The following is a 72,089-nucleotide window of genomic DNA, read 5'->3' as shown; positions in this document are numbered from 1 at the left end:
AGGTTTATTCCTAGGTATTTTATTTTTTTTGATGCAATTGTGAATGGAGTTGTTTTCCTGATTTCTTTTTCTGTTGGTTCATTGTTAGTATAAAGGAAAGCCACAGATTTCTGTGTGTTGATTTTGTATCCTGCAACTTTGCTGTATTCCGATATCAGTTCTAGTAGTTTTGGGGTGGAGTCTTTAGGGTTTTTTATGTACAGTATCATGTCATCTGCAAACAGTGACAGTTTAACTTCTTCTTTACTAATCTGGATTCCTTGTATTTCTTTATTTTGTCTGATTGCCGTGGCTAGGACCTCCAGTACTATGTTAAATAACAGTGGAGAGAGTGGGCATCCCTGTCTAGTTCCTGATCTCAGAGGAAATGCTTTCAGCTTCTCGCTGTTCAATATAATGTTGGCTGTGGGTTTATCATAGATTGCCTTTATTATGTTGAGGTACTTGCCCTCTATTCCCATTTTGCTGAGAGTTTTTAACATGAATGGATGTTGAACTTTGTCAAATGCTTTTTCAGCATCTATGGAGATGATCATGTGGTTTTTGTCTTTCTTTTTGTTGATGTGGTGGATGATGTTGATGGACTTTCGAATGTTGTACCATCCTTGCATCCCTGGGATGAATCCCACTTGATCATGGTGTATGATCCTTTTGATGTATTTTTGAATTCGGTTTGCTAATATTTTGTTGAGTATTTTTGCATCTACGTTCATGAGGGATATTGGTCTGTAGTTTTCTTTTTTGGTGGGGTCTTTGCCTGGTTTTGGTATTAGGGTGATGTTAGCTTCATAGAATGAGTTTGGGAGTATCCCCTCCTCCTCTATTTTTTGGAAAACTCTAAGGAGAATGGGTATTATGTCTTCCCTGTATGTCTGATAAAATTCCGAGGTAAATCCATCTGGCCCGGGAGTTTTGTTCTTTGGTAGTTTTTTGATTACCGCTTCAATTTCGTTGCTGGTAATTGGTCTGTTTAGATTTTCTGTTTCTTCCTGGGTCAATCTTGGAAGGTTATATTTTTCTAGGAAGTTGTCCATTTCTCCTAGGTTTCCCAGCTTGTTAGCATATAGGTTTTCATAGTATTCTCCAATAATTCTTTGCATTTCTGTGGGGTCCGTCGTGATTTTTCCTTTCTCGTTTCTGATACTGCTGATTTTTGTTGACTCTCTTTTCTTCTTAATAAGTCTGGCTAGAGGCTTATCTATTTTGTTTATTTTCTCGAAGAACCAGCTCTTGGTTTCATTGATTTTTGCTATTGTTTTATTCTTCTCAATTTTATTTATTTCTTCTCTGATCTTTATTATGTCCCTCCTTCTGCTGACCTTAGGCCTCATCTGTTCTTCTTTTTCCAATTTCGATAATTGTGACATTAGACCATTCATTTGGGATTGCTCTTCCTTTTTTAAATATGCTTGGATTGCTATATACTTTCCTCTTAAGACTGCTTTTGCTGCGTCCCACAGAAGTTGGGGCTTAGTGTTGTTGTTGTCATTTGTTTCCATATATTGCTGGATCTCCATTTTGATTTGGTCATTGATCCATTGATTATTTAGGAGCGTGTTGTTAAGCCTCCATGTGTTTGTGAGCCTCTTTGCTTTCTTTGTACAGTTTATTTCTAGTTTTATGCCTTTGTGGTCTGAAAAGTTGGTTGGTAGGATTTAAATCTTTTGGAATTTTCTGAGGCTCTTTTTGTGGCCTAGTATGTGGTCTATTCTGGAGAATGTTCCATGTGCACTTGAGAAGAATGTATATCCCGCTGCTTTTGGATGTAGAGTTCTATAGATGTCTATTAGGTCCATCTGCTCTACTGTGTTGTTCAGTGCTTCCGTGTCCTTACTTATTTTCTGCCCAGTGGATCTATCCTTTGGGGTGAGTGGTGTGTTGAAGTCTCCTAGAATGAATGCATTGCAGTCTATATCCCCCTTTAGTTCTGTTAGTATTTGTTTCACATATGCTGGTGCTCCTGTGTTGGGTGCATATATATTTAGAATGGTTACATCCTCTTGTTGGACTGAGCCCTTTATCATTATGTAGTGTCCTTCTTTATCTCTTGTTACTTTCTTTGTTTTGAAGTCTATTTTGTCTGATATTAGTACTGCAACCCCTGCTTTCTTCTCACTGTTGTTTGCTTGAAATATGTTTTTCCATCCCTTGACTTTTAGTCTGTACATGTCTTTGGGTTTGAGGTGAGTTTCTTGTAAGCAGCATATAGATGGGTCTTGCTTTTTTATCCATTCTGTAACTCTGTGTCTTTTGATTGGTGCATTCAACCCATTAACATTTAGGGTGACTATTGAAAGATATGTACTTATTGCCATTGCAGGCTTTAAATTCGCGGTTACCAAAGGTTCAAGGTTAGCCTCTTTAGTATCTTACTGCCTAACTTAGCTCGCTTATTGAGCTGTTATATACACTGTCTGGAGATTCTTTTCTTCTCTCCCTTCTTGTTCCTCCTCCTCGATTCTTCATATGTTGGGTGTTTTGTGCTGTGCTCTTTCTAGGAGTGCTCCCATCTAGAGCAGTCCCTGTAAGATGTTCTGTAGTGGTGGTTTGTGGAAAGCAAATTCCCTCAGCTTTTGTTTGTCTGAGAATTGTTTAATCCCACCGTCATATTTGAATGATAGTCGTGCTGGATACAGTATCCTTGGTTCAAGGCCCTTCTGTTTCATTGTATTAAATATATCATGCCATTCTCTTCTGGCATGTAAAGTTTCTGTTGAGAAATCTGACGTTAGCCTGATGGGTTTCCCTTTATAGGTGACCTTTTTCTCTCTAGCTGCCTTTAACACTCTTTCCTTGTCCTTAATCTTTGCCATTTTAATTATTATGTGTCTTGGTGTTGTCCTTCTTGGATCCTTTCTGTTGGGGGTTCTGTGTATTTCCGTGGTCTGTTCGATTACTTCCTCCCCCAGTGTGGGGAATTTTTCAGCAATTATTTCTTCTAAGATACTTTCCATCTCTTTTCCTCTCTCTTCTTCTTCTGGGACCCCTATAATACGGATATTGTTCCTTTTGGATTGGTCATACAGTTCTCTTAACATTGTTTCATTCCTGGAGATCCTTTTGTCTCTCTCTATGTCAGCTTCTATGCGTTCCTGTTCTCTGATTTCAATTCCATCAATGGCCTCTTGCATTCTATCCATTCTGCTTATAAACCCTTCCAGAGTTTGTTTCATTTCTGCGATCTCCTTTCTGGCATCTGTGATCTCCTTCCAGACTTCATCCCATTTCTCTTGCGTATTTCTCTGCATCTCTGTCAGCATGTTTATGATTCTTATTTTGAATTCTTTGTCAGGAAGACTGGTTAGGTCTGTCTCCTTCTCTTGTGTTGTCTCTGTGATCTTTGTCTGCCTGTAGCTTTGCCTTTTCATGGTGATAGGAATAGTCTGCAGACCTGGGACGAGTGACAGCTGGAAGGACTTCCTTTCTTGTTGGTTTGTGGCCCTCCTCTCCTGGGAGAACAGCGACCTCTAGTGGCTTGTGCTGCGCAGCTGCGTGCAGACAGGGTTTCTGCTTCCTGCCCGGCTGCTATGGAGTTAATCTCCGCTGTTGCTGTGGGCGTGGCCTGGCTCGGGAAGCTACTCCAAAATGGTGGAGTCGCGTTGGAGCAGGAGCTGCTGGGAGGCTATTTATCTCAGTAAGGGGCGTGCCTGCTCCCTGCAGCCCAGGGGTTAGGGTGCCCAGAGATCCCGGATTCCCTACCTCTGGATTAAGTGACCCGCCCTGCCCCTTTAAGACTTCCAAAAAGCACCCGCCAAAACAAAACGACCACAAAAAAAAAAAAAAAATAAGAAAAAAAAAATTTTTTAATTAAAAAAAAAAAAAAAAGTTTTTAATAAAAAAAAAAAAAAAGAAAAGGGGGTGGTCGTTCGTTTTTCTTTATTCTCCAGTGCCAGAGTCAGGCCTCTGCTCACCGGTCTTTCTGCCCTGTTTCCCTAGTATTGGGGTCCCTATCCCTTTAAGACTTCCAAAAAGCGCTCTCCAAAACAAAACAGCAAAAAAGCAAAAAAAAAAAAAAAAAATGGTCGCGCGCTTTTCTTATGTCCTCTGTCGCCCAGCCTCCAGTGCCCGCTCACTGTTCTTGCTGCCCTGTTTCCCTAGTATTGGGGTCCCTATCCCTTTAAGACTTCCAAAAAGCGCTCGCCAAAACAAAACAGCAAAAAAGCAAAAAAAAAAAATGGTCGCGCGCTTTTTTTATGCCCTCTGTCGCCCAGCCTCCAGTGCCTGCTCACTGTTCTTGCTGCCCTGTTTTCCTAGTATCGAGCGCCCTGCACTCTGGCCCGGATGGCTGGGGCTGTGTGCTCGGCAGTCCTGGGCTCCGTCTCCCTCCCGCTCTGCCTGCTCTTCTCCCGCCGGGAGCTGGGGGGAGGGGCGCTCGGCTCCCGCGGGGCCGGGGCTTGTATCTTACCCCCTTCGCGAGGCGCTGGGTTCTCTCAGGTGCGGATGTGGTCTGGATATTGTCCTGTGTCCTCTGGTCTTTATTCTAGGAAGGGTTGTCTTTGTTATATTTTCATAGATATATGTTGTTTTGGGAGGAGATTTCCGCTGCTCTACTCACGCCGCCATCTTCCGCCCCCTCAGCTCTTATATTTAGGTTTTTAATGCACTTCAAGTTTTTTTTTTCCTTTGGTATGTTTGGTGTAAGACAGTGATCCAGTTTCATTCTTTTAGAATGACAATTAGATGCCCAGTTATCCCATTACCATTTATTGAAGAGACTTTCTTTTCCTCATTATATATTCACAGCTCCTTTGTCATATATTAATTGGCTGGATAACTATGGGCTTATTTCTGGGCTGTCTATTCTCTTCCATTGTTCTATGTATTCATTCTTATGCCAGTACCACACTGTTTGGTTACTGTAGCTTTATAGAAGCTAGCTTGAAATCAAGGAGCATGATACCACAGGCTTCGCTTTTCTTTCTCAAGATAGCTTTGGCTATTTAGGGTTTTTCGTTGTGGTGCCATACAAGTTTTAGAATGCTTTGTCCTAATTCTGTGAAAAAATGCCATTGGTATTTTTATAAGAATTCCACTAATCGGTAAATTGCTTTGGGCAGTTATAACAATTTTAACAATATTAATTCTTCCTATCCATGAGAATGGAATAGCATTCCACTTAATTGTGCCTGCTTAAATTTCCGTCAATGTCTTACAGTTTTCAGAGTACACATGTCTTTCACCTCCTTGCTTAAACTTATTCCTGGGTGTTTTATTCTTTTGGATGCAATTGTAAATGTCACTGGTTTTCTTCATGTCTCTTTCTGTTAGTTCATTCTTTTTAAATAGAAATGCAACAGATTTCTGTATATTGATTTTGTATCCTGCAACTTTGCTGAATTCACTTGTTAATTCTAACAGCTTTCTGGTGTTGTCTTTAGGTTTTTCTGTATATGGTACCATGTAATCGGCAAATAACAGTTTTACATGTTCTTTGCAATATGGATACCTAATGTCTCTTTTCTTGTCTGATTGCTATGACTAGGACCTCTGAGTGAAAGTGACATCCTTACCTTGTTCCTCATTTTAGAGGAAAAGCTTTCAGCTTTTTGCTATTGCATATCATGTTAGCTGTAGGTTTGCCATATGCGGCCTTTGCTATTTTAAATTATGTGCCCTCTATCCCCACTTTGTTGACAGTTTTTATCATGAATAAATGTTGAATTTTGGCAAATGCTTTTTCTGTATATACTGAGATGATCACATGGGTTTTATCCTTCCTTTTGTTAATGTGCTTTATCCCATTGATTAATTTGTAGATATTGAATGATCCTTGCATTCCTGGAATAAATGCCAATTGGTTGTGTTGAAAAGTCCTTTTGATATGTCTTAATTCAGTTTGGTAATATTTTGTTAAGGATTTTTGCATCAATGTTCATTCATGAGTGACATTGGTCTTTAAATTCTCTTTATTTTGTAGTGTTTTTTCCGGGTATTGGTATCAAGGTGATGTTGACCTCATAGATCTAATTTGGAAGGTTTTCTTCCTCTGCAATTTTTTGGAATTGTTTGAGAAGGTTAGATAGCAATTATTCTTTAAATATTTGGTAGAATTACCCTTTAAATATTTGGTAGAATATGGTCGTGGACTTTTGCTTATTTGGAGTCTTGATTACTGCTTCTATTAATTACTATTAATTGGTCTATTCAGATTTTCTCTTTCATCCAGGTTCAGTTCTTGGGGGATTGCATGTTTTTAGGAATTTATCCATTTCTTCTAGGCTGTCTAATTTGTTGGCATTTAATTGTTCATAGTAATCTCTAATAATTGCATTTTTGTGGTGTCAGTTCTAACTCCTCATTCATTTTGTATTTTATTTGAGCCCTCTTTTTTCTCTTGATGAGTCAGCTAAGCATTTGTCAATTTTGTTTATCTTTCAAAGATCAACTCTTAGTTTCATTGATTTTTTTTCTATTACTCCCTAGTCTCTATTTCATTTCTTTCTGCTCTGATCTTTATTATGTCTCTTCTTCTACTAACTCTGGCCTTTCCATTTTCTTCTTTTTCTAGTTCCTTTACTTGTAAGGTTAGATTGTTTATTTGAGAGTGTTCTTGTTTCTTGAGGTAGGCCTGTATCTCTCTGAATTTCCCCCTTAAAACCTCTTTTGCTGCATTCCATAGATTTTGAGCTATTGTTTCTCCTTTCTTTTTTTCCATGTATTTTTTCTATTTCCTCTTTAATTTATTCACTGATCCATTCCTTATTTAGCAGTGTGTTGTCTAGCCTCCAAGTGTTTGTTTTCTCCAGATTTTTATTCTTGTAATTTATTTCTAGTTTCATACAGTTGTGGTCCGAATTGATTCTTGATATAATTTCAATCTTCCTAAATGTACTGAGACTTGTTTTGTGACCTAACATGTGATCTGTCTTAGAACACATTCTAGGTGCATTCAAGAAGCATGTGTGTTCTGCTGATTTGGGATGGAATGTTGTATATATATCTGGTAACTTAATCTGGTCTTATGTGTCCAATTCAACACCACTGTTTCCTTACTAATTTTCTATCTGCTTGATCTATCCGTTGATGTACTGGGATGTTAAAGTCTCCTACTATTATTATTATATTACTGCCACTTTCTCCCTTTAGGTCTGTTAGTATTTGATTTATATATTTAGGTGCTTCTGTATTGGGTACATAGATATTTACAAATGTTTAATCCTCTTGTTGGACCTTTCCCTTTATCATTACGTAATGCCTTTCTCTGTCTCTTGCTACATTCTTTGTTTTGAAGTCCATTTTGTCTAATATTAGTATTGCAACTCCTGCTTTTCTTTCATTTCAGTTTGTGTGGAATATCTGCCTCCATCCGTTCACTTTTAATCCATATGTGTCTTCAGTTCTGAAGTGAGTCTCTTGTAGGCAGCAGAGATGGCTCTTGTTTCTTTATCCCTTCAGTCACCCTAAGTATTTTGGTTGGAACATTCAGTCCATTTACATTTAAAGTAACTATTGATAGGTATGCACTTATTGCCATTCTGTTCATTGATTCCTGGTTGTTTTTGTAGTTCTCTGTTCCTTTATTTTCTTGCCCTCCTCCTCTGATTTGATGACTTTATTGTTATACTTGTGTTCCTTTATTTTTTGTGTATCTATTATAGGTTATGGTTTATATTTACCATGAAGTTCATTACAGCAATATATATGTATATGTTATGTTGTTGGTCATTTATGTTTGAACACAATTCTGAAAGCAGTACTTTCCTATCATTCCCCTCCACATTTTGTGTATATGATATCATAATTTACATCTTTTTATTTTGTGTATCCCTTGACTAAATTTTGTGTACTATTGATTTTACTACTTTTGAACTTCATTCTCCTTTGTGAGTGATTGGACTGCTACATTTACTGTAGGTTTGTGTTCGCTCATGAATTATTATTTCCATTTATAGAAATCCCTTTAACATATATTATATGACCAGTTTAGTGGTGATGATTCTTTTAACATTTGTTTATTTGTAAAATTTTATCTCTCCTTAAATTCTGAATGATAACCATGCTGGGTAGAGTATTCTGGGTTGTAGAATTTTTTTCACTGTCAGTCTTGGAATATTTCAGGCCACTCCCTTCTGGCATTTAAAGTTTCTGCTAAAAAGTCTGTTGATAGCCTTATGGGGTTTCCCTTGTAGGTAACTATATGCTTTTCTATTACTGCTTTTAAGATTCTCTACTTATCCTTAATCTTTGCCTTTTTTATTACTATATGTCTTGGTGTAGACCTCCTTGGGTCAGCTTTTTAGGGGTGCTCTGTGCTTTCAGGACGTGAATGTCTATTTCTATCCCCAAGTTAGGGAAGTTTTCAGCTATTATTTCTTCAAGTAGGTTTTCTGCCCCTTTCTGTCTCTCTTCCCCTGCTGGTACTCCTATTATTGAATGTTGTTTTCTATGAACTTGTCACAGAGATCTCTTAGCATATTTTCTTTCTTTTTTTATTTTCATTAAAGAATTATTGATATACACTCTTATGAAGGTTTCACATGAAAAACAATGTGGTTACTACATTCACCCATATTATCAAGACCCTCACCATATCCCACTGCAGTCACTGTCCATCAGTGTAGTAAAATGACACAGAGTCACTATTTGCCTTATCTGTGCTATACTGTCTTCCCCATGATCCCCCCACACCATGTGTGCCAATCATAATACCCCTCAATCCCCTTCTTCCTCCCTCCCCACCTGCCCTACCCCACTCCTCCCTTTTGGTAACTGCTAGTCCCTTCTTGGAGTCTGTGAGTCTTTTGCTGTGTTGTTCCTTCTGTTCTGCTTCATTGTTATACTCCACAAATGAGGGAAATCATTTGATACTTGTCTTTCTCCGCCTGGCTTATTTCACTGAGCATCATATCCTCCAGCTCCACACATGTTATTACAAATGGTAGGATTTCTTTCTTTCTTATGGATGAACAGTATTCCACTGTGTATATGTACCACCTCTTCTTTATCCATTCATCTACTAATGGACACTTAGGTTGCTCCCATATCTAGGCTATTGTAAATAGTGCTGCAATAAACATAGTGGGAAATACATCTTTTTGAATCTGAGAACGTGCTTTCTTTGGATAAATTCCTAGGAGTGGAATTCCCAGGTCAAATGGTATTTCTATTTTTAGTTTCTGGAGGAACTTCCATATTGCTTTCCACAGTAGATGATCTAGCTTACATTCCCACCAGCAGTGTAGGAGGGTTCCTCTTTCTCCGCGTCATCACCAGCATTTGATGTTCTTAGGCTTTTGATGCTGGACATCCTAACTGGTGTGAGGTGATATCTCATTGTGGTATATATTTGCATTTCCCTGATAATTAGTGATATGGGACATCATTTCATGTGCCTGTTGGCCATCTAAATTTCTACTTTGGAGAAGTGTCTGTTCATATCCGCCACCCATTTTTAATCAGGTTATTTGCTTTTTCATTGTTGAAGCATGTGAGTTCTTTATATATTTTGGATGTTAAACCCTTGTTGGATATGTCATTTAAAAATACATTCTTCCATACTGTAGGATGCTTTTTATCCTGTTGATGGTGTCCTTTGCTGTACAGAAGCTTTTCAGTTTGATTTAGTCCCATGAGTTCACTTTTGCTTTTCTTTCCCTTGCGCTAGTCGATGCATTCAGGAAGAAGTTGCTCGTATTTATATTCAGGAGATTTTTGCCTCTGTTGTCCTCTAAGAATTTTGTGGTTACATGACTTACATTCAGGTCTTTGATCCATTTCAAGTTTACTTTTGTGTGTGGGGTTAGAAAATAAGCCTGTTTCATTTCTCTTACTTGTAGCTGTCCAGTTTTGCCAACACCAGTTGTTAAAGAGACTTTCATTTCCCCATTGAATGTCCTTGGCTTCTTTCTCATATATTAACTGACCATATATGCTTGGGTTTATATCTTGGCTCTCTAGTCTGTTCCATTGGTCTATGTTTCTGTTCTTGTGCCAGTACCAAATTGTCTTGATTACTGTGGCTTTTTAGTTGAGCTTGAAGTCAGGGAGTGTAATCCCCCCAGCTTTATTCTTCCTTCTCAGGATTGCTTTGGCTATTCAGGGTCTTTTATGGTTCCATATGAATTTTACAACAATTTTCTCTAGTTTGTTGAAGAAAGATGTTGGTATTTTGATAGGCATTTCACTGAGTCTGTAGATTGCTTTAGGCAGGATGGCCGTTTTGACAATATTAATTCTTCCTATCCATGGGATAGGAAGCATTGGATATGTTTCCATTTATTGCTCTCTCCTTTAATTTCCCTCATGAGTGTCTTGTAGTTTTCAGAGTATAGGTCTTTCACTTCCTTCATTAGATTTATACCTAGGTATTTTATTATTTTTATTCTCTTTCTGCTAGTTCATCATTAGTCTATAGGAATGCAACAGATTTTTGTGTATTAATTTTGTATCCTGCAACTTTGCTGAATTCAGATATTAGATCTAGTAGTTTTAGAGTGGATTCTTTATGGTTTTTTATGTACAAAAGCATGTCATCTGCAAACAGTGACAGTTTAACTTCTTTACCAATCTGGATGCCTTTTATTTCTTTGTGTTTTCTGATTGTTGTAGCAAGGACGTCCGGTACTATGTTGAATAAAAGTGGAGAGAGTGTGCATCCTTGTCTTGTTCCCAATCTTAAAAGAAAGATTTTCAGCTTCTCACTGTTAGGTATGATGTTGGCTGTGTCAATAAATCTCACTTGACCATGATGGATGATTTTTTTATGTATTTTTAATTCATTTGGCTACTATTTTATTGAGTACTTTTGCATCTATGTTCATCAGGGATATTGGTCTGTAATTTTCTTTTTTTGTGGTATCTTTGCCTGGTTTTGATATTAGAGTGATGCTGGCCTCATAGAATTTGTTTGGAAGTATTCCCTCCTCTTCTCCATTTTGGATAACTTTAAGGAGGATGAGTATTAGGTTTTCACTAAATGTTTGATAAAAATCAGCGGTGAAGCCATCTGGTCCAGGAGTTTTGTTCTTAGGTTGTTTTTTGATTACCAATTCAATTTTGTTGCTGATAATTGGTCTGTTCAGATTTTCTGTTTCTTTCTGGGCCAGCTTTGGAAGGTTATATTTTACTAAACAGTTTTCCAATTCCTCTAGGTTAGGCACTTTGTTAGCATATAATTTTTCATAGTATTCTCTCATAATTCCTTGTATTTCCTTGGTGTCCGTAGTGATTTATGCTTTCTCATTTCAGATTTTCTATTGTTTTATTCATCTTGATTTTTTTTTTGTGCTCTAATCTTTATTATGTTCCTCCTTTTACTAACTTTGGGCTTCATTTGTGCTTCTTTTTCTAGTTTCATTAATAGTGAGTTTAGACAGTTCATATGGGATTGTTCTTCTTTCCTGACGTAGGCCTCTATTGCAATATACTTTCCTCTTAGCACGGACTTCACTGCATCCCACAGAATTTCCGGTGTTGAATTATTGTTGTCATTTGCCTCCATACATTGCTTGATCTCTGTTTTAATTTGGTCATAGCGCTATTGTTTATTTCATACCATGTTATTAAGCATCCATGTGTTTCTGGGACTTTTCTTTTTCTTGCTTAATTTATTTGTTTCATACCTTTGTGGTCTGAGTAGCTGGTTGGTCCAATTTCAATATTTTTGAGTTTACCAAGGCTGTTTTTGTGGCCTTGTATATGATCTATTCTTGAAAATGTTCCATGTGCACTTGAAAAGAATGTGTATTGTGCTGCTTTTGGGTGTAGAGTTCTGTAGATGTCGGTTAGGTAAATCTGTTCTAATGTATTGTAAAGTGCTTCTGTGTCCTTACTCATTTTCTGTCTGGTTGATCTGTCCTTTGGAGTGAGTGAAGTGTTGAAGTCTCCTAGAGTGAAAGCATCACATTCTATTTCCCCTTTTAATTCTGTTAGAATATGTTTCATATATGTAGGTGTTCCTGTGTTGGGTCCTTAGAGATTTATAATGGTTATATCCCCTTGTTGGATTGACCCCTTTATCATTATGTAATGTCTTCTTTGTCTCGTGACTTTGTTTCGAAGTCTACTTTGTCTGATACAAGTACTGCAGCTCCTGTTCTTTCTCCATATTAGTTGCATGAAAAAAGTTTTTCCATCCCTTCTCTTTTTTTCTTAAGTGGCTTAAAACAACATGAATTTATTATTTCACAGTTCTGTAGGTCTGATGTCCAATACATGTCTCAGTGGGATAAAATCAGGGGTGGGAAGGGCTGCACTCCATTCTGGATGCCTCTCTAAGGGGTCTTCCCTGCCCTTTCTAGCTTCTAGATGCTGCTTACATGCCTGGGTTCATGGCACTTCCACTATCTTCAAAGCCTGCAGTGTCGCATCTCTGCTCCCTTAGACACATTTCCTTGTCACTGACCACAGCTGGGGAAAGTGCCCCACAGTAAAGATTTGTGTAATTAGATTTGGTCACCTGGATGATGCAGGGTAATCTTCCCATCTCAAGGCCCTTAATCACATTTGCAAAACCCCTTTCACCATGTAAAGTAACACATACACTTTCTGGGAGTCGGTACCTGGGCATTTTTCAGGGCAACACTCTTCTATCACATGCTCTCCTCTCTTTCACTAGGCCACACAGGTCTGGGGACATAGAAGACACTGCCCATCCCTCTTCCTCCTCACCACAGTGGACTCCGGATATAATAATTTTTAAAAACACAAAACCCAGTGCATCTGGCTCCAGACCAGGGCTACTCAGCCTGTTTCCCTTCAGCTTTGAGACTAGATTTTTGGCTAGATCTCCTCTGCTTTGCTGCAGCAGCTCTAGGTCTTGTTTTCTTTCTGTTTTCCAAATTTTTTATTAAGGTATGATTGATATACACTCTTACGAATTTATCACATGAAAAAATAATGTGGTTACTACATTCACCCATATCATCAAGTCCCTGCCCATACCCCAATGCAGTCACTGTCCGTCAGTGTAGTAAGATGCCACAGATCCACTATGTGCCTTCTCTGTGCTACACTGTTCTCCCCGTGATCCCCCACACCGTGTGTACTAAACATAATACCCCTCAATCCCCTTCTCCCTCCCTCCCCACCCACCCTCCCACAACCCTCCGTTTTGGAAAACACTAGTACACTCTTGGAGTCTCTGAGTCTGCTGCCATTTTGTTCCTTCAGTTTTGCTTCATTGTATACTCCACAAATGAGGGAAATCATTTGGCATTTGTCTTTCTCTGCCTAGCTTATTTCACTGAGCCTAATGTCCTCCAGCTGCAAATGGTAGGATTTGTTTCTTTCTTATGACTGAATAGTATTCCATTTTGTATATGTACCACATCTTCTTTATCCATTCATCTAATGATGGACACTGAGGTTGCTTCCATATCTCGGCTATTGTAAAAAGTGCTGCCAGAAACAAAGGGGTGCATATGTCTTTTTGAATCTGAGAAGTTATATTCCTTGGGTAAATTCCAAGGAGTGGGATTCTGGGATCAAATGGTATTTCTATTTCTAGTTTTTGAAGAACCTCCATATTGCTTTCCACAATGGTTGAACTAGCTTACATTCCCACCAGCAGTGTAGGAGGGTTCCTGTTTCTCTGCATCTTCACCGTCATTTGTTGTTTTTAGTCTTTTCATTGCTCACCATACTTACTGGTGTGAGGTGATACCTCATTGTGGTTTTAATTTGCATTTCTCTGATGATTAGTGATGTGGAGTATCTTTTCATGTGTCTGTTGGCCATCTGAATTTCTTCTTTGGAAAACTGTCTCTTCATATCCTCTTCCCATTTGTTAATCGGCTTATTTGCTTTTTGGGTGTTGAGGCCTGTGAGTTCTTTATATATTTTGGATGTTAAACTGCTGTCAGATATGCCATTTACAAATATATTTTCCCATTCTGTCAGATGCCTTTTTGTTTTGTTGATGATGTGCTTTTTTGTACAAAACCTTTTTATTTTGATGTAGTCCCATGAGTTCATTTTTGCTTTGCTTTCACTTGCTTGACGTTCAGGAAGAACGGTTCAGGAAGAAGTTGCTCATGCTTATATTCAGGAGATTTTGCCTATGTTGTCTCCTAAGAGTTTTATGGTTTCATAAGTTACATTCAAGTCTTTAATCCATTTCGAGTTTACTTATGTGTATGGGGTTAAACAATAATCCGGTTTCTCTTGCATGTAGCTGCCCAGTTTTGCTGACACCAGCTGTTGAAGAGGCTCTCCTTTCCCCATTGAATGTCCATGGCTTCTTTATCATATATTAATTGACCATATATGGTTGGGTTTATAACAGGGATCTCTAGTCTGTTCCATTGGTCTATGGGTCTGCTCTTGTGCCAGTACCAAATTGTCTTGATTACTGTGGCTTTGTAGTAGAGCTTGAAGTTGGGGTGTGAAATTCCCCCTGCTTTATTCTTCCTTCTCAGGATTGCTTTGGCTATTCGAGGCCTTTTGTGGTTCCATATGAATTTTAGGACGATTTTCTCTAGTTCATTGATGAATGCTGTTGGCATTTTGATAGGAATTGGATTGAATCTATAGATTGCTTTAGGCAGGATGGCCATTTTGACAATATTAGTTCTTCCTATCCATAAGCACGGGATGTGTTTCCATTTATTGGTATCTTCTTTAATTTCTCTCATGAGGGTCTTGTAGTTTACACTCCATCCCTTCTCTTTTAGTCTGTGTATGTCTGGGGTTTGAAGTGTGTCTCTTGTAGGCAGCATAGAGATGGGTCTTGTTTTTCAATCCATTCAGGGACTCTATGTCTTTTGATTGGTACATTATGACCTTTTACATTTAGGGTGATTATTAATAGCTATGTACTTATTGCCATTGCAGGCTTTAGGTTTATGGTTACCAAAGGTTCAAGGTGAATTTCCTTACTATCTAAGAGTATAACTCAACTCACTTAATTCACTATTACAAACACAATCTAAAGGCTCTTTTTTTCCACTGCCTTTTTCTTCCTCCTCCATTCTCTATATATTGGGTATCGTATTCTGTGCTCTTTGTCTATCCCTTGACTGACTTTGGGGGTTGTTGATTTAATTTTCATTTGCTTAGTAATTAATTGTTCTGCTTTCTTTATGGTGGTTTTATTACAGCTGGTGACAGTTATTTAGCCTGAGGAACCCTTCCATCCATAGCAGTCCCTCCAAAATACACTATAGAGTTGGTTTGTGGGAGGTAAATTCTCTCAGCTTTTGCTTACCTGGAAATTTTTTAATCCCTCCTTCAAATTTAAATGATAATCTTGCTGGGTCACATACTCTTGGTTCGAGGCCATTCTTCTTCATTGCATTGAATATATCATGCTACTCCCTTCTTGCCTCTAAGGTTTCTGCTGAGAAGTCTGATGATAGCCTGATGGGTTTCCTTTGTGTGTGATCATTTTTCTCTCCCTAGCTGCTTTTAATAGTCTCTTTATCCTTGATCTTTGTCATTTTAATTATTATACATCTTGGTGTTGTCTTCTTTGGGTCTCTTGTGTTGGGTGTTCTGTTCACCTCCATGGCCTGAGAGACTATGTCCTTCCCCAGATTGGGAAGTTTGCAGCAATTACCTTCTCAAAGACACTTTCTATACCTTTTTTCTCTCTTCTTCTTCTGGTACCACTATAATACAAATATAGTTTCGTTTGGATTGGTCAAATAGCTCTCTCAATATTCCTTCATTACTAGAGATCCTTTTTTCTCTCTGTGCCTCAGCTTCTTTGTATTCCTGTTCTCTGATGTCTATTCCATTAACAGACTTCTTCACCATATCTAATATGCTTTTGAATCCCTCCATTGTATTCTGTAATTATTGGATCTCCATTCTTAATTTGTTCCTGAGTTCTTGAATATTTTTCTGTACCTCCATGAGTATGTTTATGATTTTTAGTTTGAAATCTCTTTCAGGAAGATTAATGAGATCAGTTTCACTTGACTCTTTTCTGCTGTTTTTGGGATTTTGGTTTGATCCAGGTTCCTTCGATGTTTCATATTTGTATGTGGCACCCTCTAGTTCCTGGAACCTCTAATATCTGGAGCGGCTCAGTCCCTGGAGTGATGTCGGGGGTCACAGGGGAGCAGTGCTGGTGCCTGGGAGAAGATAAAGCTGTTTCCTAATTCCAGCATTTATGCCTGTCTCCACAGCCAGACCAGTTGGCCGAACACAGGTGTAAGCCTCTATGCTTTGCATTTGAAGCTGCTATAGTTGGGGTTTCCCTCTGGCTGGCCTGATGCCAGGGTAGGGGCTGCCGGCTTGTGAGCCAGATGTGTGCTGGCTGGAAGGTGCAGCAGGCTGCTATCCTGGTGGGGGCCTTGGAGCTGCATAGCCAGCCAAGGGGATGGAGCACATAAAGATCCTGAAAGTGTCCAACATGCCGGGAAGAGGGAACCCAGAAAATTTTGTATACCTGTTCTTTCTCCTGAGCAGTAAGCGTTGTGCAATCCTTGATCCTTTAGCAGCCCTCTCACTGTTAGCAAATCTCTCAGACTGCCCACCTTTCTTTTGTCCCAGAGTATCCAGATATGGATTCCCGTTTCCCAAAAGCGACAGGAATCTGTTTCTCCAGGTATTCTGCCTTTCTTAGCTTTCCAACACAACTAATCACCAGATCAACATGCAATGCAGGTTAGTGATCCCAGAGCAGACCTCCAGGGCTCGGTGTTCAGCAGTCCCAGGCCACCACCCCCTCACTGCTCCATTTCTCTTTCTCCAGCCTGTGAACTGGTGTTTGTGAAGGGTTTGGTCCTGCTTTATCATGGCTTTGATACCTTACCCTGTTCCATAAGGTTTGTTCTTTTCTCCAGTTGTTGCAGTCTGGCACAGCCTTCTTTCCTGGTGCTCTTTCAGGATTAGTCGTATTAATTATATTTTTGTATTATATGTGGCTTTGGGAGGAGGCCTCTATTTCACCTCTAATGCTACCCTCTTTAATCCCCTGAATATTTTCAATTTGAGAAATCTTTTTTTCTTTCTGTTGTTTGGCTTTGTTGCTTTGCACTACACTGTATTCCAGATCACTGATCCATTCTTCACAATCCTCTAATGTGCTATCCATTCCCTCTATGGTATTTTCCATTTCAATTATTTTATTCTCTAGCTCTGACTTGTTCCTTTTTTTCCCTATCTCCTTGTTGTTGTTCTCCTTGAGTTTGTCTGTTTTTCTCTCCACTCCACTGAACAACTTCAGGACCCTAACCTTGCAATATTTATCATGTAGATTGTTTAAAGTCATTTCATTTAGCAACTTTTCTGGTGCTTTTTCTTATTCTTTTGTTTGGAACATTTTCCTCTTCCTTCTCTTTTTGTCTGATTCTCTGTTTGTTTCTGTGTATTACATAGATCAGCTGTGTCTCCTGATCCTGAAAGCAGTGGCCTTACATAGTAGGCATCCTGTGATCCCCAGAAGTGCAGAAAACCCTTTTCACTAGAACCAGGCACTTCAGGGATGTTCCCTGTGTGGACTGTGTGCACCTTATTGTGGGTAAGCTATGAGTAAGCTGGTAGTCTTCTTCTTGCTATGAGTAAGCTGGTAGTTTTGTCTAGCCCATGGCCTGGTTGTCAAAATTAAATGTTGCTGCTACGTTGCCCTAGCTTATGTGACTAACTGATGCAACTTAAAGACTTGGCAGCTCCCTTGCCACTGTGCTTTGGGAAGGCACTCCCTCAGCCTTGATGGCAGCAGTGGTCCATGCAGCTACTATGGGGCTGTGCATGTTGGTAAGGTAAGTTTGTAGAAGAATTCTGAGACAGAGAAAGTGGGATAGATGGAAAGTTTCAGAATCAGAACCTGCTCCCAGAAGTGTCTGGTCAACTATGCTGGCTAGAAAAGTGGCATGTGTCAGCCCTTTCACTCATTAAAGAGCTCCGTTAGATCCCTTCCCCTCTGTATTGTATCCCAAAGTTAATAAATCTCCTTTCAACAGTTGCTTCTGTGTTGGTTATCAGGACAGTCATCACAGCATGCTGGCTCCCCATGAGTGGAAACTTGGCTACTTATACCCTTCAGTTCTCCCTGATATTTAGAAGTATTGATTTTCAAAGCCCAATGTTATGGGTGTTCATCATCCCAGAGAGGATCCCCAGGGACACATGTGCTGGTTTTGGGTGTTTATGTCTTCCCCCACTCAATTCCTCTCTCCCTGCTGCTGATGGGTTGTTGGGATGATAAAAGGGCTTGATCCTGATTGAGTGTGTCTTTCGGCTTTTACCCTTACCAATGTGTTATTCTTTTATTTGTTAGGGGTAGATGATCTGTTCTGCCAGTATTCCGACATTGTCCAAGAATCTGACCTATAATATCCTTCTTTTTTATTTTGTTTTTTAATTTGGTATCATTAATCTACAATTACAGAAAGAACATTATGTTTACTAGGTTGCCCTCCTCACCAAGTCCCCCCACCAACCCCTTCACAGTCACTGTCCATCTGCATAGTAAGATGCTACAAAATCACTACTTGTCTTCTCTGTGTTGGACAGCCCTCCCCATGTCCCTACGCACTATACATGCTAATCGTAATGCCCTCTTTCTTTTTCCCCGTCCTTATCCCTCTCTTCCCACCCATCATCCCCAGTCCCTTTCCCTTTGGTAACTATTAGTCCATTCTTGGGTTCTGTGATTCTGCTGCTGTTTTCTTCCTTCAGTTTTCCTTTGTTCTTATACTCCACATATGAGTGAAATCATTTGATACTTGTCCTTCTCTGCCTGGCTTATTTCACTGAGCATAATACCCTCTAGCTCCATCCATGTTGTTGTGAATGGTAGGATCTGTTTTTTTCTTATGGCGGCATAATATTCCATTGTGTATATGTACCACATCTTCTTTATTCATTCATCTACTGATGGACATTTAGGTTGCTTCCATATCTTGGCTAATGTAAACAGTGCAGCGATAAACATAGGGGTGCATCTGTCTTTTAAAAACTGGACTGCTGCATTCTTAGGCTAAATTCCTAGAAGTGGAATTCCTGGGTCAAATGGTATTTCTATTTTCAGCATTCTGAGGAATCTCCATACAGCTTTCCACAATGTTTGAACTAGTTTACATTCCCACCAGCAGTGTAGGAGGGTTCCCCTTTCTCCACAACCTCGCCAATATTTGTTGTTTTTTGACTTTTTGATGATGGCGATTCTTACTCATGTGAGGTGATATCTCATTGTGGTTTTAATTTGCATTTCTCTGATAACTAGTGAGGTGGAGCATCTTCTCATGTGCCTGTTGGCCATCTGGATTTTTTCTTTTGAGAACTGTCTATTCAGCTCCACTGCCCATTTTTAATTGGATGCTTTGCTTTTTGTTTGTTGAGGCATGTGAGCTCTTTATATATTTTGGATGACAATCCTTTATCGGATCTGTCATTTATGAATATGTTCTCCCATACTGTAGGATACCTTTTTGTTCTATTGATGGTGTCCTTAGCTGTACAGGAGCTTTTCAACTTGATATAGTACCACTTGTTCATTTTTACTTTTGTTTCCCTTGCCCAGGGAGATACGTTCATGAAGAAGCCACTAATGTTTATGTCTAAGAGATTTTTGCCTATGTTTTCTTCTAAGAGTTTTATGGTTTCGTGACTTACATTCAGGTCTTTGATCCATTTGAAGTTTACTTTTGTGTATGGGGTTAGACAGTGATCCAGTTTCATTCTCTTACATGCAGCTGTCCAGTTTTGCCAGCACCATCTGTTGAAGGGACTGTCATTTCCCCATTGTATGTCCATGGCTCCTTTATCATATATTAGTTGGCAATATATGTTGGGTTAATGTCTAGAGTCTCTATTCTGTTCCATTGGTCTGTGGCTCTGTTATTGTGCCAGTACCAAATTGCCTTGATTACTGTGGCTTTGTAGTAGAGCTTGCAGTTGGGGAGCAAGATCCCCCCCACTTTAGTCTTCCTTCTCAGGATTGCTTTGGCTATTCGGGATCTTTTATGGTTCCATATGAATTTTTGAACTATTTGTTAAAGTTCATTGAAGAAAGCTGTTGGTAATTTGATAGGGATTGCATCGAATCTGTATATTGCTTTGGATAGGATGGCTATTTTGACAATATTATTTCTTCCTAGCCAGGAGCATTGTGTGAGTTTCCATTTTTCAGTGACCTCTTTAAATTCTCTTAATAGTGTCTTGTAGTTTTCAGGGTATAGTTCTTTTACTTCCTTGGTTAGGCTTATTCCTAGATATTTTGTTCTTTTGGATGCTATTGTGAATGGAATTGTTTTCCTGATTTCTCTTTCTATTAGTTCATTGTTAGTGTATAGGAAAGGCACAGATATCTGTGTGTTCATTTTGTATCCTGCAACTTTGCTCCATTCCGTTATTAGCTCTTGTAGTTTTGGAGTAGAATCTTTAGGGATTTTTATGTACAACATCATGTCATCTGCAAATAGTGACAGTTTGACTTTTTATTTACCAACCTGGATTCCTTGTATTTCTTTGTTTTGTCGAATTGACATGGCTTGGTACTCCAGTACTATGTTAAGTAACAGTGGGGAGAGTGGGCATCTCTGCTTTCTTCTCGATCTCAGAGGAAAAGCTTTCAGCTTCTCGCCGTTCAGTATGATGTTAGATGTGGGTTGATTATATATGGCCTTTATTACGTTGATGTACTTTCCCTCTATGCCTATTTTGTTGAGAGTTTTTATCATGAATGGATGTTCAATTTTGTCGAATATTTTTTCAGCAGTATGGAAATGACCATGTGGTTTTTGTCCTTCTTTTTGTTGATGTGGTGGATGATGTTGATGGATTTACGAATGTTGTACCATCCTTGCATCCCTGGGATGAATCCCACTTGGTCATGGTGTATGATCCTCTTCATGAATTTTTGAATTCAGTTTGCTAATATTTTGTTCAGTATTTTTGCATCTATGTTCATCAGGGATATTGGTCTGTAGTTTACTTTTTTGTGGTCTTTGCCTGGTTTTGGTATTAGGGTGATGTTGGCTTCATAGAATGAGTTTGGGAGTATTCCCTCCTCTTCTATTTTCTGGAAAACTTTAAGGAGAATGGGTGTTATGTCTTCTCTGTATATCTGATAATATTCCGAGGTAAATCCATCTTTCCTGGGGGTTTTGTTCTTGGGTAGTTTTTTGATTACTGATTCAATTTCATTACTGGTTATTGGTCTGTTTAGATTTTCTGTTTCTTTCTGGGTCAGTCTTGGAAGGTTGTATTTTTCTAGGAAGTTGTCCATTTCTCCTAGGTTTTCCAGCTTGTTAGCATATAGGTTTTCATAGTATTCTCTAATAATTCTTCATATTTCTGTGAGGCCCGTCGTGATTTTTCCTTTCTCATTTCTGATTCTGTTCATGTGTGTTGACTCTGTTTTTCTATTAATAGTTCTGGCTAGAGGCTTATCTACTTTGTTTATTTTCTCAAAGAACCAGCTCTTGGTTTCATTGATTTTTTTCTATTATTTTATTCTTCTCAATTTTATTTATTTCCTCTCTGATCTTTATTAAGTCCCTCGGTCTGCTGACCTTAGGCCTCATTTGTTCTAATTTTTCCAGTTTCGATAATTGTGATATTAGACTATTCATTGGGGATTGTTCTTCCTTCTTTAAATATGCCTGGATTGCTGTATGCTTTCCACTTAAGACTCCTTTTGCTGCGTCCCACAGAAGTTGGGGATTTGTGTTGTTGTTGTCATTTGTTTCCATATATTGCTGGATCTCCATTTTAATTTGGTCATTGATCCGTTGATTATTTTGGAGCATGTTCTTAAGCTTCCATGTGTTTGTGAGCCTTTCTGCTTTCATTACACAGTTTATTTCTAGTTTGTGTTCTGAAAAGTTGGCTGGTAGGATTTCAATCTTTTGGAATTTACTGAGGTCCTTTTTGTGGCCTAGTATGTGGCCTCTTCTGGAGAATGTTCCATTTGCACTTGAGAAGAATGTGTATCCTGTTACTTTTGGTTTCGAGTTCTATAGATGTCTATTAGGCCCATCTGTTCTAGCGTCTTGTTCAGTGCCTCTGTGTCCTTAATTATTTTCTGTCTGGTGTATCTGTCCTTTGGAGTGATTGGTGTGTTAAAGTCTCCCAAAATGAATGCATTGCATTCTATATCCTCCTTTAATTCTGTTAGTATTTGTTTCACATATATTCGTGCTCCTGTATTGGGTGCATATATGTTTATAATGTTTATATCCTCTTGTTGGACTGAGCCCATCACTATGTAATGTCCCTCTTTATCTCTTGTTATTTTCTTTATTTTGAAGTCTATTTTGTCTGATACTAGTATTGCAACACCTGCTTTTATCTCTCTGTTGTTTGCATGAAATATCTTTCTCCATTCCTTGGCTTTTAATCTGTGCATGTCTTTGGGTTTGAGGTGAGTCTCTTGTAAGCAGCATATAGATGGGTCTTGCTTTTTTATCCATTCTATTACTCTGTGTCTTTTGATTGGTGCATTTATTCCATTTACATTTTGGGTGATTATTGAAAGATATGTACTTATTGCCATTGCAGGCTTTAGATTTGTGGTTACCAAAGGTTCAATGTTAGCTTGTTTACTACCTTACTCTCTGACCTCACTTGCTTATTGAGGTGTTATAAACACAGTCTGATGATTATTTCTTTCCCTTCTTTTTCCTCCTCCTCCATTTCTCATATGTTGGGTGTTTTGCTCTGTGCTCTTTTTAGGAGTGCTCCCATCTAGAGCAGTCCCTCTAAGATATCCTGTAGAGGTGTCTTGTGGGAGGCAAATTCCTTCAACTTTTGCTTGTTTGGGAATTGTTTAATCCCTCCTTCATATTTAAATGATAATCGTGCTGGATACAGTATCCTTGGTTCAAGGCCCTCCTGTTTCATTGCATTAAATATATCATGCCATTCTCTTCTGGCCTGTAAGTTTTCTGTTGAGAAGTTTGATGACAGCCTGATGGGTTTTCCTTTGTAGGTGACCCTGTTTTCTCTCTCTGGCTGCCTTTAATACTCTCTCCTTGTTGTTGATCTTTGCCATTTTCATTTTTTTGTGTCCTGGTGTTTTCCTCTTTGGATCCCGTCTCTCGGGAGTTCTGTGTGCCTCTGTCATCTGAGCAACTATTTCCTCCCCCGTTTGGGGAAGTCCTCAGCCATTATTTCTTCAAAGACACTTTCTATCCCTTTTTCTCTCTCTTCTGCCCCTGGTACCCCTAAATGCTGATATTGTTCCTTTTGGATTGGTCACACAGTTTTCTTATTATTTTTTCATTCCTGGAGATCCTTTATCTCTCTCTGCATCAGCTTCTATGAGTTCCTGTTCTCTGGTTTCTATTCCATCAATGGCCTCTTGAATCTTATCCATTCTGCTTATAAATCCTTCCAGAGTTTGTTTCACTTCTGTTACCTCCCTCCGAACATCTGTAATCTCTCTCCAAATGTCTGTATTCTCCCTCCAGACTTCATCCCTTAGCTCTTCCATATTTCTCTGCAGCTCTGTCAGCATGTTTATGATTTTTATTTTTAATTCTTTTCCAGGGAGACTGGTTAGGTCTGCCTCTGCAGATCCTTTCTCAGGTGTAACTATCTTGGACTGGACCAGATTTTTTTGCCTTTTCATGGTGATACCAGTGGCTGTAGGCAGGTTGCATGTGTGTCAGCTGGGAGAAGAAAGTCCTTTCCTGCTTGCTGGATGCCTTGTCCTTCTCTGCTGCCTGTGATGGTTACCTGCACTCCTGGAGCAGCCAGTGGGTTAGTCCCCTAAGCGGCTTTGGGCGGGGTGTCTGTCAGAGCATTGCGGTGCCCTGCAGGGAGTGGCAGGCACTCCAGGTGCGCTCCTCCATGCTAGCGGCGACCCTGCTGGGCAGCTGTGTGATAGCAGCGGACTTTGGGTCTGGCCCAGATGGCTGTGCATTGGGCTGGGATTCCGGTCGGCTGCTGGGAGCACGCCTGCTCCCTCTGGCTGCACTGCAGGTGCGCGTGGGGCTCTTCCATGCAGGCCTCTTCCAGGCTCTGGCTTCACTGCTGCCAGTGTGCACGAGCTGTGTCCTGGCTGTTCTGTCACGCCGCTGCGGGCTAGCACAAGCCCCTCCTGAGGCGCACTGATCTGCTCTCATTTTGTTCCTGCGCTGCCGTCTCCGGCATGCTCTGCCACTCTCCTGCTACTGGGCTGGTGTGTTGGGGTCCTCGCCAGTTGGAGGAACGACTGGCAGAATGCTTAGTGCTGTGAGGGGCTTCAGAGCTGCACTGCCTTGTTTTAGGGTACCTTGTTTTCCCTGGTATTCCCAGCTGCCGGGACAACTTTGTCCAGCATTGGAGTCCCTGTCTCTTTAAGACTTGTAGAAAGCACTCGATTTTCATTTTTCTCAGTGGCACCAGTTGTGGGGACTTGTCCACAAGTTTTGCTTTTCCGTTTCTCCTATATCCAGCACCCCATGCACCTTGTGTCTGCGTTCTGGGTGCGGATTTCTAGAGCTGGTTGTCTGGCAGTCCTGGCCTTTCACTTCCTCCCCGTTCGGACTCCTTGTTGCCCTGCTTTGAGGTGCGGGAGCATTCGGGTCCATCCTGGCCGGGGCTTGTATCTTACCCCCTTCATGTGATGCTGAGTTCTCACAGATATAGATGTATGCTGGCTGTTGTACTGCATCCACTGGTGTCTCTTTAAGGAATAGCTTTATTTATTGTATTTTCATAAATATATATGTTTTGGGGATGAGATTTCCTCTGAACTACTCATGCTGCCATCTTCCTGTGATCCCCCTATAATTTCCTTCTTTTGTGGAAATAATATTTAAGATCTACTCTATTGACAACATTCAAGTATATAATACATAGTTGGAGTGGCGCTCAAGATGGCATCATGAGTGCGGTGGCGGAAATCTCCTCCAAAAACCATATATATTTTGAAAATAGAGCAAATACGTCTATTACTAAAAGGGAGAGTAGAAGATACAGTACAACAGCCAGGCAACATCTACATCTGTGCGAACTCAGCATCTCACAAAAAGGGTAAGATACAAAGCAGCAACTCGGCGGGACCCGAGCACTCCCCCCACCCCAGCTCACCAGCGAAAGGAAAACTATCAGAGTGGGTAGGGAGTGGAAGCACAGGACTACTAAATAACCAGCCCTAGTAATCTTCACCAGGAGCACAGACACACACTGCATGGTGTAATGGATATTAGAGAAAGGGACAACTAAAATCTGAGACAGAGACTGAAAGTGGGTTCCCACAGCTGGCTCCCCTGGGACAAAAGTAAAGCGGAAGCTTTAAAAGTCTTAAAGGGACAAGCGTTTAACAGGTAGACAAAATCATCCCAGCACACTCACCCCAACAGGCTGGAGATCTTAAGGAACTTCAGTTGCCCAAACACCCTGGGTGGCAATGCAGCTCTGAAGCCCCTCACAGTGAGAAGCAGCCTGCTGATCAAACCCCCATTCTGGCACAGCAAGCAAACTGGCTGATCCTCCATTGCTGTGGACCAGCCAGTGGGCAGCCCTGCCCACAGGAATCACACAGAGTCTTCTCCCAGTGCACAATTAACCAAGCCAGATCCAGAGGCTGCCACCAGCATGCAGCTTCCCGGCACAGAGAGAGGATGCTGACACAAAGTCCAGAAGGCAAGAAGGGATGCCGGTCTCACAGAAGAACACACGTCACGTGGCTGCGACCCCCGGAAGTACCCTAGGCCATCCCCAGGACTTCCCTGCCCACAGCAGCTCAGGGAATTAGCCCAGAGAATGCTCCCTGTGTGCAGGTAACTGGCACAGGCAGCGGAGAAGGGCAAGAAGACCATCAAGCAAGAAGGGACTTTGTTCTCCCAGCTGACAAATGTTCCACTTGCTACAATCACTTCTATTGCCATGAAAAGGCAGAAGATTGTGGTCCACTCCAAAATCATTCAAATAATGCCCAAGAGTTGGCCTGGTGAGATAGATATAACCAATCTTCCTGAAAAAGAATTCAAAATAAAAGTCATAACCATGCTGGTAGAGTTGCAGAAATATATGCAAGAGCTAAGTGATGAAGTCCAGAGGGAGATAACAGAAATGAAACAATCAATGGAAAGACTTAAGAGCAGACTGGATGAGGTGCAAGAGACTGTTAATGGAATAGAAATCAGAGAACAGGAATACTGAGAAGCTGAAGCAGAGAAATAAAAGGATCTTTAGGAGTCAAAGAATATTAAGAGAACAACATGACCAATCCAAACAAAACAATATTTGCCTTCTAGGGGTGCCAGAAGAAGAGAGAGAAAAAGGGATAGAAAGCGTCTTTGAATAAATAATTGCTTTAAACTTCTCCAGGCTGGGGAAGGAAATATACATTCATACAATGGACGCCCACAGAGCTCCCGAAGGAAGGGACCCAAGGATAGAAACGCCAAGACATATAATAATTAAAATGGCAGAGATCAAAGAAAAGAACAGGGTATCAAAGGCAGCCAGAAAGAGAAAAAAAGAACACATACAAAGGAAAACCCATCAGGCTATCATTAGACTTCTCAACAGAAACCTTACAGGCCAGAAGAGAATGGCATAATATATTTAATGCAATGAAACAGAAGGGCCTTGAACCAAGAGTACTGTATCCAGCAAGATTACCATTTAAATTTGAAAGTGGGATTAAACAATTTCCAGATTAGCAAAAATTGAGGGAATTTGCCTCTCACAAACCACCTCTACAGGGCATTTTAAAGGGACTGCTCTAGATGAAAGCACTCCTAAGGCTAAATAGATGTCACCAGAGAAAATAAAATCACACCAAAGAAAGCAGACCAACCAAATACTAACTGAAGGCAACAAATAAAATCACCTATCCACAAAAGCAATCAAGGGAAACACAAAAGAGTACAGAATAAAACACTTAACATATAACAAGTGGTGGAGGTAGAATAAGAAGGAAGGGAAATAAAGAATCATCAGACTGTGTTTATAATAGCTTAAAAAGTGAGTTAAAGTTAGACAGTTATATAGTAAAGAAGCTACCCTTTAACCTTTGGTATCCATGAATCAAAAGACTGCAGTGGTAATAGGTACATATCTATCGATAATCACCATAAACATAAATGGGTGGAATGCACCAATCAAAAGACACAGAGTAACAGAATGGATAAAAAAGCAAGCCCCTCTATATGCTGCTTACAAGAGACTCACCTCAAACCCAAACACATACACAGACTGAATGTGAACGGATGGAAAAAGATATTTCATGCAAACAATACGGAGAAAAAGCAGTTGTTGCAGTACTTGTATCAGACAAAACAGACTTCAAAACAAAGTCACAAGAGATAAAGAAGGATATTACATAATGAAAAAGGGGTGAGTCCAACAAGAGAATATAACCATTATAAATATATATGCACCCAATACAGGAGCAACAACATATGTGAAACAAATACTAAAAGAATTAAAGGAGAAAATAGAAAGCAATGCATTCACTTTAGGAGACTTCAACACACCATTCACTCCAAAGGACAGATCAACCAGACAAAAAGTAAGTAAAGACACAGAGGCACTGAACAACACACTACAACAGAAGGCCCTAACAGAACTACAGAACTCTACACCCAAGAGCAACAGGATACACATTCTTCTCAAGTGCACCTGGAACATTTTCCAGGATAGACCATATCCTAGGCCACAAAGAGAGCCTCAGTAAATTCAAAAAGATTGAAATTCTGCCAACCAACTTCTCACATCTCAAAGGTATAAAACTAGAAATAAATTGTACAAAATGAAACAAAAAGGCTCACAAATACATGGAGGCTTAACAACATCCTCCTAAATAATTAATAATCAATCGATCAATGACCAAATTAAAACAGAGATCAAGCAATGTGGAGACAAATGACAACAACAGCACAATGCCCCAAATTATGTGGGATGCAACAAAGGCAGTTCTACAAGGAAAGTATATAGCAATCCAGGCCTATTTAAAGAAGGAAGAACAATCTGAAATGAATAGTCTAAAGTTTCAATTATTAAAACTGCAAAAAGAAGAACAAATGAAGCCCTAAGTCAGAAAGGAGGGACATAATAAAGATCAGAGAAGAAATAAATAAAATGTCAATAGAAAAAATCTATGAAACCAAGAGCTGGCTCTTTGATAAAATAAACAAAATAGGTAAACCCCTATCCATAATTATTAAGAGAAAAAGAGAATCTACACACATAAACAGAATCAGAAATGGGAAAGGAAAAATTATGATGGACACCACAGAAATACAAACAATTATTAGAGAATACTATGAAAATCTATATGCTAACAAGCTGGATAACCTAGAAGAAATGGACAACTTCCTAGAAAAATACAAACTTCCAAGATGGACCATGGAAGAAACAGAAAATTTAAACAGACCAAATACCAGCAACAAATTGAATCAGTAATCAAAAAACTACCCATGAACAAAACCACCAGACCAGATGGATTCACTGCTGAATTTCATTGGACATTTAGAGAAGACATAATATCCATTCTCCTTAAAGTTTTGAAAAAATATAAGAGGAGGGAATACTTCCAAACTCATTTTATGAAGCCAGCATCACTCTAATACCAAAATCAGGCAAAGATCCCACAAAAAAAATTAGAGACCAATATCCCTGATGAACATAGATGCGAAAATACTCAACAAAATAATAGCAAACTGAAATCAAAATACATGAAGAGGATCATACAGTATGATCAAGTGAAATTCATCCCAGGAATGCATGGATGGTAGAACATTCAAAAATCCATCAACATCATCTACCACATCAAAAAAGAGAAGGACAAAAACCACATGATCATCTCGATACATGCTGAAAAAGCATTCAACAAAATTCAACATCCATTCATGGCAAAAAATCTCAAGAAAATGGGTTAGAGGGCAAGTACCTCAACATAATAAAGGCCATATATTACAAACCCACAGCCAACATCATACTTAACAGCGAGAGGCTGAAAGCTTTTCACCTAATATTGGGAACAAGATACGGCTGCCCAGTCTCCCCACTTTTATTCAACATAGCACTGGATGTCCTAGTCATGGCTATCAGACAAAACAAAGAAATAAAAAGCATCCAAATTGGTAAGGAAGAAGTCAAACTGTCACTATTTTCAGATGACATGATACTGTACATAAAAAACCCTAAAGACTCCTCTCCAAAACTACTAGAACTAATATCTGAATTCAGCAAAGTTGCAGGATACAAAATTAATACACAGAAATCTGTTGCTTTCCTATACACTAACGAAGAATGTGCAAAAAGAGAAATCAGGAAAAACATTCCATGCACAATTGCATCAAAAAGAATAAAATACCTAGGTATAAACATAACCAAGGAATGAAAGACCTATACCCTGAAAACAACAAGACACTTTTAAGAGAAATTAAAGAGGACACTAAAAAATGGAAATTCCTCCCATGCTCTTGGGTAGGAAGAATTAATATTGTCAAAATGGCCTTCCTGTCTAATGTAATCTACAGATTCAATGCAATCCCTGTCAAAATATCAACAGCATTCTTCAATGAACTGGTATAAATAGTTCTAAAATCTACATGGAACCACGAAAGACCCCAAATAGCCAAAGCAATCCTTAGAAGAAAGAATAAAGTCACTTCCCAACTTCAAGCTCTACTACAAAACCACAGTAATCAAGACAATTTGGTACTGGCACAAAAACAGACCCACAGACCAGTGGAAAAGAATAGAGACTCGAGATATTAACCCATACATGTATTGTCAATTAATATACGATAATGGAGGCAGAGATATACAATGGGGAAATAAGTGCCTTTTCAACAGCTGGTGTTGGCAAAATTCGACAGCTACATGTAAGAGAATGAAACTGGATCATTGTCTAACTCCATACACAAAAGTAAATTCGAAATGGATCAAAGACCTGAATGTAAGTCCTGAAACCATAAAACTCTTAGAAATAAACATAGGCAAAAATCTCTTGGACATAAACATGAGTGACTTCTTCATGAACATATCTCCCCCGGCAAGGGAAACAAAAGCAGAAATGAACAAGTGGGATTATATCAATCTGAAAAGCTTCTCTACAGCAAAGGGCACCATCAATAGATCAAAAAGGTATCCTACAGTATGGGAGAATATATTTATTAATGACATATCCAATAAAGGGTTGACATCCAAAATACATAAAGAGCTCACACACTTCAACAAACAAAAAGCAAATAATCCAATAAAAAAATGGGCACAGGATCTGAACAGACACTTCTCCAAAGAAGAAATTCAAATTGCCAACAGGCACATGAAAAGATGCTCCACACCACTAATCATCAGGGAAATGAAAATTAAAACTACAATTAGATATCACCTCACACCAGTTAGGATGGCCACTATCCAAAAGACAAGAAATAACAAATGCTGGCAAGGATACAGACAAATATGAACCCTCCTACACTGTTGGAGGGAATGTAAATTGGTGCAATCGCTGTGGAAAGCAATATGGAGGTTCCTCAGAAAACTAAAAATAGAAATACCATTTTACCCAGTAATTCCATTCCTAAGAATTTACTTGAAGAAAACAAAATCCCTGATTTGAAATAAAATACGTATGTATCCCTATATACATCACTGAACTGTTTGCAGTAGCCAAGATAGGGAAGCAACCTGTGTCCATCAATAGATGAATGGATAAAGAAGAGGTGGTACATGTACACAATGGAATATTATTTAGACATGAAAAGAAAGAAATCCTGCCATTTTCAACATGGATGAATCTAGAGGGTATTATGCTCTGTGAAATAAGCCAGGTGGAGAAAGACAAATACCAAATGATTTCACTTATTTGTAGTGTATAAAACAAAGAAAAACAGATGGAACAAAATAGCAGTAGATTCATAGACATCAAGAACGGACTAGTGCTTTCCTAGGTGGAGGGGTTGGGCTGGATGGGGTGAAGGGGAAAGGGATAAATGGGTACAATAATTCACAATCACAATATAAGCTGGTCACAGGAATGGCAGTACAGCACGTAGAATACAGTTAATGATTCTGTAACATCTTACAATGTTGATAGTGACTGCACTGGAGGGTCTCAGGATTTAATAATACAGGTAATGAACCACTGTGTTATATATTTGAATCATCATAAGATTATATATCAATGATAGTTTAATTTAAAAAGGAATCAACAATATTAAACTGCATATTCCCTATCACATTTATCTTCTATTATTTTAAGATGTCAGTATAATGTCTTGATATTTTAACATTATTTGCTAATAATACTGAAGTAAAATATTTTATTAAATGTCATTTTTTCAATGAACTATAGCAAATAATCCTAAAATTTATATGGAGCCATACAAAGCCCCAAAGACTCAAAGTAATCTCGAGAAAGTAGAACACTAGAATGTGATTCAGTAATAAAAGTAATGAAGTACTGACAGATGCTACAACATGGATGAACCTTAAATAGTCATGAAAGGAGTTTTTTCCAAAGAACCATGTATGGTTTTATTCTATTTACAAGAAATGTATATAAAAAGCCAATGTACTAAGGAAAATTCTATTATTGATTGCCTAAGCTGTTGGGGGGCACAACTGTAATTCTATATGACAGATTTTACTGAGAAGATTTTCTATAACTACACGTGATAGTGTGTGGAAACCAGCTCCACAAAACAGGTGAACCTGAGAGGAGTGGGTGAGAGATTAAGAGAAAAACAGAGATAGATGCAAGAAAGACACAGAAACCGAAGTTGGGATCAGGAGACCCACTGACTGCTGGTGACGGACAAGTGACACAGTTTTATTTCTAAGCACAGCTTATATACACAGGCCCACAATGATGTCATTTCTGGGCTGATCTCATTTCCAGAAGTAATCTCACATCTGGCCCTCCACAATAATGAATGCACACTTTATAAATTTTTTATTGTGTATGGGGTTAGGCAGTAATCCAATTTCCATCTCTTATATATAGCTGCTCAGTTTCCCCAAAAACATTTATTGAAGAGGCTGTCTTTTCCCCCATTGAATATTTGAGGCTCTTTTGTCATATATTATTTGACAATGTGTGTGGGGGTTTATTTCTGGGCTCTCTATGCTGTCCCATTGAACGTTGGTCTGTTCTTTTGCCAGTACCATAATATTCTAATCATTGTAGCTTTGTAGTATAACTTGAAATCAGGGAGCGTGATATCCCCACCTTTGTTCTTCTTTATTCAAAATAGTTATCCTTCAGATATGCAGTAGAAAGAAAGGCTTTCCCATAGAAACAAAAGGTAAGAGTGGTCACTACACTAGGGCTGACTTGCAAGAAATACTGAAAGTAGTATCTTCAAGCTGAGATGAAAAGGCTTTAGTCAGGATCATGAAAATATATGAGGGTACACAATACTCTGGTAAGGGTGAAAACTGAGAAAATTAACTCCTCATTAAAAGCGTATGCTAACCTTTAAATGTAGTCCCAAGGCTAAAGGAAAACAGAATAAAAAATGATGATAGCCACTATGATTTGTTAAAGAACACATGACATAAAAACAGTTAAATAGCAACATCAAAAACATAAAAGGGGAGAAATAAAATTGTGAAGTCTTTATAGGTGAATGAAGATAAGTTTCTATCAGCATAAAATGGACTCTTTTATCTACGGGATATTCTATATAAGCCTCAGAGTAACCATAAAGGAAAAATCTAGAGTAGATTCATGAGAAAAGAAGTGGAAACCTAGAAAATGTCTATAGAAAACAAACAATTTACAAAAATGTGCAGAAACAGAGGGAAAAAAACAAAAAGCTCTTATACAACCAGAAGGAAAAGAGTAAGATAGCAGTATTAAGTCTTTACATATAAATAATCACAATAAATTTAAATTGATTGAATCCACCAAAGGCACACAGTGTTTGGATGGATAAAAAACAATACTGACCATATTTTTCCTGTAGTAGTCTAATTTCCACTCCAAAGACACACACAGGCTGAAAGTGAAGCGAGGAAAGAGGATGATCCAACCAAGTGGAAACCCAAAGAAAGCAGGCTTAGCAATACTTAGATAAAATAGATGTCAAGCCAAAAATTGCAACAAGAGACAAAGAAGGTCATTATGTAATGACACAGGGATCAGTATATCAAGTAGTTTAACAGTTGTAAATATATACGCACCTAACGAAGTAAGCAAATGGAACAGATCTGAATGGAGAAATAGAGAATACAATGAGACTGGAAGACTTTAATACCCACCGTCAGTAATGGATAAATCATCTAGAGAGAAAATCATTAATGAAACATTAGAAATAAAATTTAAGTGATATGGACTTACCAGACATTATCAACCATTCCATTCAACAGCAGCACAATGTACATTTTTCTCAAGTGCACTCTGAGCATTGTCCAGGACAGATCATAGTAAGGACTCAAAACAAGCCTTAGCAAATTTAAAAAGATTGAAATCATACTATGTTTTCACACCACAGTAGTATGAATCAACAAGAGGAAAGCTGGAAAATATACAAATATAAGGAAACAAAACAATGCATTTATAAACTAATGGGTCAAGTGAAAAAAGAAAATAAATACTTAAAACTTATCTCATAACAAATGAAAATGGAAGTACAACATATTTGTACGTATGTATACAGCAGCTCCTAGGAGATGTTGCAAAAGCTGTTTTGAGAGGAAGGATTATAGTGAAAAATGCATAATCAAAAAAAGAAAGATCTAAAATAAATAACATAACTTGACACCACAAGTACCTAACAAAAGAACAAATTGGGGACGGAGCCAAGATGGTGGCGTGAGTAGAGCAGCAGAAATCTCCTCCCAAAACCACATATATCTATGAAAATATAACAAAGACAACCCTTCCTAGAATAAAGACCAGAGGACACAGGACAATATCCAGACCACATCCGCACCTGAGAGAACCCAGCGCCTCACGAAGGGGGTAAGATACAAGCCCCGGCCCGGCGGGAGCCGAGCGCCCCTCCCCCCAACTCCCGGCGGGAGAAGAATAGGCAGAGCGGGAGGGAGACGGAGCCCAGGACTGCCGAACACCCAGCCCCTGCCATCCAGGCAAGAGTGCAGACACAGTACATGCCCAGGGGGCCCTGGATGCTAGGGAAACAGGGCAGCAAGAACAGTGAGTGGACACCAGAGGCCGGGTGCCGGAGGACATAGAAAAACCACGCGACCAATTTTTTTTTTTTGCTGTTTTGTTTTGGCGGGTGCATTTTGGAAGTCTTAGGGGTATAGGGCCCCCAATACTGGGGAAACAGGGCAGCAAGAACAGTGAGCGGGCACCAGTGGCCTGGCGCAGGAGGAGACCAGAAAAGCGCGCAACCATTTTTTTTTTTTTTTTTTGCTCTTTTGTTCGGGCTAGCAATTTTGGAAGTCTTAAAGGGATAGGGCCCCCAATACTAGGGAAACAGGGCAGCAAGACTGGTGAGCAGATGCCTGAGGCTGGCGCCGGAGAATAAAGAAAAACGAGCGGCCAATTTTTTTTTTTAACTAAAAAAAAATTTTTTTTTAAATTTTTATTTAAATTTTTATTTATTTATTTTTTTTATTGTGGTCGTTGTTTTGTTTTGGTGGGTGCTTTTTGGGAGTCTTAAAGGGGCAGGGTGGGACACTTAAACCAGAGTTAGGGAATCTGGGGATCTCTGGGCACCCTAAGCCCTGGGCTGCAGGGAGCAGGGAGGCCCCTTATGGAGATAAATAGCCTCCAGGCTGCTCCTCCTCCAACGCAACTCCACCACTTTGGAGCAGACGCCCGAACCAGGCCACACTATAACAACAGCGGAGATAAACTCCACAGCAGCCCGGCAGGAAGCAGAAACCCTGTCTGCGAGTAGCTGCCCAGCACAAGCCACTAGAGGTCGCTGTTATCCAAGGAGAGAAGGGCCACAAACCAACAAGATAGGAAGTTCTTTCAGCCGTCACTCATCCCAGCTCTGCAAACTATTCCTATCACCATGAAAAGGCAAAGCTACAGGCAGACAAAGATCACAGAGACAACACAAGAGAAGGAGACAGACCTAACCAGTCTTCCTGACAAAGAATTCAAAATAAGAATCATAAACATGCTGACAGAGATGCAGAGAAATACGCAAGAGAAATGGGATGAAGTCTGGAAGGAGATCACAGATGCCAGAAAGGAGATCGCAGAAATGAAACAAACTCTGGAAGGGTTTATAAGCAGAATGGATAGAATGCAAGAGGCCATTGATGGAATTGAAATCAGAGAACAGGAACGCATAGAAGCTGACATAGAGAGAGACAAAAGGATCTCCAGGAATGAAACAATGTTAAGAGAACTGTGTGACCAATCCAAAAGGAACAATATCCGTATTATAGGGGTCCCAGAAGAAGAAGAGAGAGGAAAAGAGATGGAAAGTATCTTAGAAGAAATAATTGCTGAAAAATTCCCCACACTGGGGGAGGAAGTAATCGAACAGACCACGGAAATACACAGAACCCCCAACAGAAAGGATCCAAGAAGGACAACACCAAGACACATAATAATTAAAATGGCAAAGATCAAGGACAAAGAAAGAATTTTAAAGGCAGCTAGAGAGAAAAAGGTCACCTATAAAGGAAAATCCATCAGGCTAACATCAGACTTCTCGTCAGAAACCCTACAAACTAGAAGAGAATGGCATGATATATTTAATACAATGAAACAGAACAGCCTTGAACCAAGGATACTGTATCCAGCACGACTATCATTCAAATATGACGGTGGGATTAAACAATTCCCAGACAAACAGAAGCTGAGGGAATTTGCTTCCCACAAACCACCTCTACAGAACATCTTACAGGGACTGCTCTAGATGGGAGCACTCCTAGAAAGAGCACAGCACAAAACACCCAACATATGAAGAATCGAGGAGGAGGAATAAGAAGGGAGAGAAGAAAAGAATCTCCAGACAGTGTATATAACAGCTCAATAAGCGAGCTAAGTTAGGCAGTAAGATACTAAAGAGGCTAACCTTGAACCTTTGGTAACCACAAATTTAAAGCCTGCAATGGCAATAAGTACATATCTTTCAACAGTCACCCTAAATGTTAATGGGCTGAATGCACCAATCAAAAGACATAGAGTAACAGAATGGATAAAAAAGCAAGATCCATCTATACGCTGCTTACAAGAATCTCACCTCAAACCCAAAGACATGTACAGACTAAAAGTCAAGAGATGGAAAAACATATTTCAGGCAAACAACAGTGAGAAGAAAGCAGGGGTTGCAGTACTAATATCAGACAAAATAGACTTCAAAACAAAGAAAGTAACAAGAGATAAAGAAGGACACTACATAATGATAAAGGGCTCAGTCAAACAAGAGGATATAACCATTCTAAATATATAAGCACCCAACACAGGAGCACCAGCATATGTGAAACAAATACTAACAGAACTAAAGGGGGAAATAGACTGCAATGCATTCATTCTAGGAGACTTCAACACACCACTCAACCCAAAGGATAGATCTACTGGGCAGAAAATAAGTAAGGCCACGGAGGCACTAAACAACACAGTAGAGCAGATGGACCTAATAGACATCTATAGAACTCTACATCCAAAAGCAACAGGATACACATTCTTCTCAAGTGCACATGCAACATTCTCCAGAATAGACCACATACTAGGCCACAAAAAGAGCCTCAGAAAATTCCAAAAGATTTAAATCCTTCCAACCAACTTTTTAGACCACAAAGGCATAAAACTAGCAATAAACTGTACAAAGAAAGCAAAGAGGCTCACAAACACATGGAGGCTTAACAACACGCTCCTAAATAATCAATGGATCAATGACCAAATCAAAATGGAGATCCAGCAATCTGTGGAAACAAATGACAACAACAAAACTAAGCCCCAACTTCTGTGGGACGTAGCAAAAGCAGTCTTAAGAGGAAAGTATATAGCAATCCAAGCATATTTAAAAAAGGGAGAACAATCCCAAATGAATGATCAAATGTCACAATTATCGAAATTGGAAAAAGAAGAACAAATGAGGCCTAAGGTCAGCAGAAGGAGGGACATAATAAAGTTCCGAGAAGAAATAAATAAAATTGAGAAGAATAAAACAATAGCAAAAATCAATGAAACCAAGAGCTGGTTCTTCGAGAAAATAAACAAAATAGATAAGCCTCTAGCCAGACTTATTAAGAAGAAAAGAGAGTCAACACAAATCAACAGTATCAGAAACGAGAAAGGAAAAATGATGATGGACCCCACAGAAATACAAAGAATTATTAGAGAGTACTAAGAAAACATATATGCTAACAAGCTGGGAAACCTACGAGAAATGGACAACTTCCTAGAAAAATACAACCTTCCACGATTGACCCATAAAGAAACAGAAAATCTAAACAGACCAATTACCAGCAATGAAATTGAAGCGGTAATCAAAAAATTACCAAAGAACAAAACCCCCGGGCCAGATGAATTTACCTCGGAATTTTATCAGACATACAGGGAAGACATAATATCCATTCTCCTTAGAGTTTTCCAAAAAATAGAGGAGGTGGATATACTCTCAAACTCATTCTATGAAGCTAACATCACCCTAATACCAAAACCAGGCAAAGACCCCACCAAAAAAGAAAACTACAGAACAATATCCCTGATGAATGTAGATGCAAAAATACTCAACAAAATATTAGCAAACCGAATTCAAAAATACATCAAAAGGATCATGCACCATGACCAAGTGGGTTTCATCCCAGGGATGCAAGGATGTTACAGCATTCGAAAGTCCATCAACATCATCCACCACATCAACAAAAAGAAAGACAAAAACCACATGATCATCTCCATAGATGATGAATAAGCATTTGACAAAGTTCAACATCTATTCATGATAAAAACTCTCGCAAAATGGGAATAGAGGGCAAGTACTGCAACATAAAAAAGGCCATCTATGATAAACCCACAGCCAACATTATATTGAACAGCGAGAAGCTAAAAGCTTTTCCTCTGATATCGGGAGCTAGACGGGGATGCCCACTCTCTCCACTGTTATTTAACATAGCACTGGAGGTCCTAGCCACGGCAATCAGACAAAACAAAGAAATACAAGGAATCCAGATTGGTAAAGAAGGCTTTAATCTGTCACTATTTGCAGATGACATGATTTTGTACATAAAAAAGCCTAAAGACTCCACTCCAAAACTACTAGAACTGATATGGGAATACAGCAAAGTTGCAGGATTCAAAATCAACACACAGAAATCTGTGGCTTTCCTATACACTAACAATGAACCAGCAGAAAGAGAAATCAGGAAAACAACTCCATTCACATTTGCATCAAAAAAAATAAAATACCTAGGAATAAACCTAACCAATGAAGTGAAAGACTTATACTCTGAAAACTACAAGTCACTCTTAAGAGAAATTAAAGGGGACACTAACAGATGGAAACACATCCCATGCTCGTGGCTAGGAAGAGTTAATATCGTCAAAATGGCCATCCCGCCCAAAGCAATATACAGATTTGATGCAATCCCTATGAAACTACCAGCAACATTCTTCAATGAACTGGAACAAATAATTCAAAAATTCATAAGGAAACACCAAAGACCCCGAATAGCCAAAGCAATCCTGAGAAAGAAAAATAAAGTAGGGGGTTCTCACTCCCCAACTTCAAGCTCTACTATAAAGCCACAGTAATCAAGACAATTTGGTAATGGCACAGGAGCAGAGCCACAGACCAATGGAACAGACTAGAGAATCCAGACATTAACCCAAACATATATGGTCAATTAATATTTGATAAAGGAGCCATGGACATACAATGGCGAAATGACAGTCTCTTCAACAGATGGTGCTGGCAAAACTGGACAGCTACATGTAGGAGAATGAAACTGGACCATTGTCTAACCCCATATACAAAAGTAAACTCAAAATGGATCTAAGACCTGAATGTAAGTCTTGAAACAATTAAACTCTTGGAAGAAAACATAGGTAAAAACCTCTTAGACATAAACATAAGTGACCTCTTCTTGAACATATCTCCCCGGGCAAGGAAAACAACAGCAAAAATGAATAAGTGGGACTATATTAAGCTGAAAAGCTTCTGTACAGCAAAAGACACCATCAAAAGAACAAAAAGGAACCCTACAGTATGGGAGAATATATTTGAAAATGACACATCCGATAAAGGCTTGACGTCCAGAATATATAAAGAGCTCACACGCCTCTACAAACAAAAAACAAATAACCCAATTAAAAAATGGGGAGAGGAACTGAACAGACAGTTCTCCAAAAAAGAAATACAGATGGCCAACAGACAAATGAAAAGATGCTCCACATCGTTAATTGTCAGAGAAATGCAAATTAAAACTACAATGAGGTATCACTTCACACCAATAAGGATGGCTGCCATCCAAAAGACAAACAACAACAAATGTTGGCAAGGCTGTGGAGAAAGGGGAACCCTCCTACACTGCTAGTGGGAATGTAAGTTATTTCAACCATTGTGGAAAGCAGTATGGAGGAACATCAAAATGCTCAAAACAGACCTACCATTTGACCCAGGAATTGCACTCCTAGGAATTTAGCCTAAGAATGCAGCAATCAAGTATGAGAAAGATCAGTGCACCCCTATGTTTATCGCAGCACTATTTACAATGGCTAAAAATTGGAAGCAACCTAAATGTCCATTGATAGATGTATGGATAAAGAAGACGTAGTACATATACACAATGGAATACTACTCAGCCATAAGAAAAGGACAAATCCAACCATTTGCAGCAACGTGGATGGAGCTCGAGGGTATTATGCTCAGTGAAACAAGCCAAGCCTAGAAAGAGAAATACCTAATGATTTCACTTATCTGTGGAATATAAGAACAAAGGAAAAACTGAAGGAACAAAACAGCAGCAGAATCACAGAACTCAAGAATGGACTAACAGTTACCAAAGGAAAAGTTACTGGGGAGGATGGGTGGGTAGGGAGGGATAAGGGGGGGAGAAGTAGGGGGTTATTAAAATTGGTATGCATGGGAGGTAGTAGAAAAGGGAGGGCTGTACAACACAGAGAAGGCAAGTAGGGATTCTACAACATTTTGCTATGCTGATGGACAGTGACTGTAAAGGGGTTTATAGGGGGGACCTGGTTTAGGGGAGAGCCTAGTAAGCATAATATTCGTCATGTAAGTGTAGAGTAGTGATACCAAATAATAAAAAAAAAGGGCAGTTCCTGTGTGGCAACCTCCAATGAGTTCTACACAAGAGTATAAAGGGCATATAAAAGTGTAGGAAAGGGTCTGTTTGTGTTTATACAGAGGATCAAAGCCTATTTGGGCTACCCCAAAAATGAACTAAGATACGATATGAAAAAGAACTTCCAACATCAGCACTCTCTGGAAGTCTCATGCCAGAAGATGATCATCAAAAACCCCAACAAAAATCCACGCACTGCTACAGCTGTAGATGCACTCATCCCACCTGTTCCTGGACTTGCCATGGGAATGAGGAAGGAGATATCTAAGCTGGCCTGTGCATACAGTAAAACAGCAAATTTGACTGGATCTATACTGTTGGAACTCAATCAAGAATTAGGAGAAGTGCAAATTGTAGCGCTCCAAAATCTTAAAACTACAGACTATTTACTGTTAAAGGAACATAAGGGATGTGAACATTCCCCAGGAATGGGTTGTTTTAATTTGTCTGATTTCTCTCGGACTGTTCAAGTTCAGTTGGACAATATCCACCATATCATAGATAAGTTTTCACAAATGCCTAAGGTGCCTAACTGGTTTTCTTGGTTTCACTGGAGATGAGTGGTAATTAGAGGTATGCTTTGGTTATGTAACTATACTCCTATTATGTTAATGTGTGTGCGCAATTTAATTAGCAGTTTAAAACCTATACATGCTGAAGTTACTCTACAAGAAGATATGTCAAAGAAATAGTCAATCTTCCCATGTTTTCTTCTGCCTGCTACTTTTATAGCTTTTCTTCTTCCTTCCTAATTACAACCCTTAAATAGAATTCGTGCCTCATATCAAGTTTACCGAGTATCATAATTCTTCCAAGTGGTAAAGATACCTCAAGACAAATGATGGGCATAGAAGCCACAGGTCATAAATATGCAAAGAAGTAAAAAGCTAACCTTTTCAAACAACAAGGCTTCTCTCTCACTTACCAACTTTACATTTCCCTGTATGGCCCCGGAGGATGACTGGTTAGCCAGAGATGGGTAAGATTGCTCAAGGGAGGAATAACCTAAAACAGGCGCAGTCTCAGGGGGGCCATCAGGTGAGAAATTGGGGATCAACAGAGGTGAGGCTTAGAACCTCCCCCCCCACATTCTGAGAGAAATCTTCTGCATCCATGGATGTTTTATTGCCCTTGTCTATCTTGGATTAACACATAGTCTACAGGCACACACCTGATCATCTACATTTGCTCTCTTACAACACTAAGCTACGTTTTCTACCTTTATCTTGTATCTACCTACCACTTCAGCATTTTATTAAAAATAATAATAATAGAGAAATGTGGTATCCACATATAAATCAAGTATAAAAATCAAATGAGTATTCATATTTGAACTGACTGTTTATAGTTCATAATGCATGAGCAAAACCGAAAGTTTCCATGATGACTGCCCTTTTACTGTTCACCATGTAACTTATTCACTATGTAAGAATTTGTTCTCCATGTAAGAACTTGTTTGTTATGCTTCACAAGATTGGAGACTGACAAAAATTAGGCTTGGTGTGGATTAATGATTGTGCATTGAGCATTGACTCCCCTATACAGAATTTTATTGTTGTTAACGACCATTTGATCAATAAATATGAGAGATGCCCTCACACAAAAAAAAAAGTACACACTTCCAATTGTAAAATAAATAAGTACCCGGAATGTAATGTATAGCATAAGGAATATAGTCAAATATGGTAACAACTTGGTATGGTGATTGCTGGTACCTAGAATTATCATGTATATAAATGTTGAATCACTGTGTTGTACACCTGAAACTAATGTAATACTGTGTGTCAACTACCCTTCAATAAAAAATAATTATCTACAAAAAAAAGACATGTTCTTCACTTATATCACTAAAGGTACTAGCTATGCCAATTATAATCACTCCCACAAACATCTGTACAGGCAAGAACTACCCCTCCCATATAAAAAACATAGTTGCACCAGCCTTTATCATCAGCATAATCCCTGCAATAATATTTATCTACTCAAATGAAGAAGCAGTTGTCTTTAACTGACACTGAGTAACAATCCAAACAATAAAAATAACAATAAGCTTCAAACTAGACTGCTTCTCTATAATATTCACACAAGTAGCCCTATTTGTTACATGGTCTGTCATAGAATTCTCTCTATGATACATAAAATCAGACCCCCATATCAATCATTTCTTCAAATACCTACTAATTTTCCTAATCACAATAATAATTTTAGTATCCGCCAACAACATATTTCAACTGTTTATTGAATGAGAAGTTGTAGGCATTATATCCTTTCTCCTAATTGGCTGATGATATGGATGAACAGATGCAAACACAGCAGCTATACAGGCTATTCTGTACAATTGCATTGGAGTTATTGGATTCCTTGTATCAATAGCATGGTTTCTTATAAACCTAAACTCATGAGATCTTCAACAGATTTTTATACTAAATCCCGAAAACACAAACATCCCTCTAATAGGCCTATTATTAGCAGCAACTGGAAAATATGCACAATTTGTACTACACCCCTGACTCCCCTCTGCTATAGAAGGGCCAACCCCAGTATCAGCCCTACTTCACTCCAGCACAATAGTAGTCGCAGGAGTGTTTTTACTAATCTGATTTCATCCTCTAATAGAGAACAACAAAACAATTCAAATGGCAACTCTATGCCTAAGAGCCATTACAACCCTATTCACAGCTATCTGTGCTCTTATCCAAAACGATATCAAAAAGATTGTAGCCTTCTTGACCTCAAGCCAACTTGGCCTTATAATAGTTACCATCGGAATCAACCAGCCCCACTTAGCCTTTATGCACATCTGCACCCACGCCTTCTTCAAAGCCATACTCTTCATGTGCTCCGGGTCAATTATTCACAGCCTAAATGATGAGCAAGATATTCGTAAAATAGGAGGACTATTCCACACTCTTCCCACCACTACCTCTGCCCTCATCATCAGCAGTCTCGCTCTAACAGGCACCCCCTTTCTAACAGGCTTCTACTCTAAAGACCTGATTATCGAAACTGCCAACATATCCTACACAAATGCCTGAGCCCTATTTATTACACTACTAGCCACCTCCCTTACAGCTGCCTACAGCACACGAATCATCTTCTTTGCACTGCTAGGACAACCCCGATTTACTACCCTAGTCAACATTAATGAAAAGGACCCTTCATTAATAAACCCAATCAAACGCTTAATACTACGAAGCATCTTTGCTGGGTTCCTACTGTCCAACAATATCCCCTCAACACCTACACCCCAAATAACCATACCACACTATTTAAAATATACCACCCTAACCATCACAATCCTGGGCTTCATGCTGGCCCTAGAACTATGCAACTTATCCCTAAACCTACGCCACAAAAACCCCTCAAATACCTTTAAATTGTCAAACATACTGGGCTATTTTCCCACAATCATCCACTGCTCCTGACCCCTATGGATACAAACAATAAGCCAAAAACTAGCATCCCTTATTCTAGACCTAATCTGACTAGAAAGCATTTTACCAAAATCAACCTCATATTTCCACATAAAAGCCTCTCTAATAACATCTAATCAAAAAGGCCTAATTAAACTCTACTTCCTATCATTTACAACATTCGCCCTAGTCCTCTTCCTATCCTATTACCCCGGGTAATTTCCATAATGATAAAAACACAAATCAACAAGGACCACCCGGTTACAACCACAAACCAAACACCATAACTATAAAGAGCAGCAACACCTGCAATTTCCTCACTAAAAAACTCAGAGCCTCCAACATCATATGTTATCCAATCACCCTGATTACTAAAATCAAAAACAACACTCAACCCCTCACCCTTTAACATATAAAGCACTAAAACTAACTCTATCACCACACCAACAATAAAAGCACCAAACACAACCACATTCGACACCCAAACCTCAGGGTACTCTTCAATAGCCATAGCCGCTGTATAACCAAAAACAACCAGCATCCCCCCAAGATAAATCAAGAAAAACATCAAACCTAAAAAAGACCCACCAAAATTAACTACAATTCCACAACCAACCCCACCAGCCACAACCAAGCTAAAACCTCCATAAATTGGAGAAGGTTTTGAAGAAAACCCTAAAAAACTGATCACAAAAATAATACTCAAAATAAATATAATATATGTCATTATTCTCACATGGACTCAAACCATGACATGAAAAATCATCGCTGTAATTAAACTATGAGAACCTAATGACAAACATCCAAAAAACACACCCCCTACTCAAAATCATTAATGACTTTCATTGACCTACCCACTCCCTCTAACATCTCAGCATGGTGAAACTTTGGATCCCTACTAAGGATCTGTCTAATCCTACAAATTCTCACAGGCTTGTTCTTAGCCATGCACTATACAGCAGACACATCCACTGCATTCTCATCAGTCACTCACATTTGCTGAGATGTTAACTATGGATGAATTATCCAATATATACATGCTAACAAAGCATCCATATTCTTCATTTGCCTGTTTATGCACATCGGACAAGGCATCTACTACGGATCATTTGCCTACAAGGAAACATGAAACATTGGCATCTTGCTCCTATTCGCGGTTATAGCAACAGCCTTCATGGGCTATGTCCTGCCATGAGGACAGATAACCTTTTGAGGAGCCACAGTAATCACAAATCTTTTGTCCACAATTCCTTACATCGGGTCTAGCCTAGTAGAGTGAATCTGAGGAGGGTTCTCAGTAGACAAAGCAACCTTTATTTGATTCTTTTCCTTCCACTTCATCCTCCCTTTTGTAATCCTTGGCCTAGCACTAGTACACCTATTATTCCTACACTAAACAGGGTCCAACAACCCAATGGGAATTCTACCCGACTCAGACAAAATCCCATTCCACCCATACTATACAACCAAAGATATCTTAGGCCTCTTTATCATAATTATAGCACTAATAACCCTGGCCTTATTCTTCCCCAACCTACTAGGAGACCCAGACAACTATACACCAGCAAACCTCCTAAACACACCACCCCATATTAAACCAGAGTGATACTTCCTATTCACATACACGATTCTATGCTCAATCCCCAATAAACTAGGAATGTTGGCATTAATTCTATCTATCCTCGTACTAGCACTTATCCCACTACTACATACATCAAAACAACAAACTATAATATTCCGACCCCAAAGTCAAACTATCTTCTGACTACTAGTAGCTGACTTCTTAGTCCTAACTTGAATCGGAGGACAGCCCGTAGAACACCCTTTCATTTTAATCGGACAAGTAACCTCCATTCTCTACTTCACACTAATTCTAGCAGCAATGCCAATCACAGGTATCATCGAAAATAATCTTATAAAATGAAGAGTCTTTGTAGTATATCTTAATACCCTGGTCTTGTAAACCAGCAAAGGAACTAACCCTCCCCAAGACTCAGGAAGAAGACAATAGCCCTACCGTCAGCACCCAAAGCTGAAATTCTTCATAAACTACTTCCTGTAGTATAATTAAAGTCCAACAAACATTACATAGTATATGCTATGTATAATCGTGCATTAATGGTTTGCCCCATGCATATAAGCAAGTACATCATATTATTATAGTACATAGGACATATTATGTTTAATCGTGCATTAATGATCTAGCTCATGCATATAAGCAGGTACATAATATCCTTAGAGTATATAGTACATACTATTATTGATCGGACATAGTACATTAAGTCAAATCATTTCCAGTCAACATGCGTATCCCTACCACAGAAGGCCGCCTAATCATCATGCCGCATGAAATCACCAACCCGCCCACAATTGTGTCCCTCTTCTCGCTCTGGGCCCATTGAGATTGGGGGTAGCTATGTTGAAACTATATCTGGCATCTGGTTCTTACTTCAGGGTCATACCACTCTAACCACTCACTCGTTCCTCTTAAATAAAGACATCTCGATGGATTCATGACTAATCAGCCCATGCCTAACATAACTGTGCTGTCATGCCTTTGGTATCTTTTAATTTTAGGGGTGCGAGGTTCAACTGGGTCACTGACCTTCGAGCAGGTGGATAACTTGTAGACAGACATTCATTGAATATTATTGGTCGTACATATTAACCTTTAGGTGTTATTCAGTCAATGGTTACAGGACATAGGGAATTTTACAACAGCATTTTGAGTTGAGCCTATAGGAATCAAAGATCACAATCACAGACGTCAACAAATACCAAAGTAATTAATTTAAATTTATAATTTTAGGTTTGATATATCAAACACCCCCTTACCCCCCAAAGTACTAAACATCTTGTCAAACCCCCAAAGCAAGGATACATACACAAAGGGGCTATAAGCACAAAGTATTACATAAGCATGTAGACCTGTACAACTACCAATGCAGCTTTCTGCCTACCCGTAAAATACTTAGATGCTTGGACATATATGGCTGGAAAGCCGCATGGTGGCTGTATCGTAATTTCTGTTAGCCACAAATAAAAACAATATACTATAAATACAAATATCAATTAATTCTTATAAGTGCCCATAGTACAAACTATTTACCCCCTATGTATTATGAAATTAAAGTTAATGTAGCTTAAAATCAAAGCAAAGCATTGAAAATATTTAGATGAGTTTACAAACTCCATAAAAACATAGGTTTGGTCCCAGCCTTTTTGTTAATTTTCAATAGAATTACACATGAAAGTATCCGCCCCCCAGTGAAAATGCCCTTCAAGTTATTACAAGACCTAAAGGAGCTGGTATCAAGCACGCCAATTAGGCAGCTAATGACACCTTGTTAAGCCACACCCCCACGGGAAACAGCAGTGATAAAAAGTAGGCCATAAACGAGATTTCGACTTAGCCATATTGTATTGGGTTGGTAAATTTCGTGCCAGCCACTGCGGTCATACGATTAACCCTAGTTAATAAAAAATCGGCGTAAAACGTGCTAAGATGAACTCAATCCAAATAAAGTTAAGCCTTAACCAAGCTGTAGAAAGCCATGGTTATCGTAAAAATAAATTACGATGGTAACTTTAATCACAATAGACACACGATAGCTAAGACCCAAACTGGGATTAGATACCCCACTATGCTTAGCCCTAAACTTAAATAATTCATCAAACAAAATTATTCACCAGAGCACTACTAGCAATAGCCTAAAACTCAAAGGACTTGGCGGTGCTTTATATCCCTCTAGAGGAGCCTGTTCTATAATCGATAAACCCCGATAGACCTCACCAATTCTTGCTAATACAGCCTATATACCACCATCTTCAGCAAACCCTAAAAAGGAAATACAGTAAGCAAGATTATAAAAATATAAATACATTAGGTCTAGGTGTAGCCTATGAGTTGGAAAGAAATGGGCTACATTTTCTAAAACAGAACACAAACGAACACCCTCATGAAAATGAGGGCCAAAGGAGGATTTAGTAGTAAGCTGAGAATAGAAAGCTCAACTGAACTCGGCCCTAAAGCACGCACACACCGCCCGTCACCCTCTTCAAATCCTTAAATACAGCTAAACATATTAGATAAATACTAAAGCATGAGAAGAGACAAGTCGTAACAAGGTAAGCATACTGGAAAGTGTGCTTGGATAATCAAAGTGTAGCTTAAATAAAGCATCTGGCCTACACCCAGAAGATCTCAGTAATATGTTCACTTTGAACAAACTCTAGCCCAACCAACACTTAACATAAAACTAAACAAAAATACATAAACTAAAGCATTCACTAGATTAAAGTATAGGCGATAGAAATTATATAGTGGCGTCATAGAAAAAGTATACCATAAGGGAAAGATGAAAGATGCATTTACAGTACAAAACAGCAAAGATTACCCCTTATACCTTTTACATAATGAACTAACTAGAAATACTCCAACAAAGAGAACTTAAGCCGGAAACCCCAAAACCAGACGAGCTACCTACGAGCAGTTTAAAGAACCCACTCATCTATGTGGCAAAATAGTGAGAAGACTTGTAGGTAGAGGTGAAAAGCCTAACAAGCCTGGTGATAGCTGGTTGTCCAAAAATGAATCTAAGTTCAACTTGAAATATACCTAAAAGCCTAAAAACTATAATGTAACTTTCAAGTATAGTCTAAAAAGGTACTGCTTTTTAGAAACAGAATTAAATCCTAATTAGAGAGTAAATAGTATAAAACCATAGTTGGCCTAAAAGCAGCCATCAATTAAGAAAGCGTCAAAGCTCAACAATAAAACATAACTAATACCACAAATCAAAATTAACTTCTAAACTAATATTGGACTAATCTATTAATAAATAGAAGAAATACTATTAGTATGAGTAACAAGAAATAAATCTCCTTGCACAAGCTTATATCAGAATGGATAATCCACTGATAATTAACAACAAAACAAACTAAATCTAAAAATTAAACTTTGTTAAACAAACTGTTAACCCAACACAGGTGTGCATATTCTAAAGGAAAGGTTAAAACAAATGAAAGGAACTCAGCAAACACAAGCCCCGCCTGTTTACCAAAAACATCACCTCTAGCATAACCAGTATTAGAGTCACTGCCTGCCCAGTGACTCACGTTAAATGGCCGGCGGTATCCTGACCGTGCAAAGGTAGCATAATCACTTGTTCTCTAAATAAGGACCAGTAGGAATGGCTAGACGAGGGCTTTACCGACTCTCATCTGTAACCAGTGAAATTGACCTCCCCGCGAAGAGGCGGGGATAATATAATAAGATGAGAAGACCCTATGGAGCTTTAATTAACCAGCTTAAAGTTAACTCAATACAACTCTAAAAGAAATAAAAATTAATAACCTAAGCTGTCAATTTTGGTTGGGGTGACCTTGGAGCAAAAAACAACCCACGAGTGGTCAAATCCAGACTGACAAGTCCAGATAATCCATTAATTGATCCAATAGCTTGATCAACGGAACAAGTTACCCTAGGGATAACAGCGCAATCCTATTCAAGAGTCCATATCGACAATAGGGTTTACGACCTCGATGTTGGATCAGGACATCCCAATGGTGCAACCACTATTAATGGTTCGTTTGTTCAGCGATTAAAGTCCTACGTGATCTGAGTTCAGACCGGAGTAATCCAGTAGGGCCTACCTCACACAGGCACCCTCGAATTAATAAATGACCCCCTCTCAATTTAGCTAATTCACAACAACCTTCAATCCTTGATTCAGGACTAGCTAAGGTAGCAAAGCATGGCAATTGCATAAAACTTAAACTTTTATAACAGAGGTTCAACTCCTCTCCCTAGCACTAATGTATGTCATCAACATACTAATAATAATTGTCCCCATCCTCATAGCTGTTGCATTCCTAACGCTAGTAGAATGTAAAATGCTAGGCTACATACAACTACGAAAAGGCCCAAACATCATAGGTCCTTGAGGTTTACTCCAGCCAATTGCTGATAGAGTGAAATTATTCACCAAAGAACCCCTGCGACCTCTGACATCTTCAATCGCAATATTTATTATAGCACGCATCCTAGCACTGGCACTAGCCCTAACCATGTGAGTGCCACTACCAATACCATACCCACTAGTCAACATAAACCTGGGAGTATTATTTATACTAGCCATATACTCTATTCTATTCTATGATCAGGATGAGCTTCCAACTCCAAATACGCCCTCATTGGGGCACTATGTGCAGTAGCCCAGACTCTCATAAGAAGTGACATTAGCGATTATTCTATTATCCTTACTATTAATAAGTGGATCTTTTACGCTCTCTACCCTGATCACCACCCAAGAGAAACTATGACTACTAGTACCCGCATGACCTTTAGCCATAATGTGATTCATCTCAACCCTGGCCGAAACTAACCGAGCACTCTTTGATCTAACAGAAGGAGAGTCCAAGCTTGTCTCTGGCTTTAATGTAGAATACGCAGCAGGCCCATTCGTACTTTTCTTTCTAGCTGAATATGCAAACATCATAATAAATATCCTCTCAGTAACACTTTTTATAGGAGCCTTTCACAACCCCTACATTCCAAGCCTTTACACAACTAACTTTGTAGCAAAAACACTCACCTTAACCGCCCTATTCCTATGAATCCGAGCATCCTACCCACGATTTCGCTATGACCAACTAATACACCTACTATGAAAAAACTTCTTACCATTGACACTAGCACTATGCATATGATACGTATCAATGCCAATCGCCATATCAAGTATCCCTCCTCAATCATAAGAAATATGTCTGACAAAAGAATTACTTTGATAGAGTAAATAATAGAGGTTTAAACCCTCTTATTTCTAGAAAAATAGGCATTGAACCTACACCTGAGAACTCAAAAATCTCCATGCTACCAATTTACACCACAATCTATAGTAAGGTCTGCTAAATAAGCTATCGGGTCCATACCCCGAAAATGTTGGATTATAACCTTCCTGTACTAATAAACCCCATTATATTTGTTATCTTAATAACCCTATTCCTAGGAACAATACTTGTTCTAATTAGCTCTCACTGATTAATAATTTGAATCAGCTTCGAGATAAACATGCTAGTCATAGTTCCTATCTTAATAAAAAATTTTAACCCATGAGCCATAGAAACAGCCACAAAATATTTCCTAATTCAAGCCACCGCATCCATGCTATTAATACTAGCTATTACCCTTAACCTAATAACCTCCGGACAATGGGTCATCACAAAGATACACAACACCGCACCATCGACCATTATCACTGGGGCTATGGCCATAAAACTAGGAATAGCCCCATTCCACTTCTGAGTACCAGAAGTAACACAAAGAACCCCATTATCATCAGGCATGTTACTTCTAACCTGACAAAAGATCACACCAATCTCAGTCCTATACCAAATCATACCTACAATCAACATAAATATGCTAGCAATTATAGCTGTGCTTTCAATCCTAGTTGGAGGCTGAGGAGGTCTAAACCAAACCCAACTACGAAAAATCATAGCATACTCCTCAGTTGCTCACATAGGTTGAATAACAATAATTATAGTATACAACCCGGACATTGCCGTCCTAAACCTCCTATTCTACATCATAATAACACTATCTATATTCACAGTATTATTATACAACTCATCAACAACAACTCAATCCCTGTCCCACCTATCAAACAAAATACCACTAATTACAGTTCTCACACTTCTAATTCTACTATCACTTGGAGGCCTTCCTCCACTAACCGGATTCATGCCCAAATGAATGATCATCCAAGAACTTACTAAAAATAACATAGTAATACTACCAACAACAATAGCGGTAACAGCATTACTTAACCTATATTTTTACGTACGCCTAGCGTACTCCACAACACTAACAATACTTCCAACTGCCAACAACATAAAAATAAAATGACAATTTGAAACAATAAAAATTACAAAACTAACTTCACCCCTAATTATTCTATCCACAATAACACTTCCACTCACCCCTATCATATCAATCCTGAACTAGGGACTTAGGTTACACAGACCAAGAGCCTTCAAAGCTCTAAGCAAATATAAATTATTTAGCCCCTGACCTAAGGACTGTAGAAATTTAATCCACATCACCTAAATGCAAATCAGGCACTTTAATTAAGCTAAATCCTTACTAGACTGATGGGATACAAACCCACGAAACTTTAGTTAACAGCTAAAAACCCTAATCAACTGGCTTCAATCTACTTCTCCCACCATAAAAAAAAGTGGCGGGAGAAGTCCCGGCAGAGTTGAAGCTGCTTCTTTGAATTTGCAATTCAATATGTAATCACCTCAGGACCTGGCAAGAAGAGGGCTCTAACCTCTATGTTCAGATTTACAGTCTAATGCTTACTCAGCCATCTTACCTATGTTCACTAACCGTTGACTCTTTTCAACAAATCACGAAGATATTAGCACACTATATACTCTTATTTGGCGCTTGAGCTGGGATAGTAGGCACCGCACTAAGCCTTCTAATTCGTGCTGAACTAGATCAGCCTGAAACTCTTCTGGGAGATGACCAAATCTATAATGTAATTGTCACCGCACATGCATTCGTGATAATCTTTTTTATGGTTATACCAATCATAATCGGGGGCTTTGGAAACTGACTAGTCCCCCTGATAATTGGGGCCCCTGACATGGCATTCCCTCGTATAAATAACATAAGTTTCTGATTACTCTCTCCCTCTTTTCTACTTCTCCTGGCATCCTCCATGGTCGAGGCAGGAGCTGGAACTGGGTGAACTGTATATTCTCCTTTAGCAGGAAACTTAGCACATGCAGGGGCATCAGTAGATCTAACTATTTTTTCTCTCCACTTAGCAGGTATCTCATCAATCCTGGGGGTTATTAATTTTATTACAACTATTATCAACATAAAATCTCCTGCAATAAATCAATACTAAACTCCACTATTCATGTGATCAGTCCTAATTACAACCGTACTTCTGCTACTATCTTTACCTGTACTAGCCACTGGCATTACTATGCTCTTGACAGATCACAATCTAAACACGACCTTTTTTGATCCTGCTGGAGGAGGAGACCCTATCCTATACCAACATCTCTTCTGATTTTTTGGGCATCCCGAAGTATACATTTTAATTCTCCCTGGTTTTGGAATAATTTCCCACATTGTAACCTACTACCCAGGAAAAAAAGAACCTTTTGGGTATATGGGCATAGTCTGAGCAATAATATCCATTGGTTTTTTAGGCTTTATCATATGAGCACACCATATATTCACAGTTGAAATAGATGTTGATACACGAGCCTATTTTACATCAGCTACTATAATTATTGCAATTCCAACAGGCGTAAAAGTATTTAGCTGACTGGCAACTCTGCACGGAGGAAATGTGAAATGAGCTCCAGCTATATTATGAGCCCTAGGCTTTATCTTTTTATTTACAGTTGGAGGTTTAACTGGCATTGTATTGGCCAACTCATCCCTAGACATTGTCCTTCACGATACCTACTACGTAGTGGCCCACTTTCATTACGTCCTCTTTATGACTCCCTCCCTTTCTCATTTCTGATTCTGTTTATGTGTGTATACTCTTTTTTCTTCATAAGTCTGGCTAGGGGTTTATCTATTTTTTTTATTTTGTCAAAGAAAAGCTGCTGGTTTCATTGATTCTTTTTTTTGTTTTATTCTTCTATATTTTACTTATTTCTGTGCTTATGTTTATTATGTCCTTCCTTCCACTGACTATGAGCCTTATTTGTTCTTCTTTTTCTAATTTCATTAATTGTAAGTTCAGACTGTTCATTTTGGATTGTTCTTCTTTCTTGAGGTAAGCCCATATTGTTATATACTTTCTTCTTAGAACTGCCTTTGCTGTATCCCACTGGTTTTGGGCTGTTGAGTTTCTGTTTTCATTTGTTTCCATGTATTGTTTTAACTCTGTTTTTATTTGGTCATTGATCCATTGGTTATTTAGGAGCCTCCATGTGTTTTAAGCCTCCATGTGTTTTAAGCTTCCATGTGTTTTAAGCCTCCATGTGTTTCTGGGCATTTTTGTTTTCCTTGCCTAATTTATTTCTTGTTTCATACCTTTGTGGTCTGAGATGCTGGTTTGCACAATTTCAATCATTCTGAATTTACTGAGGCTCTTTTTGTGACCTATATGTGACCCATTCTGGAAAATGTTCCGTGTACACTTGAGAAAAATGTGTATTCAGCTGCTTCTGGGTGGAGTGTTCTGTAGATGTCTGTTAGGTCCATCTGTTCTTATGCATTGTTCAGTGCCTCTGTCTCCTTACTTATTTTCTGTCTGTTTGATCTTTCTTCTGGTGTGAGGGGTGTGGTGAAGTCTCCTAAAATGGATGCATTGCATTCTATTTTCCCCTTTAATTCTGTTAGTATTTGTTTTGTATATTCAGGTGCTCCTATATTGGGTACACAGATATTTATAATGGTTATATCCTCTTGTTTGACTGACCCATTTTTCATTATGTAATGTCCTTATTTGTCTCTTGTTAACTTTCTTTGTTTTGAAATCTATTGTATCTAAGTACAGCTACTTCTGCTTTTTTCTCCCTATTATTTGCATTAAAGGTCTTTTTCCATCCTTTCACTTTTAGTCTGTGTATGTCTGTGTGTTTGATGTGATTTTCTTGGAGTCAGTGTATAGATGGGTCATTTTTTGTCCATTCTGTAACTATTTTCTTTTGATTTCTGCATTCATTCCATTTACATTTAGGGTGATTTTTGACAGATATGTACTTATTGCCATTGCAGTCTTCAGATTTATGCTTAACAAAGATTCAAGGGCAACTTCCTTAGGTATCTAACAGTCTGTCTTAACTCACTTATTATGCTATTTTAAACACAATATGAAGGTTCTTTTTTTCCCTCTTCTTCTTCTTCCTCCACCACTCTTAATATATTAGGTGTCATATTCTGCACTCTTGACTAACTTTGTAAGTGGCTGATTTTATTTTGCTTTTGCTTAGTAATTAATTGGTGTAATTCCTTTACTGTGGTTTTATTTTCTCTGGTGACTGCTATTTAGCCTTAGGACCAATTCCCTCTAGAGCAGTTCATTAAAAATGCAATGTAGGGATTTTTTGAGGGTACTAAATTCCATCATCGTTTGTGTATCTGGAAATTATTTAATCCTTGCTTCAAATATAATTGATAGCATTGTCAGGCAGGGTATTCCTGGTTCAAGGTCCTTCTGTTTTATTGCATTAACTATATCTTGCCACTCCTTTCTGGCCTGTAAGGTTTCTGCTGAGAAGTCTGGTGATAGCCTGATGGGTTTAACTTTGTAGGTGACCATTTTTTCTCTCTGGCTGCCTTTAATATTTTTTCCTTGTCTTTGATATTTGCCATTTTAATTATTATGTGTCAGTGTTGTCTTCCTAGGGTCCCTCATGTTGGGAGATCTCTGCACGTCCATGACCTGAGAGACTATTTCTTTCCCCAGACTGGGGAAGTTTTCATCAATTATTTCCTCAAAGAGAATTTCTGTCCCTTTTTCTCTCTCTTGTTCTTCTGGTACATCTATAATGTGAATATTGTTCCATTTGGATTGGTCGCAGAGTTGTCTTATTGTTCCTTCATTCCCAGAGATCCTTATTTTCTCTCTGTTCCTCAGCTTCTTTGCATTCCTGTTCCCTAATTTCTCTTTCATTTATGGTCCCTTCTATCTCATCTCATCTACTTTTAAATACCTCAATTGTCTGTTTCACTTCAGATACTGCATTTTTATAATTTCTTTTTCTTGAAGTCCTCCCTGAGATATTGAATATCTTTCTGTAGCTCTATGAGCATGTTTATGATTTTTATTTTGAAATCTTCATCAAGAAGATTGGTGATTTCAGTTTCATTTCTGGCATCTTTTCCTGTAGTGTTATTTGGACAAAATCCTTTTGCCATTTCATTTTTCTAGTGATTCCTATGGAATACTAACTTTGTGTAGTCAGTACCCTCTGGTGCCCAGAAGCACTACTCTAGAGTTGCTGAGCACCTATGGCAATGGCAGGGGTGGCAGGGGAGAGGAAATGGCACCTTCTGGGAGTAAAGAGTTCTTTCCTGCTTTCCTGGCTGTAGTGCCTGCCTCCACTGCTAAGTCCAGTGGGCCAAGCATGCATGGAAGAGCCTCTGTGGTACACCCCATTAGCTGCTACAGTCACAGCTGCATTATGGCTGGTCTGGGGTGATGGGATGGTCAGAAAGTGTGCAGGACCAGCACCTGCCAGAAGGAAGGAGGGGCAGGCTTTGTGTGACAGTGGGGGGTCTTGGGGCTGCATTTCCAGTCAGGGTGATGGAGATTCTGAAGTTCCTGAGTGTTCCTAACCTCCTGCACTGAGTGTTCTGGGTTGATTTTTCCACATGCACTTTCTCCTGAGCAGTAAGCTCTGTGCAGTCTTTGCCTCTTTATCACTTCCTCATTGCTGGGAAGTCTTTCAAAGTTCACACCTTTCTTTTGTCCCAGGGGGGCCAGTTGTGCATACCTGCTCTCCAAAAGCAGCTGGAATGTCAGTCTCTTAGAGTATTCCACTTTTCTTTGCTTTCCAACCCCACTAATCTCCAGAGCACCATGTGATGTGGGTTCATGATCTCAGAGCAGATATCCAGGGCTGGATATTTAGCAGTCCTCGGCTTCTACTCCATCCCCACTCCATACTCCATTTCTCCTCTTCCCTCCTGGGGGCAGGGGTGTGGGGAGTTCTTGGGTCCTGCCAGATTATGGCTTTCCTACTTTACACTTTTCTGTGAGGTCTTCTCCTTTCCCCAGTTATAGTCAGTCTGTTCTGCAGCCTTCAGGTTGCTCTTTCAGGATTAGTTGTGTTTGCTGTATTTTTGTGGTTTTGGGAGGAGGTTTCTGCCTCACTTGACATGCCACTATGTTTTTCTGACCCAAGGTATTTTTTATCTCTTCTTTGACCTATTGTTTATTCATGAGTGTGTTGTTGATCTCTATTTATTTATGAATTTCTCACTTTTACTCTTGTTACTGATTTCTAGTTTAATACTACTGTGGTCAGAAAATATGCTTAATATGATTTCAATATTCTTAAAATATTTAAGACTTTATTTGGTACCTAACAAATGATATATCCTGGAGAATATTTCATGCATGCTTGAGAATTATTATTCTGTTGATGTTGTATGAAATTTTTTATTAAGTCTGTTCCATCTTGTCTAATATGAAGTTCAGGTTCAATATTTCCTTTCTGCATGACATTTCTACTGATCAAAATATAATATTGATGACCCCTATTTTTATTGTATTTCTATTTCTCCCATAAGATCTGATATTTAATTTATATATTTAGTTGTCCTGAAGTTGCATGTATAAATATTTGCAATTGTTATGTCCTCTTGATTAATTATTCCCTTTGTCATTATACAGTGACCTTCTTGTGCATTGTTACTGTTTTTGTCATAAAGTGTATATTGGCTGGTATAAGTATAGCTACCCCTGCTCTCTTTCAGTTTCTATTTGCATAGAATGTCTCTTTCCATCCTTTTAGTTATGTGTGCTCTTAAAGTTTCAATGAATTTCTTATAGGAAACATATTTGGGTCTTTTTACTCACCTTTTATCCACCCTGTCTTAATTTCAGAATTTAATCTGTTCACCTTTAAAGTCTATTAATATGTAAAGGCTTAAGAGTTCTATTTTGTTAACCACTTCATGAGGTGTTTTTTAAAGTATTTTGTTATTTTCTTAGGCTCTTGTCTCACCTCATGACTTGAATATATAATTTTGATTCCTTTCTCTTTATCTTCTGTGTATCTACTACAGAATTTTATTTGTAGTTATCAAGAGCATTGCATAAAACCTCATAGAGTTATAACAGTATATTTTAAACTGATAACCACTTGCTTTCTTTTACTCCAACCCCTCATTATTTTGAATGTCACAAGTTACATCATTTCTATTGCATATCCATTAAAATTACTACAGCTGTACATATATGATATTCATTGCAAATACACAACACTGCCATTCATAATGTATGTATTATGAAATGATCACCACAATAATTGTTCTACCAGTTATTACAGTGATATTTACCATATTCCCTATACTTTACCTTTCATGCCCATAACTTTTTATTTTATAATTGTAAGTTCATATTTCTTTGCCTTCTTTTTACCTATTTTTTCCATTCCTTTCTCTTATGGCATGAACCAGTAAGTCCTTTATTATGAGCCTGTATCTGTATAGTATGTCTATTTGTTCATTTGTTTTGTTTTTTAGATTCCACATATAAGTAAAATCATATGTTTTTTGCCTTTTACTGTCTGACTTCTTTCACCTAGCACAATACTCCTTAACCCTATCCATGTTGTCACAAATAGCAATATTTCATTTCTTGCTGGGGCTGAATAATATTATATTGTATACCTGTAACACATCTTCTAATCCATTATATATTGAGGCATACTTCGGTTTCTTCCACATCTTGGCTACTGTAAATGAGGCTGAATAAACATAGGAGTATATATATTTTTTCAATGAGAGATTTTGCTTTCCCAGGATATAGTCCCAGAAATGAAATTATTGGGTCATATGGTGTTTCTATTTTTAGTTTTGGTAAACTCCATACTGTTTTCCACAATGGCAGAACAAGTGTACATTCCCAAGAACAGTGCACAAGTGTCCCCTCTCCTCCATATCCTCACCAACACATTTTATTTTCTTGTCTTTTGGGTAGTAGCCATTATGACTGGTGTGAGGTCATATCTCAATTTGGTTTTGATTTGCATTTCCCTGATGATAAGTGATATTGAGCACCTTTTCATGTCTTTGTTAGTCATCTGTATGTCTTCTTTGTAAAAATGTCAGTTCAGGTACTCAGTTTTTAAATGGATTTTTGTCTGTGTTGAGTTGCATGAGTTTTTATATATTTTGGATATTAATGCTTTGTCAGATATATCATTTGCAAATATATCCTCCCTTACAGTAGATTGCCTTTTTGTTTTGTTGATGGTTTCCTTGGCTGTAGAGAAACTTTTGAGTTTGATGTAGTACCACTTGTTTATTTTTGCTTTGTTTCCCTTGCCTGGGGAGCTCTACCCAGAAAAAAATTACTAAAATGATGATGTTCATTTTCTGCCTGTTTTCTTTTAAGATTTTTATGGTTTCTGATGTTACATTTAGGTCTTTAATCCATTTTGAGTTTATTTTTGTTTATGGGGGAAGACAGTGATCATTTCATTCTTTTTCATGTATTGCAGTTGTCCCATCATTCATTGATAAGCCTGTCTTTTCCTCTTTATATATTCTTGACTTTTCTGTTATATATTGATTGAACACATAGGTGTGTGTTTATTTCTGTGCTCTCTATTCTTTTCCATTGATCTATGTATCTATTCTTATGCCAGTACCATACCGTTTTGATCACTGTGGCTTTGTATCATCTTTCATGAATGTCATTTTCAACTGTCTACAGGGTCAATCACATATTTCATTATGGTTTATTTCTGGAGATTTATCTTGATTTGTTCAGAAAATAATTCATTTTCTTCATTTTCCTTGACTCTGTGTTTCTTTCCATGCATTAGATAATACAGCCACCACTCAAAGCCTTGACAAACTGGCCTCATGAAGTTGATGAATCTCACTAATCAGACCAGCCTGAGATTGTGGCCCCAAACTTTGTAATAGTCAAAACTGCTGTGTTTGTTTTAGTGGACCTCAGGAGATAAGGGTGTGTTATGTTTCTTCAATGTTCCAGAAGCAGCAGAAATCCTCACTTTCCCATTTGTGCACCTGTAAGGTGATAAATTTCTTTCCCTATCATCACCCATATGTAATCTACTTGGAGGCCCAATTGATTGCCAGCAGTGGGGAAAGGTAGGACACTGGATATGTAGCAAACCCTAACAGGGAAAAACAACACTGGGTATTTTTGTTTACTCATTGTGTGCTCAGTCTGAGTGAACAGCCAATGGTAGTGCTTGAGTTCCCATGTGGAATCACCTCTTTTTTCTGTTTTCCCAAGAGACTCACAAATGCTTGTCAGGAACCAGAACTAGGTGATTTAGAAGACAGTCCCTTGGGTGATAACCATATAATTTGGGAACTATATGTGAAGACAAGCTCCTTTCATGGAAAAGCAAGAAGCTTGGTTTTCCAACTTGTATCCCATCAGATATCAGATGCAGGCTAATTAGAAACCTGACCCTTGGGCAGCATCTGGGAAAGTATGCCATCTATAACGTGCAGGAAAAATCTGTGATCCTTTCATTTTTGCCTTCTCCCTTTACACCAAGTTCTGGGGTATAGTTGCAGGAATTGTTTTCACTCTTGTCTGAAACCACCCCTTCATTCATGTGGTCCTGTGGGACTCAAATGCCAGGTGATTTGGTACCCCTCAGATGGTATCCATAAAAGTTGGAGCATTAGATGTGTGGACTGGACAAGCTCCTTCCAGGAAGGTGTTGAAGAGTTGGTTTTATAGTTGGAGTAAGCTGGAGGGGGTGTGGAGAAGGTAACAGAAGTACTCAAAAGTTCTTTCAGAATCCTGGATGAGGCCAGTCAGTTTCCAGAGGAAAGCTAATTAGAAGCCCAACACGGGTAGCAGCTGAGAAAGAACACCCTCCAGGTAAGAGCTAGAAGCTGGAAAATTTTTCCTGATTCCTTTTCCCTGAGTCCAGGGTGCTCACTAAGGGATGTGCTCATTCTTCTGTCTATAACCACTCTTTGTTTAATGTTGTGCTAGGGTACTCATATATGCCACATCCCAGTTTTTCAGTTCTAGTTCATTCGACAGTCATTCCTTGGATGATAGCCATAGAAGTTCGGGCACTAGATGAGTGAACAAATTCCTTTAATGTAAAAGCTGGGGGACTGGTTTTATTGCTGGGGCATGCTGAGGGAAGAAGGTACAGGAAGTTTACACATACAAACACACACATTCAGGTTCTTGGAGGACTAGTAGTTATGTACCCCACCACCTCTCACATGCAGACTAATTAGAAGCTGACCCTTTTGTCAGTAGCTGGGAAACTATGCTGTCAAAACCATTCTAGAGAGAAAGTAGAAACTGGGTATTTTTCCTGCTCCCTCTGTGCTGAGCCTTGAGCATATTCATGGGAAGTGCTCATACAATTAATTTAAAACCTCCTCTCTCCTTAACATGGTCCTGAGGACTCGAAAATATCACATCCTGTTGACTTTCAGATATAGGTGATTTGGGAACTCATCCCTCTTGTGGAAGTCATAAAATTCGGTGTGCTAGATGCATAGACAAGCCCTTTCAGGGAGAATTTAGAAACTTAATTTATATTGGAACAAGTTGAGGGAGAAGGCAGGGAAAATACCCACAAGTTTGTTCAGGCTCCTGAGAGGATCCCAATCAACTCTGAGATGGAAGCTGATTAGAAGACAGAATCTCAAAAAGCAAATGGGAAAATATGCAGCTTAACCCATTTCAGGGGGAAACTGAGCCTTGCACTTTTATGCCTTCCTTCTGCAATGAAACTGAAGGAATAGCACCATAAAGTACTCATGAACCCCATTCTTATTGGCTTTTTGAGCTATGTGTTTTGTGACCCTGTCTGTAGTGTATATGGCTGACATTAAGCTTTTGATTGCTAATACATCCATTTTAAAAGATATCTATCACCAGCTTTTTAGACAAATAACCCTAGTAGAATGAAAATCAGATGTTCATTTTATAGGCTACAACATGCCCTACCTCTGACTTTAAAATATCCACCACCCAGGTTGTTAATGTCCTCATGACTCAAACTGATGCCTCAGCATCACAGGGTGGATTGTACTGTAAGTGCCTGACATTAAGATTTTGATTACAAAGGCATCCATTTTTAGACATCTATCATAAATAAACATGTGCCCAGATGTATGACACACCTGTGAGCAGAACAGCCAGATAAGGAATTATCACTCTAACTAATGAAGCTCACTCTTTAAGAAAGGCTGGGGAAGCCTACATAGCTGATAATTTGAGTTTCCCCTCTTCTTCTTTCTGTTACCCTAATTCCTGCTCTTCTGATTTAAATTATCCAATAAAAATTAAGCACATGGAATTTTATTAAGATACCCCATCCTGATCCTAATAAAGGCTAAATCCCAGGTTCATGGTTTCTGTCTTTATCCATGACATCACTGTGTGACCCTTGGGCATGCTATGTACCCTCCAGGACTTATGAGTAATAAATCTTATTCCACAGTGTTCCTTGATGTTTTTCTCTGAGGAGTATCCTGCATTCATAAGAACCAAAAGGGCCAGTCCAGCCACAACATTGATCGGAGTGGGGGAAATGTCTGTGATAGCTTGTTATGGCTAATACAGGCCTGTTGTGAGTACCTTAGGCAATTCTAGATGATAGCATCACTATAAATAGTTTGGGACTGGTTCAAAACTCTCTTGGGTGACAGCTATAAAATTTGGGACACTAGATGTATGGTTGAAATATTAACTCCTCAGGAAAAAACTGGAAGTTGAAGGGTTCCCTTCCAACTATAAGGAACTGTGCCAGAATGGTGGTGATGGCATGAGTGCATCTCATCTTTTTGTACCCTATTTCAATGTGGGTATTTTCTCAGTCACCTAGCATGTGGGAGTAACTCAACTAATTTCTAGATTTCTCTCAGAGGGAGTTGATCCATGTGTAGCTGTCAGTGCATTCTTAGGAGCAGAGAAAGTCAGGCACCTCCATTCTGCCATTTTGATGATGTCATCAATCTAAAAATATTTGATATTGAATCAAATCTTACAACACTAAGTGACACAAAAGGGAATTATATTGAAATTGGAGAGAGTAAAGAGACTGAAACTGAAGATTCCCAACACTTCACTTGTAGTGGTAAATATTCATACTAATAGACTCTGACAAGTCACATATGTATATTGGAATACCTAAATAAAACAATAAGAAAGCTGTACATTCAAAACACCTATAAATAAATCAAGATAGGGTTCTAACAATGTTCAAGTAACTCACAGGGCGGCAGGAGAATAGCAACAATGGGACAAAAAATGAAAGATGTTATGGGGAGGCATCTTTCTCACTCTTTCTCTGGTGCACATAGACAAGAAATAGGAAGCAAGATGAGAAGAATAGGAGACAGTTTTATTTAGCAAAGAGAAAGCACACTCTTGAAGAGAGAGTGGGCAGCCTAGAGGTCAGGACCAGCACTGCTTATCTGAATACTTGTTGGTTTTATAGGAAAGTGTGAGGGGTTGGTTAAAAGGTTCAAATCATATATAACTGCTCTGGCTCTGCACATGCTCATACCCATAATGCACAGAGAAAAATCCATGGAATGAGGAAATCTAATGATCATGTGACTAGGCCAAGGTTACTCTTGGACATGTTTCAGTGTCCTTTGTGCAGGCAGCAGCCTTGAAGAGTTAATGCTAACTTAATCTAAAGATAATTGAATGGACCAAGGTCATATTCATGCTTGGTGGAAAGTTAAACATGAGAAGCCAGGGATGGTGAAGATAAGGTTCAAGGAAAGGCCACCCAGTTATGGGAGTCCCACATCAAGACAACAAAGGCTTTCCAGGGAGATAACTTCCTTGCCTATCAGGACCAGGCCAAACTGGTTGTGACCAAATCACAGTGCAAGGACAACCAAAGCTAAGAACCACCCAAACCATACCTCATCATAATCTCATTAAAATAAAATTGTGGTTTTGCCTCCCCATCCCCCACTGTGGGGTTTTCTGTGAGCATTTTGGGAAAAAAACATGTGCACCAAGAGGAATGGATGTATTACTACAACTGTCAATCAAATGACTTCACCCTGTCAATCAAAAAGTAGTCTCTCAGCTAGGACATGATAAATAGAGCCTCCCTTAAAAGTTCAGTGCCTTTGTCTATCTTGACTCTGGCCCACTCATCCCTTGGAGTGTATTCAAAATAAACTTGTGCTCTGTGTCACTATTGTGTCTCTGTCTTTTAATTCTTTGTTTTGGTGGGTACAAGAACAGAGGAGAACAAACTCAATCCATAACACCTGGACACATCTCCATGCCCTTTGTGGCTTTGTGGGGACATCAGCCTTAGGGATTTTCCAGCTGTGTCTTAATTCACATTTTAGGCAAAGTGTGAGTATAAACCCACCTTGAAAGGTCACCAGCTTCCACCTCTCCCTTCCTTTCTGCCACTCATATCTCACTAACTGCCTATGCTAATACAGGCAGGGGTATAGAAATGGAACTGAGAGGAAGAAGTACTAGGTTGAGTCAAGGAGGAGGAACCAGGGAGCACCATGAGTGGAGGAACTAGATCCTTGGAAGTTGAGACTACAACCTATAGGGAAAATATGCCACAGGATGGGACAGACCATTTTGTTTCATAGTGTACCTCATTGCATGGACATTGTCTTGAGGTTGGTGGGTGGCATAGAGCCAATCTAACCCATTCTGTGACCAACTTATCCTTACACAAGAGACTTACTGTAGGTGGCAACTGCCTTAGTCCTTTTGAAATGGTTGACCCATGCCCACCAAGGAATCAACAACAAAAAAATGGAACCAAGAGGAAAAGGCAAGGAGTGCCTTAAAGTAACGTAGAATTCCTACTTACCTAGACCATTAGTGAGTGTGGTGTTAAGAATCCCTTCATGGTCACCAAAATGTTTGGAAATCCAACCTGGGGAGATCTCCTTGTGTGATAGGTGAGATATCAACCTGCAAGAGGGTTCTTGACTCTGAGAGAATTCTTGAGCAGGTCAAAAAGGTATAAGCAAAGATAACTTTAATAAAGCAAAGTACACACTCAAGGGGGGAATGAAGGTGTGCTCTAAAGGTGAGAACCACAATGGTACTTGAGCTGAGTGGTCTATTCATTCAGTTCCACATTCAGGAGTGGAATATTCATTCAGTTAGGTGGGGTTTTCTTGGAATAGGGAGGGAATTTTGGGGAAATAGGGTGATTCCGTCTTTTTGTCTTTAGATGGTCTTCCCTGTAAATGGGATTGTTTTCTTGACTTCTCTTTCTGCTAGTAATGTCATGGCACCAAGGGGTGTGATTGTTAGTATGCTAATGAGTATATAATATACTTTGAGGTAAAGTCAGGGTCAATTTCTCCTACATGTTGAAACTAGTTGGTTTTCGCAGGTCTGGTGTCATTACCCTCCCTCGCCACATCTGGTGAGAAAAGTTTACATGGAATATTTAGAATACATCTAACTGAATAAAAACACCAGCCAAAGTCTCCAACCCCCTCCCTATTTACGTGTGTCTATACATTTACTATAAGAGAAACATAAAACAAATAATGGTACTGTCAAGCCCTAACATATCAATAATTATGTTAACAGTTAATGGTAAAAGTATGACAATTAAAAGGCAAAGATTTGAAAAGTACATAAAATTCAGGACTCAACTATATGTTTCCTTCAAAGCAATTACATAGGTAGGTTGAAGGGAAATATGGGAAAATGTATGCCACACAAACGTTAATTTAAAAATCAGTATTGGTTAGATTACTATTGCATACATAAGAGGAACATTACTTAATGCTAAAATGGTGGATTAATTAAGAAGATATAACCTTGTGTAAACATCAATTAGACCTTCAATAAAGAAGGGAACATAAGCTGATATGGCTGAAATGGTATATATACATGTCCATAATTAATATTGGGGCTATATAAATTCTCTCAGCAAGTGATTGAAAAAAACAGAAACAGAAGAAAAAAAACCACAGAAGATCTGAAGGATATATTTAACCAAGAAAACTAATTGAAAAATATGTAAAATTCCATCCACCAAGAGCAAAAATACCATTTTTTCAAGTGTCCATGGAACAGTCACTGAAATAGATCATATTCTGGGCCATTAGCCCAAACTCAGCAAATTAAAAGTACTGAAAAATATATAGTATTCTCTAATCATAATCAATTAAAACTAGAAATCAATAAAAATAACAATGTAGAATTTTCTAATAATTTAGAAACTGAAAAACACCTCTAAATGATCCAATGATCAAAGGAAAATTCTCAAAGAAAATTTTATTTTAATTTTTTATACTATTGTTGATATATTGGTATATGTATGATATATAGATGTTATATTGGTTTCAGATATACAACATAGTGATTTGATATATTACTAAATGCTCACCATGGTAAGTGTAGTTATACCCTTTTACCATACCAAGATATTAAAATATTATTGTTTATGTTCTTCATTCTCTAGTTCCATTCTGATAACTAATTTATTTTATAATTTGAAGTTTGTATCTCTTTATTCCCTTCACTTATTTTACTCATCCTCCCAACCCCCTCCCCTATGATAACCAAAGGTCTGTTGTCAGTATTTATGGGTCTATTTTTTGACTGTTTTTATTCCATGTGTAAGTGAAATCATGTGGCATTTGTCTTTGATTTGTTTCACTTAACATGAGACCCTTTAGCTCTATCCATGTTGTTGCAGGTGGCAAGACTCCTTCTTTATGGCTGAGCAATTCTCCATTGTGTATATTTACTGTATCTTTATCTATTCATTTATTTTTGGTCACTTTGATTGCTTCCATATTTTGGCTGTTGTGAATAATGTTGCAGTAAACATAAGAATGTATATATATTTCCAAATGACTGATTTTGTTTTCTTTTGGTACCTTAGCAGAAGTGGAATTGCTGATAATACGGTACTGTTTTTAGGTTTTTGAGGAAACTCCATAGTTTTCCACAATGATGGGACCAACTCCACATCCTCACAAACTCTCTTTATTTCTTGAATTTTGGATAGGAAATATTCTGAATGGTGTGATGTGATAAATCATTGTGGATTTTTCATTTCCCTGTTGATCAGTGATGTGGAACATCTTTTCAAGTATCCATTGGGCATCCGTAGGTGTTCTTCGGAAAAATGTCTATTTAGGTACTCTGCCCATTTTGTAATTGGTTATTAGTTTTTTAGTGTTCATTTATATGAGCTCTTCACATAATTTGTATATTAGCTCCTTATAAGATAAAGCATTTACAAAGATACTCTCCCATTCAGTAGAATGATGTTTCATTTTGTTGGTGGTTTCTTTTCTGTGCAGAAACTTTTGAGTTTGATGTTGTTCCACTTGTTCTTTTTCTTTTTGTTTCCCTTGCTCAGGAGATGCATTACCCTCCAAAATTATTCATCATTGTATTGAAGAGATTTTTCCCTATGTATAAGTTTCATGGTTTCATGTTTTACATTTAGGTCTTTAACTCATTCTGAATTTATTTTGTTTTTGGTGTAAGACAGTGATCTAATTTCATTTCCTTGCATGTAGCTGTCCAATATTCACAACACCATTTATTTAAGAGACTCTTTCCCTATTGCATATTCTTGCCTCCTTTGTCATATATTAATTGACCACACAGGCATGTTTTTATTTTGGGGCTCTTTATTCTGTTCCATTGATCCATGTATCTGTTCTTTTGCCAGTATGACAATGTTTTAGTTACTGTAGCTTTGCAATATTGCTATAAATCAGGGAGCATGGTATCCTCAGCTTTGTTCTTTCTTAAGATTGCTTTGGCTTATTTGTGTCTTTTGGGGATCCATATAAATTTTAGGATTATTTGGTCTAGTTCATTGAAAAGTGCCATTGATATTTTCATGGGGAATGGATTAAATCTGTGAATTGCTTTGTGCAGGGTGGCCACTTTGACAGTCATAGTCCTTTCTATCCATGAGCATGGTATAGCTTTCCATTTTTTTGTGCCTTTTTAGTTTATTTCATCATTATCATAGTTTTCAGAATGCAGGTCTTTCACTTCCTGTGTTACTTTTATTCCTAGGGGTTTTTTTTGGTGCAATTGCAAATGGATTTTTTTTTTACTTCTCTCTCTGCTAGTTCATTATTAGTAAATAGAAATGCCATAAATTTCTGCACATTGATTTCATATCTTGCAATTTTACTGAATCAATTTATTAGTTCTAATAGTTTTTTGGTGGAGTCTTTAGGATTTTCTCTATATAACATCATGTAACCTGCAAATAGTGGCAGTTTTACAATTTGGATGCCTCTTATTTCTTTTTCTTGTCTCATTGCTGTGGCTAGGATTCCCAGTACTATGTTGAATAAAAGTGGTGAGAATGGGCATCCTTGTCTTGTACCTAATCTTAGAGGAAAAGTTTTCAGCTTCTCACCATTAGGTATGATGTGAGCTGTGGTTTTGTCATATGTGGACTTTCCTATTTCGAGATACATTCCCTATATGTACACTCTTGAGAGTTTTTAGCATGAATGTATGTTGAATTTTCTCAAATGTTTTATCAGCATCTATTGAGGTGATCATATGTTTTTTTATCTTTCCTTTTGTTAATGTGGTATATCACATTGATTGATTTAAGAATATTGTACCATCCTTGAATCCTGGAATAAATCCTACTTGGTCATGAAGAATGGTCATTTGAATGTAGTTTTGAATTCATTTTACTAATATTTTATGGAGGATTTTTGCATCTATGTTCAGAAATGATATTAGTCTGTCATTTTCTTTTTTTGTAGTAGCTCTGTCTAATTTTGGTATTAAATCCTGAATGTGGTTAGAAGTATCTCCTTTTCTTTTTGGATACTTTAAGTATAGATATTAGCTCTTTTATATGTTTGGTAGAATTCATCCATGAAACTCTCTGGTCCTGAAATTCTTGTTGGGTATTTTTTGATTACCAATTAAATTTCATCTTTATTAGTAATTGGTCAGTTCAGATTTTCTGTGTTTCTTTCATGGGTGAGTCTGGAAAGACTGTATGTTTCTAGTAATTTATCCATTTCCTCTAATTTGTCCAATTTATTGTCATATAATTTTTCATAAATTTCTCATGACTCTAAATTTCTGTGTTGCTAGTTTAACTTATTTCTCCCTTTTTATTTTGTTTGTGTCCTCTCCCTTTTTTTCTTGATAAGTCTAAGATTTTGTCTATTTTGTTTATATTCTCTAAGAACCAGCTCTTGGTTTCACTGTTTTTTTCTATTTTTTATTATTCTCTATTTTATTTATTTCTGTTCTGATCTTTATTATTTCCCCTTCTACTAACTTAAAGTTTCATTTGTTCTTGTTTTCATATTTCATTTAGATTTGAATTTAGATTATTTGGGATTACCCTTGTTTCTTAAGGTAGGCCTGTGTTGCTATGTTCTTCATTCTTAGAACCACTTTTGCATGTTATTTAGCCTCCATGTATTTGTGAGGTTGTTTTTTGTTGTTGTTTTCTTCATTTAATTGATTCCTGTATTCATACCATTTTGGTCTGAAAAGATGCTTGCTACAATACCAATCTTTCTAAATTTGTTGTGATTTCTTTTATGTCCTATTTGGTGATCTCTTGTGGAGAACATTCCACAAGAGATCTGACTCCATAGTACCTGAGAAGAATGTGTTCCTGTTACTTTGGGGAAGAATGGTATATATATGTAAAATCCATTTCATCTAATGTGCTATTCAGTGCCTCTGTTTCCCTAATTATTTTCTGTCTGGATGATCTATCCAATGATGTAAATGAAGTGTTAAATTCTCCTACCATTTGGTGTTGCTGTCAATTTATCCCTTCAGTTCTGTTAGTATTTGTTTTATATATTTAGGTGGTCCAATATTGGGTACATAGAGATTTATGACTATTATATTCTCTTGTTGGACTGATCCCTTTATCATCATGTAATGTCCTTCTTTGCTTCCTGTTATTTGTTTTGAAGTCGATTTTGTCTGATAAGTATTGTTAGGCCAACTATTTTTTAGTCCATATTTGCATAGAATATCTTTTTCCATCCCTTCAGTTTCAGTCTGTGTCTTTAGGTTTAAATTGAGTTTCTTATAGGTGGCAAATTTATGGATCTTGTTTCTTTGTCCAATCAGTCACAATATGTCTTTGATTGGAGTGTGAAGTCCATTTGCATTTAAAGTAATTATAAATATGTATGCCAAATTGTTAACTGTTTCATGTTTGTTTTTGTCATTCTTCTTTGATCCTTTTTTCCTCTCTTGCAGTTCCTGACTTTTTTGTTGTTATTGTTGGATTTTCTTCTTTCACTTTATTTGTATCTAAGTTTTGGCTTATGGTTACCATAGGATTCTTATATGGCACCCTGTGAATATAACATTCTGTATTAAGGTGATGATGATTTAAGTTTGAACTCATTCTAACAGTATCGCATTTATTACTCCCTCTCCTCCATATTTTATGTATGTGTTTTGTTTTACACCTTTTATTTAGGACCTTTATTAACTTTTTGATAAATTTGGTTTGCTATATTTTTGACCTTCAATACATTAGCTTTTAAGTAATTGATCTACAACTTTAGACATACATCTATTGTATCACTGAAAATGTCCCCTTCCTTAAAATTATTGCTTCCAGTTAAGGTCTTTCCTTTTCCTCTTAAAAAGTCCCTTTAACATTTCTTGTAAGTCTGGTTTAGTAATGATGCACTCTTTTGACTTATGTTTATCTGTGTAGCTCATTCTATGTCTTTCAATTCTGATTTGTTGATATATTTTTTATTGATATATAGTTTATATACAATATTATATTGGTTTCAAATATACAACATAGTGATTTGAAAGATACATTATTAAATGTTCACCCTAACTAGTGTAGTTATTATCTGTCACCATAGAAATATGTTACAGAACTACTGACTATTTTCTATGATGCATTTCATCTCTGTGACTAATTGGTACTCAGACACTGAGAAGTGATTGGTGGTTGGTTACCAAGGGGTTTTAAGGTGGTGGGTGAAATAAGTGAAGGGGGTAAAAAGACACAAAATCTCTTTCAATTCTGATTGATAATCTTGCTGAGTAAGTGAATTATTGGTTGGAAGTTTTTTCTTTTAACACTTTGAATATATTATGCCATTTCCTTTAGGCCTGTAGAGTTTTTCCTGACAAATCAGATGATAGCCTTATGGGGTTTCCCTTGTACATAGTTTGCTGCTTTTCTACTGCCACTTTTAAGATTATCTCTTTGTCTTTGATCATTGATATTGTAATTAAGTTGTATCTTGGTGTGGACCTCCTTGTATTCATCTTGTTCGAGCTTTCTGTGATACCTGAACCTGGTAGACTCCTTCCGTAGGTTAGAGAAATTTTCAGCTATTATTTCTTCAACTACATTTTATGTTCCTTTCTCTCTTTCTTTTCCTTCAGGACTCCTATAATGAAAATTTTATTATTTTATGTTGTCCCAGACCTCTATGAACTTTTCCTCATTTTTAAATATTTTTTCTTCCTTCTTCTGTTCAGCTTGAGTGGTTTCCATTACTATGTGTTCCAAGTCACTGATCTATTCTTCTGCATCTTCTAGTTTACTGTTTATACCCTCTAGTGCATTTTTAGTACATTTGTTGAATTCTTCATCACTGAGTCATTCTTTTTTAGATTTTCTGTCTCTTTGTTGAAGTCTGTCTTGAGTTCTTCCTTTGTTTTCTTGATTCCAGTGAGCTTATTTATAATCATCACTTTGAACTATTTTTCAGGTATATTGGTTAACTCTGTAATTTTAGGATTTTTTCTTGTTCTGTCATTTGAAGCATATTTTTCTGTCTTATTTTGTGTGGCTTCTGTGCTTATTCTATGAATTAGCTGAAAGGGCTTGCTCTCCCATACTTGAAGAATTGGCACTGTGTACAAAGGTCACTTAGTTGGCTGGAAATGCCTCATGGTTTTGGCGTACTGGAGTCTGTGTGTGATACAGTCTTGTTCTGGTGTTGGTGCATGGTTCCAGGGGCACAGTCTTGGGGGGATATTATAGAGGATAAGGGGAGAACTCCTGTGGCTTCTCTGCTGGGGAAGGGAGGGCAGTGTACCAGCAGTAGGTCTGGGGCACACAGAAGCAACTCCCAGATGGAACTAGCTGAGTCCCTTATGACTCTTCACCCATATGCCCTGCATGCTCTGGAGTACTCCAGGGAATTCTAAGGTCATTGGCAGCCAGGTACAACCAGCGTGGCTGCCACAGGCCCTATGCACAATTGGCCGAAACATTTGCATGCTCTGTAATGTTCTGGGGAATTCCAGGGACATCCCTTTTCACATACTACTGGCAGGTGGTGACAGACTCTGTGCATGATCATTCAGTATTATGTGCACTCTGTGCTAATCTGGGGAATTCCAAAATTAGCTAGCCTGAAGTTTTGTTCACACTACTCAATGAAAAAATTTAAATGCCAATAAATTAATGAAAATGAAAATGCAATATAATATAGGAGTAACATAAACAAGATGGAAGGATAGATAGACCCAGGCCTTCTTAGTCCACAGAAACACTGATTTAACAGCAAAATGAAGAACAAAAATATATTTCTGAGAGATCAAGAATCCATTTAAGAAGTTACAGTATACCAAAAGAACACAGAATCTGAATTAGCAATTATGAAATGAAGAAGAAGAGAAATTTTTCCTTAACTGAAGCTCCTGCCCCAATAATGCATAGTTCAACAGTTAGATATCAGGACTCCTCTCCCTGGTGGTGGTATTGAAGGTGTATGGTGAATATCCAACACTATCAGCCTTTCATTGTACTACAAGAAGGGCAAGCTTCTGTCTTGCTTCACACAAAGATTGGAAAGTTGTGGCAAATCGCAGACACCTGGGGAACCTTGAGAGAAGGCCACCTTCACGCAGCTAGAATGGCCCTGCAAGATGTAGAAGAGGTACCAAAAAGAGGTATTTCCAGATGGGTAGGAGGAGAGCAGCATGACTA

Source organism: Manis pentadactyla, chromosome X (assembly GCF_030020395.1).
Source record: "Manis pentadactyla isolate mManPen7 chromosome X, mManPen7.hap1, whole genome shotgun sequence".
NCBI lineage: Eukaryota > Metazoa > Chordata > Mammalia > Pholidota > Manidae > Manis > Manis pentadactyla.
This window is presented reverse-complemented; position numbering follows the sequence as displayed.